The sequence below is a fragment of the Mus musculus genome, chromosome 14, assembly GCF_000001635.26.
Source record: "Mus musculus strain C57BL/6J chromosome 14, GRCm38.p6 C57BL/6J".
Taxonomy (NCBI): Eukaryota; Metazoa; Chordata; class Mammalia; order Rodentia; family Muridae; genus Mus; species Mus musculus.
Window position 1 is genome coordinate 43916903 of NC_000080.6, and position 66527 is coordinate 43983429.

A 66527-nucleotide genomic window follows, 5' to 3' on the forward strand; every position below is an offset into this window, starting at 1 on the left:
AAAAGTTTCCCTAAGATGCTTGCCACCAAGACCGATAACCCAAGTTTTTGTTTGTTTTTTTGGTTCGTTTGTTTGTTTGTTTGTTTGTTTTTGTTTGTTTGTTTTTGTTATTTTGGCTTTTTGAGACAGGGTTTCTCTGTGTAGCCCTGGCTGTCCTGGAACTCACTTTGTAGACCAGGGTAGCCTCGAATTCAGAAATTCCCCTGCCTCTGCCTCCTGAGTGCTGGGATTAAAGGCGTGTGCCACCACACCCAGCTTGACGCAACTTTTATCTGGGGACTCACTTGGTAGAAGGAGACAACCTACTCCTACAAATCAATCATCCATCAATCATCAGTCAATCAATCAATCAATCAATCAATAACATGAGTGGATGGTGCAGCAGTTTGAATTCAGTCCTGATATTTTTTGTACCAAGTCTGTTTGCTCTGTCATAAAACACGAAACTGTTTAGAGTGAATCATCAAATTTCAGATAAGGCCTTGTGTCTCAGCAATAAACCATTCGAGAAATTGAAGACAAAGCCATCTGTGATTGCTGACTGTGCAAGGGCAAGACAAAAAAATCTCCCAGATCAAGGAATGGTGGCATGTAAGGAAGAAGATGACAGGCAATGTGAGGGGAACTTTGCCTGGAACACAGACCTCCAACTCTTTGAGAGTGTAATTCACTCTTCAAATTAAAGAGAGTAAGCAGCAATACCTAATGATACACATTGTCGTCATTTGCTATGAAGAAAGCAGAGGAAAACAAGAAATAGCAAGTTGGTGAGCAGCTTCCAAGGCGAGCTGCTCTGACTACCACACCTTCCTCTGATCTGTAAGAGTCAACCCCTGCATGCTTCAACACTGCCTGATTCTTCTCCTTCTCCTGTGCACTGTTAGTAATGCTGCCTTCTAGGAGAAGGAGACCTGCCTCCCTTCACCTCAAGGTGACTGTGCTTTCAATGCCTTTCGCCTTTCCTCACAGCTACACACTCAAGGCCATAATGGACAAATGGGAAACAATTGCCACCCTTTACTGACCACTTACATCAGGGGTGGTCCTGTGATAAGACCTTGATTAAGTTTTTAAAAATCTACTTCTTATAATATTTCTACAAAAAGGTGCTGCTGTAGTTCGGTAGCTTATATGGAATTCCACTATGAGAGGCTAAGGAATCTCTCCAACTACACGCTGTACTAGTATTCTTTCCATTATTGTGAAAAAATGTTGAAACTAATCCACTTAAAAAAGAGGAAAGGGTTTGTTTTGATCCATTACTTTGGTACCTATGGAGGGGTGTTAAATTAATGCAGGAGAGCATGGCAGAGCAGGTACTCACATCATGGTATTAGGAAACAAAGAAGAACCAAGAAGCTGAGGTCATTTTAAGGACTCCCTGTGGTCATCCCTTCAGTGATCTTCTTGTTTGTCTGAGTCACCCTGCTCCCAGGCAGAAAAGCTGTGGCAATGGCTGGAGCATGTGACTGGAGAGTTTGGAAATGGCAGGCAGAATGTGACCACAGATTTCATGCCATGGCCCACAGGGTTGGTGGTGGTGTTTGGTTGGTTTGTATTTTGCTTTTACTTTTGTTTTTGATAGGGTTTCAGGGATTCAGTGTAGCCTCAAGTTAACAGTGTAGGGCAGGCTGGCTTCACACTTCCCATCCTCTGTCTCTACCTCAAGATACTAGAATTATGGGATGCTCTGTCTATGCAGTGAAAGGCACTGGACCCAGGATTCTGTACAGGGTAGGCAAGCACTGCAAACTGAGCTATGTTCCAAGCCCCCACATGTCTGTTGTAACTCTGGACCACCATGCCTGCTCTAATCTATTGCATGGATCCAAATCTTATTAGGCTTGGAGAATGAATTCCTGATTGGAACCCACAGTTCCAGTCCTGTCTCCCAACAGCCACATTCTGTACAACAGAGTGTGGATCTTAGGTTGTATCTGCCTCTGATTAACACTCTTCCTATGAGCACTACCAGGAAACCATTGCTTCTTAACCTCCCTAAGCAAGGGTCTGAACTTCATGGATTCCTGTCATTTACACAGTTGGTTCTGTCATATGCGGGCCTGGGAGATGCTTTCTGTACAAAACACACATTGGTTCCCCTATGTGTTATTATTTCTTTTCTGGCCCCTCACACTCTGCAGAAAGCTTGACTTCTGATTTTCTTGCTGTTTAGGTTCTGTTGGTAAATAGATAATTTAGCACACATTGATAGCCCTGTTCCTCCATTGTTATTTTTGCTATGCTTGATGGTAAATCTAACCATGACCTACCAGGAGAATTAAAGTAATTTTAAGATCTATACCAGACCTGAATGATTCTTGAACAAACAAAAACTTGTTTCTTACCAGGTCTTGAAAATAGCCTTAGGTAACAAAATTATCAGTAAAAATTGAAAAGTTTTTTTGTGAGTTCAAAACCAGCCTGGTATACAAAGTAAGTTCCAGGACATCCAGAGCTACATAATGAAGACTCTTAGGCTGTACCCAATTTCATCTCAAATAACTAGATTATGTCAATCCCTGAAGTTCCCCAAATGTAGTTTTATGTGAAAAGTGCAGATTCTGCCAAGGACCAGCCTCAGGTAGGTGATGGGTTCTGACAAAGAGTGTCTGAGAGCAGCAAAAACAAACCCCTCAAAATCAAATCTTGGGTCTAAGCTGGCATCCTATGTTCTGCTGGAGACAGTTTTCCAACCTGCTTCCTCTCTGTTCTGATTTTTCTCTCTCTCTTAGATCTGCTTTCTCCTGAGATCTCTAGACAGCTCTCTAAATTTTCTTTTGATTATACCATGACTCAGCATCCTGTGACCCCAGGACCTTAATTCTTAGGAAACAGCAAGAGCAAATTTTCTCTTAACACTGCAAAAGAATTCAGAGATCTGCCTGCCTCTGACAAACAGGATGGTAAACTAGCTGGGTGGGACCTGAAATTTCTAGTTCGAAAATTACCATGCTACCCCACCTGGGCCTGGACTTGCTGGGTCCCAGGCTGATTTTGAACTCTGGAATGTGCCTGCCTTTGTGTCTTTCTGACAACCTTGTTTATAGTACAGCTGCCTTTGTTCCTTAGCATTCATGAAGGCCCTCATATAATTCATATTGCATCCTTAATATTCACATAGTTGAGAAATCATATAATATCACACTCATTTTTTAAGAATTCTTTTCTACAGCCTAAAACGCTGTACTAAATGTCCCAGCTTTTACCATTATGCTAAGACATTAGCCACACCTTAACTATCTCATGCTATCTCTGATCCTTATGGAGTCTTTCAGGTTAACAGGGAGGACACTGGTCAAGGGAACATGAAAATATGTACTTTTTTTATAAAAATAAGCCTTATGCCATGGCAGTCCACATCTGCTGGTCCTGTTCCAGGGGCAGGAACCCTGTCATTCTGTCCCCACTAAGGCCATGCCAGACTCAGCAAGGTTCCACACCAACCAGAAAGGCAGATTCCACAACAAATCCATTTGCTGCTCAAGAGTAGTGGCTTCCCTGCAGGCCTGACTGAGGAGAGGCTGAGTATTGCATCTGGGAGCCCAGGAAGGAACAGCAAAATGGAAGCTGGGAGTCCAGAATGAAAGTCAGAGGTATGGACCTGAGGATGTCACCCCTCTGCTCCATTCTGCATCTGACACTACAGGAAGGCTCACGGCCACATCTGGTGATGCCAGGATCACCTATGTCCTTAAAGAGATGGCACCATCCTGTCTGAAACTGATTCCTGACTACAGTTCTGTCCTCAGGAGTCAGGGCAGGACCTCTCATTATTCATCTCTTTTCTGTGTGGAATCCAGTTCCTCTATCTTGGAATCTGTCCTTCCTGGATTGTGTTGAATGAGCTCACAATTAGCCTCTGAACACAGCTATGCAGGAAGAGGGCAAGGGAGAGCCTCAGTGAGAGATCCCATTTCCCTGGTCTCCTCTGCCAACCACTTCTTCCCATAGAGAAACTTCGGGGAAGATATCCATCTCCTCTCAGATTCATTTGTTTCTAGGGACTGCGAAGATGCCTCAAAAGGTATAAGACACTGCCTCAACACACACACACACACACACACACACACACACACACACACACACAGAGAGAGAGAGAGAGAGAGAGAGAGAGAGAGAGAGAGATAGAGAGAGAGAGAATTGTCTTTGTGTTTGTCTCTCCCCCTTCCTCTCTCCCCACTTGTATCAGACACAGAGATACTACAGATGGAGATGAGTGTACAAAGGTATTTATTGACTAGAAAAATATAGTTTAGCTAAATTAAAGGGAGTCGGGGACAGGTTTCATGAGGACAGGTTTCAAGCTAAAATCAGTGGCCTCATAGCAGAGATGCCACCCGAGGACATAAATGAATAATTCCCCACCTATGATCCAAGGAAGGCTCTCAAACTTCTCTCAATGGACCGATGAATTGACTCAGCAAATGAAAGCACTGCTGTCCCGAGTTTGAGCTGCAGAGTCCATGTGGTGGAAGAAGGGAACCAGATTCTTTAAGTTCTCCTTTGATACCCACATACATGACCACCACATACATGTCTTCCACATATGTGCTATGGTATGTGTGCCCCTACCAACACAATAAATATAAAGCATTAAAATAAAGCATCAAACAAAAACCTGGACAATAAACAAACAAATGAACAAACAAATCTCCAACCCCCCTCAAATGCCATCACCCCCTGTCCAGAATCAGATCATTGCCTGTAACATAATCTTCTCAGGGAGATGATAGTGTGGGAGAGCATGAGCCACACTAGCTATACAGAGAAAAGTGCCAACACCTATCACAGAGACAAGAACTGTCACATGGATAAACATGAGAAGGAATGTCTCTGTCTCCATTTCCTATGGAATCTGTTAGCTAACGGAGAGAGGAAGACACAGCATCAGGATGCTGAGCCTCTGTCTTCTCAGATGGATGGGCCACCCCAGAAAGGACAGTTTGAAGATCCACTTCCTGCTTCTTGTCTGTGTAAAGCTTAGATACAAAGTAGTGGTGTTCATCATGGACATTTCACTCACTTGTGTAATCATAATTTCTCCTTCATTCCTCTGCCTACCTGACCTGTCTTGCACTTCCTCACCCTGTGTGGCTGGTTCTCTGATTTCACACAGTCCCAGCTTCTGCTTTCCTATTCCATGTATTCTACTCCCCTATTTTACACTTTCTGTAAGATTTCATCTTTGCTTTTCATCTAAATCCATGTATGGTTACATATAAGTACACACACACACACACACACACACACACACACACACACACACACCACTTTTAAAAATCCATTGAGGTGGAGAGATATCTCAGCAGTAAGAACACTGACTGCTCTTGCAGAGGACCTACTTGTTTCATTCCTAGTTCCCAAGTAGCTTACAATCATCTGTAACCCCAGGGCAGAACCTCTCATTATTCATCTCTTTACTGTGCAGATTCCAGTTCCCTTATCTTAGAGTCTGTCCTTCCTGGTTTGTGTTGAATGATCTCACAATTGATCTCTAAGGACAGCTATGCAGGGAGAAGGCAAGGGATAGCCTCACAGAGAGATCCCAATTCCCTGGTCTCCTCTGCCAGCCACTTCTTTCCCACAGAGAAACTTCAGGTAAGATGCTGTGTGGGAACTTTAGGGAAAGATTCCATCTCTTCTCAGATTCATTTGTTTCCAGGGACTGGGAAGATGTCTCAATTGGTATAAGGCCCTGCCTCAACACACACACACACACACACACACACACACACACACTTACTTCTCTGTGTGTGTCTCTTCCCCTTCCTCTCTTCAGAACACTATCAGACACAGAGATACCAGAGATCTAGATTTGTATGCAAAGATGTTTATTAGTAAGTGAAGATCTGTTCAGCTAAATTAAAGGGAGTCAGGGACAGGTTTCAAGAGGACAGGTGCTGATATGGAGCGCAGACAGAGTAATAATCTCTTCAATACTATGTTCTCAGCAGTAGCAGATGAGCGAAGGTACAAACTGCTGGCACTGGAGCTAAAATGTCCCATCCAAGTGAACTGGAACCACTGGATACATGGGACTGTCCTGTGGAGTTCTGGGGTCACAGGCAACTGTGTAGTACTCCAATGATCTTTTAGCTTGGTATCTGCATTGGGTATAAGGTGTTCTCCTCCAACTGGTGATGTTACAGACAGTTATATGTACCCGATATGAACTATTATGACAGTTTTGACTTATATTGTCACTGCACAAGCCACTTGGATTTCCACACACACCAACAGCATTAGCAAAACTTGTATGAAGAAAAGTATTTAAGCCCTTACATGTTCTTCTAAACCTGTTAATACGCTGCATTTCAACATTACATTGGAGGTTGGCATTATTATTGATATGCTGGATGGCAAACCACTGGGAAGTGGTTTGTCCCAGGCATGAGGCAAGCATTAGGACAAGTCCTAGCAGCAGCAGGAGGCAAATTCGGGACTCAAGCAGCTTTGGACCCATGTTTCCTATGAGGACAGAAGAGAAGTGACTGCTCCCACCTTGCCTCAGTTTTCCCTATGTCTACCTGAAGGCCCTTGCTGTCACTGTGGGTTCACAGTGCCACATTTCCTGGACACTGTCCCATCACCTGCCCACCCTGTCTCGGGCATAGACAGTCGGTGTCTTACCCTGTCTGCTTTGTTGCTCCCGTGGAAGTGAGTGCAGGATGTCCTGGAAATCAGGGATAATGGGTGACTTCCACTTGGGCCCATAGATATACAGCAGGCTCTGTGGGTGAAGTTGGTGCAGAATGTACAGATTGGTACATTGCCTACTTGTGCAACCAGCCTTCTGTTTCTTCACTTGGCCAAGCCATGGTGCTGCTGGCTCCATTGTAAGGAAGAAATTCCAAGCCCTCTTGTGCAGGGCAGTTTTAAGTCTGAATTGGAACTCTACACAGAAATCTCTGTATTGCCTTTTGATTGGCTGTAGGCTTTGCAACTGTTTTCAGTAAGGAACAGACAAGTTTATACCATAAGGGGTTATACACAGATGCAGGAAGTACTGCTGAGTTTTTGGTTCAGTTTTAAGGTTATGTGGGCACCTATACAAAGCATTTCCATTGCCTTTTATCATGATTTCCAAGGGCACAGAATATTTAATCAACTTGGCATGAGAAAGTTTTCTAGTTACAGCAGAAACAACACATGCGAAAGTTTCCTTATAATATTAGTAACAGCACAAAATAACAGGCTAGCCAGGAAACAGTTACCAAGGCCTGATATTTTCACTTAGGCCTTAACATTCCATCTTGGCTTTGCTATTATACCTAGGTCTTAACAATGTGAATCCTGCTACCAAGGAATATGGAGATAAGGGTGAGGGTGGAGTGAGGTGGTGGAGCAACCAGCAAAGGCACTTGCTATTCCTGTCTTGCAATACAAATTTGATTCCTAGAACCTATGTAAAGATAGAAAAAGAGAATAGATTCCACAAAGCTGACCTCTGTTTTCCACATCCCCTATAACACTAAACAGAAATTTAAGAGGGATTGGAGAGAAGACTCAGTGGTTAAGCATAGTGGTAAATTGTTAATCTGCTCTGAGCTCCAGGTGGGAGCATTCATAGCTCTGTAGCTGCTCAAGAGACCTGGTTTCATGAATGAAAGACACACACATGCTGGCTGACTTTTGATATGCCTTACTAGCTCAGTGGTTGGGCACTTCCAATTCTCCCTGGGGCTAGCACACACTCCCTCTGGTATTCCTGAGTTAACACTTTCTATATCCCAACATCTCATCTTTTCTGTTGGGAATTGGTTTTAATGCTTTGTCTTAATTAGGTTCCCAATATCACACAAGAATCTGTGTGTCCAAACCCTGCGGGGGCACTGTCCCCAGTTGTTTTCAGAAAGTTGTGGAGGAGGTCTTTGAAGTTAAGTCTTGAGGCTCCATAGCTTAGCCTCATGCCTGGCTCGTCTGTTTTTTGAGTGTGGATATAATGTGACTAACTCTTTTCCTACTAGTGGGACTTCCATGCCTGCTGTTGTAACTTTGACAGATGCTGGACTGTGTTTCAGTGTCTGCCTGGAGCTGTAAACCAAAGGTAACCCATTCTTATACAAGTTGGTTTTGCCCTATTTTATCACAGCAGTGATAAAAGGCACTGCTAATGATCTGAATTTGAGCTGCAGAATCCATATGGCAGAAGGTGGGAACCAACTTCTATAAGTTGTCCATTGACTTTCACATAAATGACCTCACACAGTGTGCTGTGGTATGTGTGCACCCACCATAACAATAAACGTAAACTGTAAAGGGCTGCAATATATGTGCCGCCACTAGATGGTGCTAAACCTCTTTGTGCGCAGCTGCGAGACCACAGCCCGCCAAAGTCACCAGTCCGTCTCCCAGGGCTTTTGCCCAACCCCTGGGGGCTTTAACCTATCCCCAGGGTGCATGAGGATCATGGGTGTTGCGTCCAGTCCTAGTTTAGACACGTCACCAACAGTATTTAAGCTACACACTTTCTGAGCCTTCTTTGTCTACCTCAATATGATATAGAAGTAAAAGTTAACCACGGAAGAACCTGGCGTGTCCTGTGTTTATTTCCTGCGGGACAGGGATAAGCTCGAGATACTTGGTGCCGAAACTCGGGAAAAAACGCCTTAACAACGCGCAGCACCAGAGGAGACCCTTCTAATCGAAGCAGGTTCAGAACCGTGGTGGAGATAAAATTCCGAGAGCATACTGGTCTTTGTAAGTAACTCTGATCCTTCTTAATCCCTCCCCTTAACTGGAAGGCGGCACTAAAAGCCTTTTGTTCTCATGCTGGCTGTGTTAACCCTATTTCTCCCGGTTTGATCCTGCACTCACCAGAAGTGGCGCTGAAAGAAAAAGATTTGAATGCTGTTAAGCACGGTCAGACGGACATAAATAAGCCGCAGTGCTTGTCTCATATTTAAGCCTCTCGTAGATAAGGGAGCAGTATGGGAAATTCACATTCTGTAACTACAGCTCTCCACTCTGTTTTAAAACAGCAAGAGATAAAAGTTTCTACAAGAACCTTAGAAACGTTCATTAGGGAAATAGAACGTATATCACCTTGGTACACATGTTCAGGGTCGTTAACTCTTTCCTCTTGGGAGAAATTAAGGGAAGACTTAGCTAAGAAACAACAGAATGGGAAATTAAAGGCAGGGACCATGTCATTATGGAAACTGGTGAGATCGTGCCTGGAGGATGAGAGATGCCATCCAGCAATAATAACAGGGCAGGCAATATTAGAAGAAGCACAGGACAGTATGGCAGAAACAGAATGGAATGAAAGGTTAAGAGCTCTAAAAAAGGAAAATGTGCACAAGAAAAAAAGCCCTTCCAGAGACCTTGAGTCAGAGGAAGTGAAAAATTTTGAGGATAAATCCTCAGGGAGAGAAAAAGGAAAAGGAGAAAGTTCAGAAAAGGAAAAGCCTTTATCCGGTAAAGGAACTAGAGGCTTTGAAGCTTAATAGTTTAAAAGCAGATGAGCTTAGCTCCTCTGAGGAAGAGGAGTCACATTATGAGGCAGCTCATTATAAAAAAAAGAAAGATACCATCCAGAGGAAAGGCGAGTGAAGAAATCAGAGAAAAAATTAAAAGTTACTGGAGACACAGAGCAGGCCACCTCTGGGCCTTCTAGTCTCAATACACCTCCACCTTATGTGGAGAAATTTTATTCTGATTCTTTTCTTTCAAAGGAGAAAAAGAAAAAATTATATCAGGCATTTCCTGTCTTTGAAGCTGCAGATGGAGGGCGAGTACACGCCCCCGTGGAGTATACTCAGATAAAAGAACTTGCTGAGTCGGTTCGCAATTATGGAGTTAGTACCAACTTCACTATCTCCCAAATTGAAAGATTTGCTACTTTAGCCATGACCCCAGGAGACTGGCAGACAACAGTGAAGGCTGCACTCCCTAATATGGGGCAATATATGGAGTGGAAAGCGTTGTGGCATGATGCTTCTCAGACACAGGCCAAAGTCAATGCCATTGCTGAAGGCAATCAGAGAAATTGGACATTTGAATTATTAACAGGACAAGGGCAATATGCTAATAATCAGACGAATTATGATTGGGGAGCATACAATCAAATCTCCACTGCTGCCATTAAGGTGTGGAAGGCACTTTCCAAAAAGGGAGAGTCTGGAAGATACTTGACAAAAATTATACAAAATCCTCAGGAGTCATTCTCAGACTTTGTAGCTAAAATGACAGAGGCAGCAGGCAGAATTTTTGGAGACTCTGAACAGGCAATACCTTTAGTGGAACAGTTAATTTATGAGCAAGCCACTCAAGAATGCAGAGCAGCAATTACACCCAGAAAGAGCAAAGGACTGCAAGATTGGTTAAGGGTATGCCGTGAGCTTGGAGGCCCCTTATCTAATGCAGGGTTATCGGCTGCCATCCTGCAGGGCCAAAGGCGTTCAGATACAAATAGTAATAACAGGGTCTGCTATAACTGTGGCAAGCCAGGGCATATGAGAAGGGACTGCCAGGCACTCGTAAAAGGGAAAGTGCTAGGGCTATGTACCAGGTGTGGAAAAGGCTATCATCGAGCCAGTGAGTGTCGTTCAATAAAAGACGTCAGAGGCAGATTTATTCAGTCTGGACCTCAGGCAGAAAGAAGTGAAGACAATTCAAAAAAATGAGTTTCTGGGCCCCAGGTCTCAGGGCCCCAAAACATATGGGATCCCAGCTCACAACAGGCGGACACTACAGTCCACAGAGCTGCAGAAGTCTCAGCAAGAGTGGATCTCTGTGCCATCAGTCGATTCATGCTGACACCCTCAATGGGTATGCAGCCCATTCCCACTGACTTCAAAGGGCCTCTGCCATCCAGAAGTGTTGGCCTAATACTGGGCCAGGCCTCCTTGGCTTTACAAGGCCTCATTATCCATCCTGGAGTCGTAGATCAAGACTATGAGGGGGAACTTCAAGTTCTTTGTTCCTGTCCTCAAGGTGTTTTTTCTATAGCACAAGGAGATAAAATAGCTCAGCTAATAATCTTGCCAAGCCTACATGGCTACTCCCCCTCCCCTGGTGTCCTTCAAGGTGCTAGAGAAATTGGCTCTGCTGAAAATAATTCTGCTTACTTAATAATGCCTCTTGATTCCAGGCCAGCTTTAGAGTTAGTTATAGAAGGGAAACACTTCAAAGGGATTCTAGATACAGGAGCAGATAAAAGTATCATCTCTTCCCACTGGTGGCCAAAAGCTTGGCCCGTTACTCAGTCATCACATTCTTTGCAAGGGTTAGGCTATCAGTCCTGCCCCACTATCAGCTCTCGAACTCTGAGCTGGCAAGCACCTGAAGGTCAAACGGGAAGGTTTACTCCCTATGTCTTACCACTCCCAGTTAATCTTTGGGGGAGAGACATTTTACAGGCACTAGGAATAACCTTGACTAATGAGTACTCACCACAAACTGTTCAAATGATGAAGAAAATGGGCTATAAATTAGAGAAAAGAGAGCAGGGTAGACTTGAACCTATTCCTCAAGAGGGTAATAAAGGAAGACAAGGCTCAAATTTTTTCTAAAATCAGCTGTTGAGGGTTCCATGCCCATACCATGGATTACAGAGGAGATTGTATGGGTTCCTCAATGGCCTCTATCCTCTGAAAAATTAGAAGCAGCCTCAAAACTGGTCTCTGAACAGCTACGCTTAGGTCATTGAGAGCCCTCTACCTCACCCTGGAATACACCTATTTTTGTAATTAAGAAAAAATCTGGCAAATGGCGTTTATTACATGATCTTAGAGCAATTAATGCACAGATGCGCCTGTTTGGATCAGTTCAGCGAGGGCTCCCATTGCTCTCCGCCCTATCTAAAAATTGGGAAATTATAATTATAGATATTAAGGATTGTTTTTTCTCTATACCTTTATGTCCTCAAGATAGGCAAAGATTTGCATTTACCATCCCAGCCATTAATCACTTAGAGCCTGATCATAGGTACCAATGGAAGGTCTTGCCTCAGAGGATGGCAAATAGCCCCACTATGTGTCAGCTGTATGTGCAATTGGCACTTAAGTCAGTTAAAAATCATTTTCCATTGATTCTTCTGATAAATTATATGGATGACATACTGATATGTCACAGAGATTTACAGTTATTACAAGAAGCATATCCTATATTAATAAAAACATTAGGGAAATGGGAACTGCAGGTAGCCACTAAAAAGGTACAAGTTGCTCAAATAGGAGCCTTCTTTGGGTCACTCATTTATCCTGACAAAATTGTTCCTCAAAGATTAGAGATTCGCAGAGATCATTTACACACCTTAAATGATTTTCAAAAATTATTAGGAGATATAAATTGGCTGAGACCATTTTTAAAGATTTCCTCTGCTGAGTTAAAACCTTTATTTGACATTTTGGAAGGAGAGTCTCATATCTCCTCCCCTAGAGCCCTTACTCCTGCTGCAAATCAGGCCTTGCAGACAGTAGAAAAAGCTTTGCAAAAGGCTCAATTACAACGCATTGATGAGTCACAACCTTTTGATTTGTGTGTCTTTAAGACAGCCCAGTTGCCAACTGCAGTCTTGTGGCAAAATGGACCTTTATTATGGATTCATCCAAATGCATCTCCTGCTAAAATAATAGATTGGTATCCTAATGCAGTTGCACAACTTGCACTTCAAGGAATAAAAGCAGCTATTACTTATTTTGGACAAGATCCTAAAATCCTAATTGTACCTTATACTGCTGCACAGGTTCAAACCTTGGCAGCTACATCTGATGATTGGGCAGTTTTAGTCACCTCCTTTTCAGGACGGATTGACAACCATTATCCTAAACATCCAATTTTACAGTTTGCCCTGAATCAGGCTATGGTGTTCCCACAAGTAACAGCTAAGGACCCACTTACAGATGGGATTGTGGTGTACACTGATGGATCAAAAACTGGTATAGGTGCTTATGTGGTTAATAATGAGATAGTAACTAAGCAATATAATGAGACCTCACCTCAAGTTGTGGAATGTTTAGTGGTACTAGAGGTTCTTAAGGCATTCCCAGGACCGCTTAACATCGTATCAGATTCCTCCTATGTAGTAAATGCAGTTAACATTCTTGAAACAGCTGGGGTAATAAAACCCTCCAGCAGAGTTGCCAATATTTTTCGACAAATACAGTTTGTTTTATTAAATAGAAAATTCCCTGTTTATATTACTCATGTTAGGGCACACTCAGGCCTCCCTGGTCCTCTGTCTCTGGGAAATGATTTAGCAGACAAAGCCACTAAGGTTATAGCTGTTGCTCTGTCTTCCCAGGTAAAAGCAGCAAAAGAATTTCATAAGCGCTTTCATGTGACAGCTGAGACTTTACGTCGCCGCTTTGCATTAACTAGAAAAGAAGCTAGAGAGATTGTTACTCAATGTCACAATTGTTGTGAATTTTTACCTGTCCCTCATGTGGGGATAAACCCTCGTGGCGTCAGGCCATTACAGGTCTGGCAAATGGATGTCACGCATATTTCCTCCTTTGGGAGAAATCAATATTTACATGTTTCTATTGACACCTGCTCTGGTGTAATGTTTGCCACACCTTTAACAGGTGAAAAAGCCTCTCATGTTATTCAACATTGTCTCGAGGCATGGAGTGCTTGGGGAAAACCCAAACTCCTTAAGACAGACAATGGACCAGCTTACACCTCTCAAAAATTTCAACAGTTCTGTCGCCAGATGGAAGTGACTCATCTGACTGGTCTTCCGTATAATCCTCAAGGACAGGGCATTGTAGAACGTGCCCATCGCACCCTCAAGTCCTACCTTATTAAACAAAAGGGGGGATTCCAGGAAGTTCTACCCACAGTGCCAAGAGTAGCTGTTTCTATGGCACTCTTCACTCTTAATTTTTTAAACCTTGATGCTCAAAGGCCATACTGCGGCTAAACGTCACTGTTCAGAGCCTGACAGGCCAAAAGAGATGGTAAAATGGAAAGATGTTTTGACTGGTCTCTGGAAAGGCCCAGATCCTATATTAATAAGATCCAGGGGAGATGTTTGTGTTTTCCCACAGGAAGAAGACAACCCATTCTGGCTGCCGGAACGACTGACACGGAGAATTCTGACACCTGAAGATGACTCCCGGATGGATCCCTTGGAAACTACCTCTAGTCCTCGTGCTACCTCTGTGGATTTGGGTTCCTAGTATATTTGGAGAGTATAGATGGGCAATTCTGTCTGCTTTCCCTAAGCCCATGCCTGTCCGTCATAATACAGCTGTTTTTCCCAAGTTTTTTACGACCAATAAAACTTTAGGCCTGCGATACCTACCATTTGACCCTATCTGGGCACCATTGGGAGAAAAACGCTCTTTAAGGGAACGAGGTTCTCTCTGTTTCCAAATTTATGAATTAGAAAATTGTATCAGACTCACCAGCCGAGCTTTGGGAATGTTTTTTAAGTATCGAGGAGGCGTGGTGAAAATAACCCAAGACACTTCCAACAGAGATATAACCCTTACAAATCGGACCTTCTGGCAGGAGGCAATTTGGGTTAATGGTACATTTCTACCACCTAACTTTTCAGACAAAGAACGTCCCAATCAACCAAAAATGGCTCCTCATTGTAGCTTGGAAGATGAAGGGCTGATCCTGCCTTGGTCTGATTGTCAATCCTCTGTCACTCGTTGGGCAGATCAGAGTAAAACCTTTTCCTTTTCTCCCAACATGATAGATGACCCAGAGCAGAAATATGTTATGAAAAAGGGACTTTTCATACAGGACTTTAGAATGCATCCTTTTCATAAATGGGTACTTTGTGGGATTAATGGTAGCTGTACAGATCTTAATCCCTTGGTTTTCCTCCAAGGAGGAACTGCTGGAAAAGCGATTTTTAATGGTATTTCAAAATTTGCTCAGTTTCATCAAGTTCTGTTACCTGATAGAACCATTTATCAAAATTCTACTACTAAAATCACTGGATTTAATAAGACACTGATAAAGCAAACTAATTATTTACCTACTCCAATTTGTGTGTACACCCCTTTCTTGTTTATTCTTTCTAATGGTTCCTTTGAATCCTGTACTAATGAAACCTGCTGGATGTCACAATGCTGGAGCCTTAAGTGGGCCAGCCGTGCAATGCTTGCCAAGATTCCACGATGGGTTCCTGTCCCCGTGGAGATTCCTTCCACCATAACCTTACACAGGCAAAAGCGAGACTTTGGTATCACTGCAGCCGTTGTGATGACAATGGCTGCCAGTGCAGCGGCAGCTACAGCTGCTAGAATTGCTATGGCAACATCAGTCCAATCAAGTACAACTGTCCAGCAGTTGTCCTCCTCTGTGGCAGAGGCGATCGATCAACATTCAGTGCTCAGTGCCCAATTAAAAGGTGGGCTAATGATAGTGAACCAGCCCATTGACCTGGTGGAGGAAAGGCTGGAAATTCTGCTCCAATTGGCTCAGCTTGGCTGTGATAAAAAATCAGGAGCCTTATGTATTGCTAGTGTCCAATATGAAAATTGGACACATGCAGCTAATCTATCTAAAGAATTGTCTTTGTTTCTTACAGGAAACTGGTCTGAAGGATTTGACGAAAAGCTTGAGGCGCTACGTACAGCAGTGATGACAATTAATTCTATGCGAGTGGACCCATCATTGATCTATGGAATCAAAGGACTTTCTTCCTGGATGTCCTCTGCATTCTCACATTTTAAAGAGTGGGTGGGAGTGGGCCTGTTCGGTGCAACCCTGTGTTGTGGACTAGTGTTTCTTCTATGGCTGGTATGCAAACTCAGATCTCAACAGAAACGTGACAAGGTGGTAATTGCTCAAGCACTTGCTGCCATAGAGGAAGGCACCTCCCCTGAAATTTGGCTATCTATTCTCAAGAATTAGTTGGCATTTGAGTTCTCTGTCTTTTCATCCCACAAAATTGTGGATACATTGCATTGAGATGAGAGAAACTCAACAATCATTGATCAGCCCGTGTGCATTGCTGAGGTTTCCTCATTACATGTGATAAGGTGATCATGATTTCCCCACTAATTCATTTCTGGCTGGCCTCTTTTGTAGAGTTCACCCTAGGCCATTTAGCAGTTATAGTCACACAGCACTGTGATATCCAAAGACGGGCAACTTTCCTCATGCACAGACCAACCTAAGACAATGGGGCCCGGTGGTGATAGGGTTACCCGATAACGGGTAAGGCTGTGACATTGGAGGAACGACCTAAAACAGGGGCCACAGCAGATGGACCTAACTACATAGGCCTAGACAAGCCTCATTTTAATAAATTATAGAGGGGGAGATGTAAAGGGCTGCAATATATGTGCCGCCACTAGATGGTGGTAAACCTCTTTGTGCGCAGCTGTGAGAGCACAGCCCGCCAAAGTCACCAGTCCATCTCCCAGGGCTTTTGCCCAACCCCTGGGGGCTTTAACCTATCCCCAGGGTGCATGAGGATCATGGGTGTTGCTACCAGTCCTAGTTTAGACACGTCACCAAAAGTAATTAAGCCACACACTTTCTGAGCCTTCTTTGTCTACCTCAATATGATATAGAAGTAAAAGTTAACCACGGAAGAACCTGGCGTGTCCTGTGTTTATTTCCTGTGGGACAGGGATAAGCTCGAGATAGTAAACCATGATAATAAAGCAAAACAGCAAACAAAAACATGGACAATAAACAACGAATCTCACCACCTCCCTTAAACCCCAAGAGCTCCTGCCCAGATTCAGATCAATGCCTGTAACATCTGCTTCTCAGAGAGTTTACAGTGCAGGAGAGCATAAGACACCCTAGATACATAGAAGAAAGAGAGCAAAGGGAGAAAATGCTAACACCTGTCTCAGAGATTAGCATCTCCACGGGGATAAACATGAGATGGAATGTCTATTTCTCACTGCCCCCCACACCATTTTTTTAAATCTGTTGAGGTGGAGAGACAGCTTAGCAGTAAGAACACTGCTGACACTGGGAAACTTTCAGTCAGTAGGTCAATCGTAGTCATGGCAAGAGGATCCCAGGGTTGAAGAAAATCCATGTTTTGGTCACAATCTCTCACCAATGGAATCTGCACAAATACATCTATCAATTGGGACAGCAAAATACTCACTGTAGCTTATAGGTCAAGTGTAGCACTATTTATTGAGACAATACCATATTATATTCATCAAGTTTGGAAAGAAAAACCAAAGGACTTACTATTAGGGTGTTACTCTGGCTGTACTTCACAGCAGAATTGTGAGCAGTTCTGGAGATGTGTCAGTAGATTGGAAAGCAAGGAAGGTTTGGATAACAAAAATCTTAATGAGGCATTTAAACTACTGAAGCCAAAACTCTTTATCTATCTGATGCTGTAAATGTAGCTCATTGACAGAGTACACAAGACTCCAGGATCAAACTCCAGCACAAAGAAAAACAAATAAAAATTCTATTACATTTAGAATATCTTTTAAAACATTGGCTAATAGTAACTCTGGCATCTTAGATAAAGTGAAGTTCTCTTAAGGGTCCATGTTGTAAAACTAGACCATTAGTACTAGTTCTGGAGCAAATTGGGTTAGATGGAAATATAGAAAGGGATCTTTTACAGGAACCAATCAGAAAAATACTATGATCTATGCCATGAGTACAGTTTTTTTGTTATTGATTCTAAATGCAGTGTTTAAGGTTTATCTTTTAACTTTCTCATGTATGTGCACTCCCATGTGCCATGCATGTACAGGTCCTATAAAAACCAAACATGCGTCTGATTTCTCTGGAGCTGGAGTTATCTGCAGTTGTGGACTCCTGGTGACAAACTGCTGTCCTCTGCAAGGGAAAGAATATGGAAGAGGGGAAGTTCTCTTAATCACTGACATCTCACTGACACCTAAGGCTTATTTGTAATAATGAGTCTCTGTGTGTCTGATCACATGTGTATGAACATGCCAACAGATGCTATTACACGAGACCAGGTGCCCTGGAATGGAGTTACAGGAAGTGAAAAGCTACCCAGCATAGGTGCTGAAACCAAACTTGATTCTCTGGAAGAGTACCATGTGGTTTTAACAACAGAGCCATCACTGCAGACACCAACACCATTTAATTTTAGAAATGAAATGCAGAAATATAAATATCTCTTATGATTGTGGATTTCCAAGACTTTGTTCCTAAGTATGTATCAAGGCTAACAGAAAACTTGGTCTGTTCCCTGAGGATGATGCTCACTTGTCCAGAAAAGACAGACCTTAGATGCTCTGTGGCCTAATGCTTCTGTCTGAGAAGAATATGCTTTAACAAAAACAACAGCAACAATACAAAACACAAAGAGAGGGGGAGAGTGCCACATGTGTTTGTTCTGGCACACTGGGCAATATTTGATCCATTTAGGGAGACGCAGAACTGATAAAGTGGGAATGGGGATCTGGGGATTGAGCCTCTTTCCTAGGAACTGAAGAAAACTGATAGTAGTCTGAGGTAGGGTAGGAGATAAGGCCTGTGTGTTCTGGAGACAGGGCTGTGACTGCACCTGCTGGACTTGCCAGTCAGGTTGACCATCTGGAAAAGGTGACTGTGTGCCAGTTGATCTCAACCCAGGGCTTGGATGTTTGAACCATCTCTTCTCAGAGTTGATGTAGGAGTGGAGAGGGGCGAGAGGAGATATGGGGAGTCTTACTAGATGGCACATTCAAGGGAAATGATGGCAGCCATGACTTTGAAGTAGGCTGTTTTCTTCTTTCAGGCCCACTGAGATCCACCTCCTGGCTTCTCCTCTGCCCACAAGCATGCAGTTGCATTTATCCCCCTGCTTCACACAGACTCATCAAGCCTCCCCAGGGAGTTTTTAAGGTGCTGAAATAATTCTCAGACTTCCACAGAAAACATTTACACACACATACATACTGGGAGTGGGGAATAAAAAAAGTGAAAAAAGGAAGCAAAGAAGAAAAAAAGAAAAGGAAGGAAGGAAAAAAGGAAGGAAGAAAGGAAAAAAGGAAGGAAGGAAGCCCTAGGAAGGCAAATTCTTCATGCACAACTCTTTCAGAAGACTTTGCAGGATGGTTCCATCTGGGAAACTAGATCTGGAGGACAGAGGGCAACCCCTAGTCACTGCACACCCTCTGTCTCCTGCATTCCTTCACTTCACCATTAGCACCATGCAGCACAGAAGTGCTTCTTGCAAATGGAATGGAAGGCACTTGAGGCTGCAGCCACCTGAGGGGCTCAATGCAGAAGCACACAGAGAGCTCAGCCTGGCTCCTTTGGGAACATGGATCCTTCTATTAACCAATAACTTCAGTCTTGGCCATCTGTGCCCAGAGCTGCTTTGACCTTTAGAGTCCTGATACCTTTCCTTGTTTCTGTCCCCTGAGGATGACTCTCACTTCTCTAGAAAAATCAGTCCTTAGTTGCCCTGTGGCTTACTGCTTCTGTCTGAGAAAAGTCTCAAAATCTTCTCTCTCTTCCCTCTACCCTGCTAAAAACAAATAAGTTTGGGGTCACAATAAAAGAGACCACCACCCTAACTGAAGTTTCTGGACAAGGCAGTCCAAACATTTCTATGTAAGCACTATCTAATGATTATAACAATACATAGAAAATCTTTCACTACAGCTCACCATAAAGAGTACGGAACAATTTCTGAGCAATAACACAACACATCAAGAGGACAAAGGGAAGGAGATGTGTGGGCATCTCCATCTTAACATCCCACCTTCTGAGAATTGATGCCCCTCTCCCTACCATTTCTGGTCTCAACAGTAATGGAATTCGGGGTAGATATAAGAGCTTTGACTTTTAGTCACTAAGAAGAATAGAGGTGGACCATTTTCTGTGGAAGTGTGAGAAGCATTTTGGTACCTCCAAAAGCTCTCTGGGGAGACTTGATGAGCCTGAATGAGAGGGACAAGAGGCCTGCAGGCCTGTGGGCAGGTGAGAACCCAGGAGATGGATCTCAGTGGGCCTCAAAGGAGCAAACAACCTACTTCAAATTCATGGCGGCCATCATCCCTCTTGATCACGCCCATCGAATAAGACTTCCCCCACCTCTCCTCTTAACCCTCTCCACCCCCTCCATCAACTCTGAGAAGAGATGGTTCAAACATCCAAGCCCTGGGTTGAGATCAAGCAGGCACACAGTCCCCTTTTTAGATGGTTGTTCTGAGATGCCTATGAGTTCAGGAGGTGCAGTCACAGCCCTATCTCCAAACACATGGGCCTTATCTCCTACCCCACCTCAGACTACTAACTCTATCAATTTTCTTCAATTCCAGCTGCAAGGTGCTCAGTGTTGTGACAAGCTGTGGGTCCTCAAAGCTGAGTACTGAAGGCTGATTTCTGCTTCTGTTTTCAAGCCTTTCTGGACCCACTGAGGGAAGACATTTTGTTGCTTGAATTCAGAGGTCAACGTTTGTTTGTCTTTTTTCATACTGACGTTTTTTAAAGGCAGTTTTTTAAATGACATTCCTGCACTGCAGTAAATTTCCTTTTCCTTTCTCATTAACACTCATCCCTGTCACATGCAGATATTTGATATGTGTTAAGTGTACAGTGCACATTGTGAGTGCTTCTTCTAACTTTTTCTGTCCAAATTCTCCTATCTTTGTCATTAAACTTTATTTTAAGTGTATAGGCCTGTTCTTTTTCTGTGAAATTCTCCTCAACACGATTTGCTCTAAAATTTCCCCGGCTTCACTTGCTCTCCTTCTGCTTTTTAAGAGCTGTTATGGATTCTGCTCTAGCTCCCACCAAGGTCCAGTTGTGCTCTATTGCTTAGAATTCTCAACCTTATTAAGTCTTACATTCTCAATTTAATTGCTTCTCAGGAGAAAGACAAGGGTGTTCCAGTGGCCAGCATCCTCCATCCTCCTGATTTTTCATAACAAGTGGTCATTTCACACAGAAATCCTGGGAGGTGAGCTGCAAAGAATAAGCTTGGATGGACAAGTGAGTGGCCCCTCGGCTTTGGGTGGGGGACACTGGTCCCTACTCTGGAGGAAAAAGCTGACATAGACAGGTAAAATGTCCCTAAAGTGACTGAAAGAGAACTGGGAACATCTATGTTGAAAGATAATTTGGTCTGCTGTAACAACAACAGCCGCAGCAGCAGCAGCAGCAGCAACAACAATACCATACACAAAGAGAGACAGAAGAGTGCCACATGTGTTTGCTTTGGCACACTGGGCAATAGTTGATCCATTTAGGGAAACTCAGAACTGATAAAGTGGGAACGGGGATCTGGGGATTGAGCCTCTTTCCTAGGAACTGAAGAAAACTGATAGTAGTCTGAGGTAGGGTAGGAGATAAGGCCTGTGTGTTCTGGAGACAGGGCTGTGACTGCACCTGCTGGACTTGCCAGTCAGGTTGACCATCTGGAAAAGGTGACTGTGTGCCAGTTGATCTCAACCCAGGGCTTGGATGTTTGAACCATCTCTTCTCAGAGTTGATGTAGGGGTGGAGAGGGGCGAGAGGAGAGATGGGGAGTCTTACTAGATGGCACATTCAAGGGAAATGATGGCAGCCATGACTTTGAAGTAGGCCGTTTTCTTCTTTCAGGCCCACTGTGATCCACCTCCTGGCTTCTCCTCTGCCCACAAGCATGCAGTTGCATTTATCCCCCTGCTTCACACAGACTCATCAAGCCTCCCCAGGGAGTTTTTAAGGTGCTGAAATGATTCTCACACTTCCATAGAAAACATTTACACACACATACATACTGGGAGTGGGGAATAAAAAAAGTGAAAAAGGAAGCAAAGAAGAAAAAAAGAAAAGGAAGGAAGGAAAAAGGGAAGGAAGAAATGAAAAAAGGAAGGAAGGAACGAAGCCCTAGGAAGGCAAATTCTTCAAGCACAACTCTTTCAGAAGACTTTGCAGGATGGTTCCATCTGGGAAACTAGATCTGGAGGACAGTTGGCAACCCCTAGTCACTGCACACCCTCTGTCTCCTGCATTCCTTCACTTCACCATTAGCACCATGCAGCACAGAAGTGCTTCTTGCAAATGGAATGGAAGGCACTTGAGGCTGCAGCCACCTGAGGGGCTCAATGCAGAAGCACACAGAGAGCTCAGCCTGGCTCCTTTGGGAACATAGATCCTTCTATTAACCAATAACTTTAGTCTTGGCCATCTGTGCCCAGAGCTGCTTTGACCTTTAGAGTCCTGATACCTTTCCTTGTTTCTGTCCTCTGAGGATGACTCACACTTCTCTAGAAAAATCAGTCCTTAGTTGCCCTGTGGCTTACTGCTTCTGTCTGAGAAAAGTCTCAAAATCTTCTCTCTCTTCCCTCTACCCTGCTAAAAGCAAATAAGTTTGAGATCACAATAAAAGAGACCACCACTCTAACTGAAGTTTCTGGACAAGGCAAAACTTTTCTCATTCAAAAGAGTGTGCTCTGAAGAGCAAGCACACCAGGCAAATTGGTTAGTGTGTTAGAAAAAAAAATATCAGGTACATTCTCACATCAACTAGTCTTAAAAGCATCATCTGTACAAAGAAAATGAAGGAAAGGGGAAGGAGCCAGCTTCTTTAGTTATTTAAATTCAGAGAATGTAGCTGGGCCTTTGTGTAAACAAAGGAGGGGGTATTAACCTTAAAGTCTCTAAAGCTGTGGGAAATTAAAAATGAATTCCTTGTCATTAAGGTAAGTTTAACAGTGTTTGTTTAAAAAGACTAATAGTTGCTGTCTCTTACACCCACTCCCACCCACCTGCCCTTCCTCCCTGTCTCCTCCTTCTTCCTGTATTTATTTCTAATCTCACAGAGGACTGGGAAAGCACAGCTCAGCAGGGCACTGATTATTTTCCTCACAGAGCAAACTGGCTCTCAGGGCCTTTGTCAGAGTTCTTGTAGTGACTTGGCCAAATCAGTGTCCTCTCTGACTTCATCTTGTCTTCTGCATGCCAGTGTGATTCCTTTCAGCTAACCCTCCACATGCTTGCTGTCTTCCTAGACACACTGAAGACAGACGATCTCTTAAGGTTCCTCTCCAAATGTTGTTTTTTGGGGGTTTGTTTTTAAATGATATTTTCCGTTCACTTTTGTATTAGCTTTAGGTTTTTGGTTGTTTTTGTTTTGGTTTGTTTTTGTCTTGTTTGAGTATCTGTCTGCTTTCTGATGTCATCTTATCTGAGCCTCCTTTGCTGAGCTACACTCTCAGCCCCAAGATTTTCCTTTCTAAAGCTCTTCCTCTCAGTGATGATGTTGTATCTCAGCAGTAGGGTTCTGCCTAAGACCCTGACCTGACAAGAAAAGGAAGAGGGCAGAACCTGAGGAGGCAAGCCAATAACAGTAAGTAGTTAGAAAGGACTGCCTTTTGACAAACCTCTGGACACTGTTGGGAGCAGATGAAGTCCTGAGTGAATGTGTGTTGCAGAAATATCCAAGACCTATGGAAATAGAGGAACCATTGACCTTTAGCTGAAACCTCTGTAAGCAGAAAATGTTAGCCACAGCCTCCTCTTGCAAGATGACTGCTCCCCTATACAGACCTCCTGCCCCGATTGGCTACCCTCCCTCCTCTACAGCTGTCTACAATCAATGCACACTGTTTCCAGGATGCTGCTGGTACATCTGCATCAGAGCCCACTGGCACTTGAGCCCAGCTTTTCTATACAGGGGTCTGTGAACCTGATCTTTCTCCATTCCCTCACAACCCTGGTCAGGTTTCCAGAACCAAGTCATTCAGGTCAAACAGGGCATGCTGTGAGGGAGCTTCTATATTGGGTTGAGGTAAAAAGACAATGTTCATCAGAGTGACACCATCCCATGGGTTGGGGTCCTGGGCTGCACAGGAAGGAGGAAAAAAGGGAGGCCACCAGCACTCTCTGCTTCCTGTGAATGAGATGGGACTGGCTGCCTCAAGCTCCTGTCATCAGATGTGTCCAGAGGGAATCCTGACAATATTGTGTTCATTAGTATATTGGTTACTCCTATGATGTGGGGGGAGGGGCATATAACACCAAAAATTAGTATTGAGTTGGCAGAGGACTAAGGAGGCAGGGAGGTGTAAACAGAAGGGGTAAGGATGAAATATGCATAGAAGACCAATCCTGCAGATTGGGCTAAAAGGAGAGAAGAAAAGGAATGCAGTTAGGGGGTCCAGGGCAATCCTGTTCATCAGGGAAGTGAAGCACAGAGACTGTGAAAACCAGACCAGCTCTTTTGCTTCTTCTGGAAAACACCAAATGGTTGATTGCGTTTGTATAGGAGGAGGGCCATGGGGACCCGGGGACCCAGGAATAGGAGGCTGCAGAGGATTCCACAGAGGTCTTATGGGCCTCAATCTTGATCAAGGCTATTGCTGTGATCGATGCTATGGGGCTCATGGAGGTAAAGCTGAAGACAAAGAGTGGATCCCCATCACCAAGCTGGCCCACCTGGTTAAGGACATGAAGATGAAGTCCTTGGAAGAGATCTACCTATTCTCCCATAAAGGAGTCTGAGATCATTGACTTTTTTCTAGGTGCATCCCTAAAGGATGAGGTTCTGAAAATCATGCCAGTGCAGAAGCAGACTCAGCAGACTCGGGCTGGCCAGCGAAAACAGGCATTCGTTCCCATTGGGGACTACAATGGTCATGTTGGTCTTGGTGTTAAGTGCTCCAAGGAGGTTGCCACTGTCATCCAAGGGGCCATCATCTTGGCCAAGCTTTCTGTTGTCCCTGTGAGGAGATGCTACTGGGGGAACAAGATTGGCAAGCCCCACACTGTACTATGCAAGGTGACAGGCAACTTGGCTCTGTGCAGGTGCCTCTCATCCCTGCCCCCAGAGGCACTGGCATTGTCTCTGCTCCCATGCCCAAGAAGCTCCTGATGATGGCTGGTATAGGTGATTACTACATTTCAGCCAGAGGCTGCACTGCCACCCTGGGCAACTTTGCCAAGGCCGCCTTTTGTGCCATTTCTAAGACCAGCAGCTACCTGACCCCCACACTCTGGAAAGAGACTATGTTCACCAAGTCTTCTTATCAGGAATTCACTGGTAAGCTTGTAGAAACCCAGACCAGAGTCTCTGTTAAGAGGATCCAGGCTCCAGCTGTGGCTACCATGTAAGGGTTTTTATACAAGAAAAATAAATGAATTAAGTCCAAAGAAAAAAACCCATAAAAGAAAAAAAGAAAACCAGACCAGCTGTGTTCTTAGGATAGAAAATGAAAGAAGAGGGAATAAGGAGAAAGAGAAGGGGTAGACAAGACAGAGCTATCAGAGGTGCCCTGCTAAAGAGAAGGGGTGGACAAGGCCAGGGGTAGGCAGGGTTGCCCAGAGAAGCTGACACTAAAAGAGAGAAGGGGTGGACGAGACTAGAGCAGAACAGATGTGCTCAGCTAAGCTGACATTGCCAGTGAAGCACAGATAAATGTCAGAAAAGCTCACATTCATGCCCTGAAGACAGACTGGAGATGATGGGGCCCTGCATGCAGGCCTCTATGTCATGTGGCACACTGCTCAAATCTTTCTCCTTTTCATCACCAAGTGCCATTTTAATTGGCTCTTTGTGGACAGGTAGCAAGAAACTAGTCTGTAGGAAAGATCTTTGGCTCTAAAACTACAGTGACAAATGACTGGGGGTGGTTCACTGGTTGAAGCCTTTGCTATACAAATGTAAGCATAAAACATACCACTTGTAGGCATGATGGTTTTGTGCATGGTGTAAAGGTTATCCTTGTGTTATTCAAATGCTGATTTCTCTGCTCTAATAACGTGTTTCAACCCAGACAGGGCCTTGCAATGCTTAGAGCAAGAATCGCAAGTCTCAAGTTTGAGTAAACAATGCTTACCATTTATTCTATGCATTGTCCATAAATGCTGATCACCCAATGGCTGGATAAAAGAAAGAATAGGGCTGGACTTCTCACATCTAGGGGAAGGAGGAAGGGAGGAAGGGAAGGAGGGACAGAGAGAGAGGGGGAGGGAGGGAGGGAAGGAGAGAGACAGGGAAAGAGAGGGGGTGGGAGAGGAGGAGGAAGAGGAGGAGGAGGAAGAGGAGGAGGAAGAAGAGGAGGAAGAAGAGAAGGAGGAGGAAGAGGAGGAGGATAAGGAGGAAAAGGAGAAGCAGGAGGAGAAGGAGTTTTGGAGTTGGAGCCACAAGGAAGGGGTCCAGAGAGTGTCCACGGAAACAATCCTGAATCCCAAAGAGCCAGACCAATAATGAAATACAGAATTGTGGAAACTAGGCTGGAAGGTAGTCAGACTAGCTTAGGGGTTAATTTAAATTATTAAACTTCCCAGATAGTAAGGTGAAGTCTTAAAATAAATCTTAGTTTTTCCATGTGGTTATAGGGAAGTAGCTAGGATAAAGAAATACAGCCACTATAGTAATTCACTGTTACATTTGTATTAAAAGAATTAATTTTACAACCACTATTCAGATCTCCAGCACCTATGTAAACACTGGCTGGGACTGTACCTCTGACATCCCTGTTACATCCAAAGGGAAAAAAAAATCCATCTCTTACATTCTGTCTGCTGCTTCTTGCACAATGCTCCCTGAGCCTTGACAAGGGGGAGCCATCTGTGGGCTTTCTTTGAGCACTGGGTAACCATGCTACCTCAGCAGTGCCTTTGTTTCTGAGTCATCCCACCAGCAGGCACCATCCATTGTCCGTTTTTCTCCATAACTAAGGCAGGCAGCAGCAGTACTAGCAGTGATGGTCTATGTGCATAGGAAGCAGAAATGCTTAGCAGGTAACTTGACCAGTCGATCGCATCCATTGAAAAAGACAACCACAGTTGTTTACCTAGTCGGTCCCCATGAGCCTCCTATCTAGAGGTTTTCCTACTAGCCTAGTGTACCAGATATGAATTCTCACCTATGGAGAGGACCTTAAATCCAATTGTGAAGTTATTGACTGTTCCTTTAATAATCCATGCCACTATTGTATAGGCTGACACATATTCTCTCTCTCTCTCTCTCTCTCTCTCTCTCTCTCTCTCTCTCTCTCTCTCTCTCTCTCTCTCTCTTCCTGTCTCAGTTTTTTGACACAGGGTTTCTCGGTATATCCCTGGCTGTCCTGGAACTCACTCTGTAGACCAGGCTGGCCTCGATCTTAGAAAACTGCCTGCTTCTGCCTCCCAAATGCTGGGTATTAAAGGCATGCGCCTCCACTGTCCAGCTCAGTTGGCACATCTTACCAGATATGTCAAAAGTGTATTAAGCAGGGTCCACAGCCAAGCAGGACAGCTGGCATCAATTCTCCTCCAGCAGCCAGAAGAGATAGCATCTCTGGTACTATGAATATCAGTCAGGAGGGAAGGAGCTTCTAGCTCAGTCCCGTTTTTTTTCCCATGTCCTATAACCAAAGTATGTGGTGCCTGCAGCCATAAGGTCCTACCACTAGTTCTGGTATCCAACTGTATCAGCAATAGTTTTTATTGTTTGGGGCGCATCTTTTGCATCTCTGACCAACAATTCATAAGGAATTAACCCAACGCTAGCACTGAGATTATCAATTAAAAACTACATGGCTTCTGGGCACCCCTTTTCTTGCCCAATGTTAAGAAGCCTGCCTAAAAGAGGAAGCATTATTTCTCCCATGGTTGTTTGAGATTTTGTTCACAGTCCTTGTCTCTGTTGTTTCTGTGCCCATAGGCAGGAGAAGACAGTGGTGAGAGTAGGGAGATGATGTTACTATGACCCCATAGTTGACAGGAAGCACAGCACACCGAGGGGGCCCAGGGACTGGTCCCCATGGACATACCTTCTGTAACCTATTCCTCTCACTAGGTATGCTCCATGTCCTCCTTTTCAGCACCAGATTATGACTCCATCAAGGCTTTAATCCATTCAGTAGGTCAGAGCCTCAGAATCTAAGAGTCTCTAGAAATGCCTTCACAGACAGCCCTGGAATATCTTTTTACTAATCTCTGAGTATTTTTCAATCTTATTAAATTGAAAATCAAGATTAGCCATAGCAAGCTGCTTTATTGTAACTGTCAACATCAGAAGGAAAACAAGACAGTCTTGAAAAATTAACTGTGGTACATCAACAGGAAAATAAATGAGCCACCAAGTCATGGAAAACACAGGGGAATCTTAAATGCATGTTTATATAGTAAAAACAAACAAACAAAAAACAATCTGAAGAAGCAAAGTGTGTAACTGTACTTTTGGCTAATTTATCAGGTTCTTTTCCCTACTACTTTTTTTCTACTCTTATCCCTTCCCACCCCCTAAAACTAGATAGGAAAGGGAGAAGGTTAGAGGGGAAAGAGGACATTGATATCCTTAGACTACTTCCCACTAATTTGGGGCATCCAGTTCCTTGGGGGCAAGTCCAATCTTTCCCTAAGTCAGGATATCTCCAACCAGCAACCAGCAACCAGCAACCAGCAACCAGCAACCAGCAACCAGCAACCAACACAGAACAGCAGCAGCAACAATGGGAGCAGCAACTGCCATCCCCTCTCAAGGCTCTGACATTCTCATACCTTCTCAATAGTACCCATTATTCCATATGCAAACTATTTCCAGCTGGCACAATCATGCCACTGCCAGAGCACAAGACAAATCCTAGTCAGCTGTTGTGGACAATATAAAGCATACCTATATCCCACACCTGGGATTAAAACATAAACATATTTACACAACACTTTTGTGTTTTTAAAGAAATCAAAAATTTCACTACAAAACTCCTATATGCTTTCAACTCTATGATACTCTGGGAAAGGGCAAAATAAAGGCGATAATAAATACATTAGTGGTTGTCGATGAGTTTGTGGAGAAGAAGCGAAGAACCAGAGAGGAGGATTTCTAAAGCCATGGGATGATTTCAAGCATACAGTAATAGAGCATCACACATCCACCAAAATCACTTGTGACACCTAGAGCAAACCATAGATCGCAAAGGTGACCGAGGCTCCACCATGCGAGCACACATACCATGCTGCTGGGATACAGTGGTAATGGGGAAGACTATACAGTTCAGGACATCTGCACTTTCTACTGAATTTAGCTCAGAACCTAAAACTGTCATTTAAAAAATACAAAGCCCAAGCTGGAGAAATGGCTCAGAGGTTAAGAGCAATGGCTGCTGTCAGAGATGACCCAGGTTTGGTTCCCAGCATCTACAACACAGAAGCTCACAATCAGTTCCCTCTTCTGGCCTGTGTGGATGCCCAGCATCCATAGCAACATGCAGGTGAAATATCCATAAGAATAAAATATAGATAATAAATCTTTTCTTAAGAGCTACTTAAAGGAGGAATGTTTCTTTTGATGGTGTAGGTGGGCTGTGTAGCTTTCCAATTTCATTTTTGTTACTCTATACATATTTACAGTTTTATGTGTCTGATTCACTGTGGCCATGCGCATTTCTACTACCTCTGTCTTCCCACTCCTCTGACCCCTTCCTATTTCCCAACTGGTCCCCTTCCTACTTCCAGCTCTTATGATCTTTGCACCAGGTCTTCTGTGCTGGCCCATGGGCATTGGAGGGGAGATAGAGATGCCTCACTTAGGGCTGGAAGGTTCATGTGATTCCCTTTTTATTTTCTTTTGAGTCAACTGTGTAGTCCTGGGTTACCTAGGACTTGCTATCTAAGGCTGGAGACAAACTCACTGAAATCCTCCTGCCTTTGCCTCCCTCTGTAATGAGCTAAGGTTACAGGTTTATCCAAGCATAGCTACGTCTCTCTTTTTACAATTTCTTTACAGAGAGTCTACAAACTTGGCTGAGCAGGTAAGAGCACTTGCTGCTCTTCCAGAGGATCCTGGTTCCATTCCCAGATGCCACATGATGGTTCACGATTGTCTTTAACTCCAGTTCCAGAGGCTCTGACAGCTTCTGGCCTTACTGGGGACATGTATGTACTTGCTGCACAGCCAAAATGCCTAAACACACACACACACACACACAGACACAGACACAGACAGACACAGACACAGACACAGACACAGACACAGACACACACACACACTTATAAAATTAAATCTTAAAAAAACAAACAAACAGAGACCTTTTTCAGCAAAAGGTTGGGGACACGTTCCAGGTTAAAGTCAGTTGAGGAGATCCTGTAGCCAAATGCAGTGCTGGGCATTTGACTCGCCCTACTCCAGGGGAAATGGGCCATAATATACCATTGCTTGGTCAGTTGTCAAGTTAGAGCAAAACAACATGTTCACAACAATATTGCATCAGTGTCAATCTTGCTGTCCCAGCCCAATTTTCCTGTGTTCTGATGGCTAAAGTTTTTTTTTTTGAGTGACTTTTCCCCACAGCACAGAGTAACTCCCCCCCCCCCCCATCCAAACTCTGATTACCTCCAAGATTAACAAACACACCCAGAACCTTCCAGAAAAACTGTGCAGGCATTTCAGAAATGTGACATCCACTGAACTGACCAACCCTACTGCCAGATGTTGGGCTGTCTGCTTTTGTAGTTCTGTACTCCCAGGGCTCTCTGTATAATATAATCACACATCACCGGGATCTGGCCTCTAAAATGTCTTCATGATAATTGGTGTGTCTAATGAATTTTCATTGATCAGTTACACTGTACTATTCATACATGAAGATAAATAAAACATGGCTTCTGCCTTCAGGAGGCTTATACTTCTCTTTTAAGAAGCCTGGTTGCAAGGTTTTAAATGCCCAAAAATACAAAGGCACAGGACCTGTTCCAAAGTAGACTGGTTTTAAATTGAGGCCTGTAATATGAATTTACAGTGAAACGTGGACAAATACTCACTCTGCTACACATCTGTCAGAGTGGATTACACAGACAGCTGCTGCAGACCACTTGTGGGTCTTGTATGTGAAAGCCATGCTCCTTACCATACCTTATTCCTACTGCTGGAATAAAGGCAGGGAAAGGCAAGCTCAGGAGATTCAAGCCTCTCCTGAAATAGAGGAAGCTACAGTAGAGCAGGGTCAGTTGCAGAGGTTGCCAAGGTCAGATAATGAAGAAAAAGATTTTGATGTATTCAGGAGTATGTGTACAGTCTGTGAGAGGGGAACATACTGTCGGAGGGTCATCCAAGGGTCACAGACCCAGAGTGTGGGTTGTGTGCCCTCTTATCAACTCAAGTTGATCATGGTAAATGATGGGAAGGCTTAACCCAGACCCTTCCCATCACTCCAACAACCTCCATTTTAAAAGAAACACAAAGACTTTTATCCAATGAAGAGAAACTAAGTTTTCATGCTTAGCCTGGGGAAACAGAGTTGGAAGAAGTTTCTCCAGCTCATTGTGCTATGGAGGTAAACAGTCCCATGACTCCATGGCTTACTTGACATCTAGCAAGGTGTTTGTGACCTTAAGAATCAGGTCACAATTCTCACACACTCAGAATTGTGTCCCCCATCTAGTATGCCACAAAGATTACATTGACACCAAAAGAAATACAAAAAAATACAGGATGCTCACTCTCAGAACAATGTATAAATGGTTCAAGAGCATTTTTCAAAGTTTGTGAGGTATTATGGGAAAAACAGTCCAAAGTCCCAAACATATAGAATAAAGACTGAAGTGGAACAAACAGAATTTACTGCAGAGTTTGTATGGTTTAGCACATCTTGCAAATGTCTTAGAAAAATGTGGCAGACAGATTTCCTAACACTTGACTCATAGAAACCATTCTTTCTTCTCACTATGGCACCTCATAGGATTCTGTTCTCAATGTACTAAAGCTCTCAGATACCAGAGGAACAGAGCTCTTAAGTGATCTTCAAAAGTCACTTAAAGGAAAAGAAATAACTGGTAAGAAAGAAGAGACAACCAATCTTACCTCCTTTGACTAGATTCAACAAAAGCAATTTGATTTTCCTTCCTTCCTTCCTTCCTTCCTTCCTTCCTTCCTCCCTTCCTTCCCCTCCCTACCTCTCTCTCTCTTTCTTTCTCTCTCTCTCTTTCTTTCTTTCTTTCTTTCTTTCTTTCTTTCTTTCTTTCTTTTTTTATCCTTCTAAAAAGTACTAACTTTTGACTAATGTAAAATCAGTATTATATCTTTCTCTTCTAGAACAGTGGGTCTCCGCCTTGCTGATGCTGTGACCCTTTAATACATACAGTTCCCAAAGTTACAGTGACCTGCAAGCATAACATCATTTGATTGTTACTTCATAACTGTAATTTTGCTAATATTATGATTTGTAATGTAAATCTCTGGTATATAGGATATCTGGCATGTGACCCTTAAAGGGATAGTGACACACAGGTTAAGAAGCACTGCTCTAGATCACCTGGTGGGAACAAGGGTGCTGTAATATCGATGTTCTAAGATAAAGGGGATTGAAGAACATTGAGAATGTAGTGGATGTGGCTATGAGCCTGCATTTGGGAGGTGGAGACAGGAGGGCCAGGAGGAGTTTAAGGCTATCTTAAACCTAGATCCCTGTTTATATAAGACCTTATCTCAGAAAATGATTGAAATAAAAAACATAAAGAACTTAGAAATTTCTATTTAAAAGGAGAATGTACAGACCAAACTAGATGGAGACAGATGGTTCCCTGGCTTTCTAAATGGTCCTCAAGGCTTTTGAAATTGATGATGTAAAGCATTCCTGAGTGTAGAAACTGTAAGCCATGTGGATTGGGGTCTAATTCTCTTTCATGCCTCAGTGTCACAGGATTTATCAGGACTCCTCATGAACTTAGGAATTCATTTCCAGCCCTCCTGCTGTGTCCCTACTGGAATTGAGTTTCCCCTGGATGGTTCAGGATAGAAGCTCACAGCTTACAAGCAAGATTCCCACTGCTTTCACACACCAAGGCTTGTGCTAGTAATGTCAGCCCGGGTCTGTCCTTTTTAAGGTATTATTTTATGTGTATAGGTACTGTACCCTCCTATATGTTGTGAACCAGGTGTGCGCAGTGCCGTCAGGGGCTAGAACAAGGCAACAAGTGATTGTGAGTTGTCATGTGGGTGCAGGGAGTGGAGCTCGAATCCTCTGGAAGAGCAGCCAAGTGCACTTAACAACTGAGCCATCTCTCCAGCTCCACTGTCCTCCCTAAGATGGAATACTAAAAACCAAAGAGGGAATCAATGATGCAGACTCTTGTAGAAAATATTGAATCCAAAATAGAGGCCCCCTGGATGTTGTGTTTTAACAAGCAGTCATCCAAAAAATAAAGAGAATTTTTCAGCTACCCAAAGGTAGTGCCTTGTAAAAAGAAGGTGTTTTCTTCAATTAAATAAGCAGGCATTCTCTGAGGAAACCTTGGATTGACCCAAAACAATTAACAAGGTGATGTTATTCCTAGAAGAATTGACTCCAGGGGCTGCAAATGACCACACAATGACTGACTTAAGAAGTTGACAGTTAAGAGAGTATTAATTTTTTTTAATTAGAGAAACAATATATATTCAGTATAGACACTTTGGAAAATCAGAAAATAAATCACACTTTTTAATTTGTTTGTTTGTTATTCAACATAGGGTTTCTCTGTGTATCCCTGGCTGACCTGGAACTGGCTGTGTAGACCAGGCTGGCCTTAAACTTATTAATGTCTGCATGTCTCTGCTTTCTGAGGGCTGGGATTAAAGGCATGCAGCATTAACACGATGAACAAACTTTGTTCTAAATATATTTTCAAGGTAAGCATAAAATAAAAGAGATACATTTTTTTGAATCTTTTACCTCCTTTACAGAAATACCGTCGTCTCATCTCCTTCTAGCTTTCAAAAATGCCACCGTGCCTTCCTCTGTAGGACATGCACTTGGTAAGGGAATGTTCACTGTTCAGTTTCTCCATCAGTAAGGCACAGGACACACCTCTGTAAGCCATCAAAATCCTTCTCCAGTATTTCCTGTGAGCTAATGACTAGGAGCCAGTTCTTAATGAAACCTGGCCATCTCAGGCTGTGCTACCCACTGAGCAGAAGACTTATTTAAAATAGGGTATTGCCTCAGCATTAACGCACAATGAGTAAAGGAGAGTGGGGGAAGGGGCGGTCATTGTACATGATGTATGTGATGTGTCTGTTTGTAAAACTCTCACTCCCCACAGAAGTGAATTTATTCCAGCACTTTTCACTTGAGTTTGTTAATCATTTCTCCAAGACCATTCTGGTCTTAGGTTTTGTAACCACAAAAAGAGTGTGTTTCTACACAATAGTTTTTGAGATGATATCCTTTTTTTTAAATTTTTTTATTGTTTTTTTTCTTCTTTTTTAATTTACATTTCAAATTTATTACATTTCAAATTTACATTTCCTGGTTTCCCCTCCAAAAACTCCCTATCTCTCTCCCTCCCCCGGTTACCAACCCACCCACTCCCACTTCCTGGCCCTGGCATTCCTTTATACAGTGGCACAGAACAACCTTCACAGGAACAATCAGTTACAACTTGTAAAAGCAACTTTGTGCCTACCCAAGACAAGACTATGTTTTCCAAATATGTTATGATTTCATCCTCTACAACCAAACTTGTTCTTGTCCCCACTTCCTCTAGGATCCAGTCCTCTATTTTATTTTTTTTTAATTAGGTATTTTCCTCATTTACATTTCCAATGCTATCCCAAAAGTCCCCCATACCCCCCACCCCCCCCTACCCACCCATTCCCACTTTTTGGCCCTGGCGTTCCCCTGTACTGGGATTGCAAGCTTGTACAACCACTCTGGAAATCAGTCTGGTGGTTTCTCAGAAAATTGGACATGGTACTTCCAGAGGATCCCGCAATACCTCTCCTGGGCATATATCCAGAAGATGTTCCAACTAGAAAGAAAGAAACATGATCCACTATGTTCATAGCAGCCTTATTTATAATAGCCAGAAGCTGGAAAGAAACCAGATGCCCCTCAACAGAGGAATGGATACAAAAAATGTGGTACATTTACACAATGGAGTACTACTCAGCTATTAAAAAGAATGAATTTATGAAATTCCTAGGCAAATGGTTGGACCTGGAGGGCATTATCCTGAGTGAGGTAATCCAATCACAAAAGAACTCAAGTGATATGTACTCACTGATAAGTGGATATTAGCCCAGAAACTTAGAATACCCACGATATAAGTTACAATTTGCAAAACACATGAAACTCAAAAAGAACTAAGTCCAAAGTGTTGACACTTTGCCCCTTCTTAGAATTGGGAACAAAACACCCATGGAAGGAGTTACAGAGACAAAGTTTGGAGCTGAGACAAAAGGATGGACCATCAAGAGACTGCCATATCCAGGGATCCATCCCATAATCAGCCTTCAAACGCTGACATCATTGCATATACTGGTAATTTTGTGCTGATAGGACCCTGATATAGCAGTCTCTAGTGAGAATTACGCCGGGGCCTAGCAAACACATAAATGGATGCTCACAGTCAGCTATTGGACGGATCACAGGGCCCCCAATGGAGGAGCTAAAAAAATACCCAAGGAGCTAAAGGGATCTGCATCCCTATAGGTGGAACAACATTATGAACTAACCAGTACCCCGGAGCTCTTGACTCTAGCTGCATATGTATCAAAAGATGGCCTAGTCGGCCATCACTGGAAAGAGAGGCCCATTGGACTTGAGATGATATCCTTAAAGTGAACATTGAGCATAATAACCCTGCCGTTTTGGTGAGCTCTGAGGAAGCACAGAAGAACTGGTTAAGAAGAACAGGCCACTATATTGACCCACAATCCCTAGTCAGAATTTTAGCAGAAAATCTTGAGTACCATCAGTGAACTCGGGGGTTGGAACACCCCCTAAAGGGCAGTGCTGAACTACCTCTCCTCAGACCGAGACTCACTTTTTGTAGTGCCTGAAGACACCTTGTACAGAAATTAGGAAAAACAACAACAACAACAACAACAACAACAACAACAACAACTTGCAGACGGAAATTGTTAAAGAACTAGTGGGCAGGAGGAATTGGTCAGCAGTTAAAAGCACTTGTTGCATAATCTTGAGGACCAAAGTTCAGATCCCAGCACACATAACAAGTCAGATATCTCCCCCACACCTGTCATCTCTGCTCTAAGCATCAAGGAGACAGGCAGGCCTTCCAGTTTGCTGGCTTCCAGCCGAGTCAAGAGACCATGAGTCTCAGGTTCAAGAGACCTTACGTCAGAGAAATAGGTAGAGTGATAGCAAAGGGTACCTGATGACTTCCTACACATGGACACACACACGTGCACACACACAGGGGCACACACAAACACACACACACGCACTTGTACAGGCAGGCACACACACACACACACAGAGAGAGAGAGAGGAGAGAGAGAGGGAGAGAGAGAGATGCACTTGCACAGGCGCACACACAAACACACTCACATGCACTTGCACAAGCACACACACACAGACATATGCACTTGCACAGGCACACACACACACACGTTATTTTAAAAATCCACTGAGCTAGAGAGATGTCTCAGCAGTTAAGGACACTGACTGCCCTTCCAAGAGGACCGAGCACCATGGATTTGTAGCACCACTGTAGCTAACAACCATCTGTAATTCCAGGTCCAGGGAACCAAATCCCTCTTCTGCTATGTGCTGACCCCAGCCACATATATTGTGAATATATCATGTAGGAGAAACAAGCAAGAGCTACAGAGTGAGACCCTCAGGCTGTACCAAATTTTATCTGAAGTCAGGAGATTATGTCAACCCCTAAATTTTCCCAAATGTAGCATTCATGTTGAAAAGTGCAGATTCTGCCAAGGACCAGCCTCAGGTCAGTGAGTATTTTCTGAGACTAGGAGTGTCTGAGAGCAGGAAAAAGAAACCCCTTAAAGTCAAATCGTGGGTCTAAGCTTGCAGCCTGTGTTCTGCTGGAGGAAGCTTTCCAGCCTGCTTTCTCTCTGTTCTGCTTTATTTTCTCCCCTCTGGCAGATCTGATTTCTCTGCAGATCTCTAGACAGCTCTTGAGGTTTCCTTTTGATTATACTTTGAATCAGCATCCAATAACCACAACCCCTTAATTCTTAGGAAACAGGAAGAACATATTTTCTTTTAACATTGCAAAAGAACTCAGAGATCTGCCTGCCTCTCTCGAGCTGAGATGGTAAATTAGCAAGATGGGACCTGAAATTTCTAGTCCTAAAATTACCATTTCTGCCCCACCTTGGACTAGTCTTACTTTGTCCTAGCCTGACCTTCAACTCAGGAATGTGCCTGCCTTTGTGTCTTTCTGATCAATCTGGTTTATAGTGTACCTGCCTTTGTTCCTTCACATTCATGAAGGCCCTCATATAAATCATTTTGCATCTTTAATTTTCACATAGTTGAGAAATCATATATGATCACACTCATTTTTTTAGAATTCTTTTCCACAGACTGTAAGGCTGCACTGAAGGTCTCAGACTGGACCATTCTGCTAAGGCATTAACCATAACTTTGCCACCCAGACTCATGCTACCTCAGTTCCTTATACAGTCATTAAGGTCAATAGGAAGGACACTGGTCAAGGGAACATGAAAATATGTCCATTATTATACAAACAAGCCTTATGCCATGGCAGGTTTTTTTTAATTGGTAGTTGTTTTATATGAACTAAAATTTCTGAAAGATACAATATTCATGACTGGGGATGTGGCTCAATGGTAGTCTATGTATGATATGTGAGGTCCTGGGTCTGAGCCCTAGAAAACACACCACACACACACACACACACACACACACACACACACACACACACACAAACACACACACACACACACACACACACACACACACACTGTTTTTCCTGGCAACTTCATAAACTGCAATTTTTTTAAATACCCATTTCTGTTTCAGTATGTGTCAAGTTGGGCAAATACATTTTACGAAGAGCCCTGGCCTCTTGTCAGGGATGTGAACAGGTTCTAAATCCCCTGAGATGTTGGGTGAGGGGCCAGCAACTTCCAGACAGAGTCCTCATTGCTTAGAGTCTTTGCCTGTTCCCTGGCACTCTGACATTGCTCTAAAAATGGAATCTGCTGTGTTTGAGCAAGTTAGTGGATCAGACTAGGGGATTTTGTGTCTGTGTCTGTGTGTGTGCTGTGGGTGAGGTTGAAGTACCTCTGTTTTGTGGTGGTTTATCAAAACAGGGCCACACTGATGTGTCTTCTCTGGCTATGGGAGTTGGCTGATATCCCCCTGGGGATTGATGAGGCCATCTGGGTTTTGCAATGGACTGCCTGCTCTCTTAAAAATGAGAGGTTGATGACTCTAGAACTCAGTCCTTCCACATCTGTATGCTTACACACTGAGCTTTTTGGTGCCAGGTTGGATACCAGTAGAGTGGCCTCACCCTAAAGACCCTGAGTGCTATCCTTCTCTGCACATCTGAAACAGTTTAAGTGTTGGCATTTGTCAGAAAAAAGTTTGTCACTTGTCTAATGGATGCCTGGTCACATGTGGCTAGGTCTCCCTTTCAAGAGATTCTAGTACCCCCAACCAGGCTATAACAGCTAAGTTATCTTATCACATCCCCAGCCTCGTTTTCTTTCAGCTCACAGTTTGGTTGAGTGCAGGAGGGAGAGGGAGCAGACAAGGACAAAGGGGACCTTTAAGCTGGGCTGTGTCTCAACAAAGCTGAAAAGTGTTGAGGTTTGGGCCCTTTCCAAGTCCACATGCCACCCACTCTTCCTCTTCAAGCTGTCAGGCCCAGTTCTTAGGAAGTGTATCCATTGTGATGTGCACATTATGGGCAGCTTTTTCTTGTTTGCTTGTTTGTTTGTTGAGACAGGCTTTCTCTGCACAGCCTTAGCTGTTCTAGAACTAGCTCTGTAGACCAGGCTGACCTCAAACTCACAGAGATCCACCTGCCTCTGCCTCCCAAGTGCTGGTATTAAGGGTTTGATTTTTAAAGATATTTCACTCCTAGAGTGTACTGTATGGTCATGAACAAAAGCTCATTGGAGAAGGCAAATTAGCTGATTTCAGAACTTTTTGCAGGCAAGAGTAGAACACTTGCAGGTCAATTGCAACAACCCTATGACCTCATCAGACCCCAGGGGAATTTTCTGCCAGCACCCATAGCCAGAGATTGCTTGGATTAGCGATCAAGTTTTTTAATAACTGCTACCAAATCTTGCATCTCTGAACCTTTAAAAAGAATCCCAGAAAGTTTTTCGTGCTTAGAGGATCTAGATCAGTTGATAAATATCGAAATGAGCAAGCAAATATTCTTCTCTGGAAAGGATCCACCCAATGGAGAGACAGCGAGATTAACTAACTCAAAGGAATGTTGACAGCCTGAAGAAACAGGTTACACCAACCTACATAAATCCAGATCCATCCGGACCATATTGTGGGTCCTTGATTTCAGTATAGTCTTCTCTGAGTGTTCCCATGTCCAGGTGTGAGAATGCCTGCAAGTCAGTGCCCCAAAGCTGCCCGCTTGCATCTTTCCTGCTTTCTGAGGGAGCCCTGTCCCTGCAACTCAGAGAACCTGCCTTGCTGAGGGTGTCTGAAGATGCTCAAGTGCTGTATTCCTCCTCCTGCTACAGCGAGTCAGCTGATGCTCTAGTTCATGTGCCCGGACTCACCTCAAACATCCCCAGCACAGTTCCCACACAGTGAGAGATGCTTTGCCCCTGCCTCCACCTCTACTCCTCTGACAACCTGTAGGTCTATTTTTTTCTACTTTTGCTTTTAGAAATTGGTACAGCTTAAATCATACACAAATATCTACACAATGATGGAGGAAAATCTAGAAATTGACAAAGAGCTAAAATAATGCAATCATGCCCTAGATGTAAGATGAATGTATAATAATTTTAAATTATATTATATATATACATACATATATATATGCATGTATGTTTGTGTACCACACATATGCGATGCCTGGAGAGGACACAACAAAGCATCATTACAGATAGTTGTCAACTGCCATGTGGGTCTGAGAACTAAACCTGAGGAAGTGCCCGCAACCACTGAGCTATCTGTCCAGCCCTGAAGATGTATATGTCAGAACAATTCTCGTAGACTTCTTCACTATCCTGCTGTGTAGTTTCTGGGTATTCAAAGTCTGACCCCGTGGCTTGTCTACTGTTCGATCTTGGCATTACCTCATAAGCAGAGGAGACATCCATAATTCCTTCTGTACATGGTCCCCATAATGCTTAGATGTAGACAGCTTTAAAGAACAGGAGGTTGAGTAGCCATATTTTGTTTTCTGAAGATGAATGGAGGGAAGATGAACCCAGGAAGTACTCCTTTTCTTTCCTGAAAAAAATGTGTGGTTACTATTTGACCCAGGTATGCTCAGGGGAAAGGTGAGTGACTCGTTGTTTGTCCAGGATTCAGGTCTTTGGTTACAAGTCTCTGCCAAAGTAAAGATCCTTAGATAGGTTCTCCCTACCCTGTCACAGGAGCACTATATATTACCAGCCTGTGAGGAGCCTCTAGCTTCACACTGCAGGACTCTGTCTCCAGGAGCACACAGCTAGACTCCCCCCCCACCCCCCGTTGGAGGAAAGCTGGCCAGCTTTTGCAAGATTCTTCCCTGTGGGTGCTCAACTCTCTGCTTCTTTTCCTCTCTGCTCTTTCTAGCAGTTCATCTATTTTAGTGAAACCGATTAACACCCCCCCTTACACTTTCTGGACCCAAACTTGCACAAATTAAAAGGAAACAAGCAAGAGTCAAAATTTAAAATGAAAACAGGTTTCTTTGGGGTGGTATCTGAGGAAAAAAATAATGGGATTTCCAGCAAGGAGATGGAGATATAGGAAGGTTTCTTCAATTGTGGTTAAAAGCCCCCAGAGGCTTAGGGAGCCATTTGCGGAAGGGCATGTGATCTGTCGTGTTTCCTTCCATAACAAGCATGTGGCTTGGCAGGAACAATAAGAAAAACGCCAAGTCTGGTGATGGTGGCCCACATCTTTAATCTCAGCACTGCGGTGGTAGAGGCAGGCAGATCTCTGAGTTCGATACCAGCCTGGTATCTAGAGTGAGTTCTAGTACAGCCAGGGATACACAGAGAAAACCTGTCTCCAAAAAGAAAAATAAAACCCTAAACCAGGAAGTGCTTTCATCAGTACTTTCTCCTTTCTTCTTTCCTTTTAAAAACAAAATATGGATGCTCTTTAAAAACAAAGTGGAACATGAACCAAGATCAAAAGATGGTAGGTTGAGGGAAGAAAGGAGGAAAGGGGAGGAGGAGGAAGACCAGTCATCTGGTGTTCCATCAGCTAGACTGTTGAGAGGATTCACAGAGAATAAACAAAGTAGCAAGAGTATACCTAGGAAAAGGGTGTTTATCACATTGCCACCCCTGCTACAGGTAGTTTGCTATATGTGTATAGGCTACAAAGCACTGCCAACCCAGAGAAAAAGAGGAGGTCCATTCCTGTGAGCACTACCAGGTTAAGAATGGGTAAACTAGTTTGCACAAGTGTTGGAACTATTCCACTGCAGAAATACGAATGACAGTCATTGTTGTGTATGTGACTAAGGTTCAGCACCTTTAGCCATGGCAGATTTACACCTGCACTCCCTAACAATAACACTCTCGCTTGTTTTCTCACAATTATACCTTGCCTGGCTTTGAGGGGAGTTTTACAGTTAAACACACAGTGAGACGGTTTCAAGGGAGTGGACAATAGACACTGGTGGTTGAGGTGTTTTGCTGGAAGTTGCTTCCTCGGTGTTTTAGAGAAACCGTAATGAGAGACTGCATTGAGTGAGTTGGTAAAAATTAATGTGGAATTTCTGCAAATTAGAAACAAGTAACCCCTTTCCTGGTCACATAGGCCTGAGACTTTTCAAAGCCTATGTAGCAAGTGACTTTTTAGCATGAAACACCCCCTGTGTAGTGTTCATGGTGCACAGGCTTGGCTTACCCAGAGATTCTTCAGGTAAGATGTATTTTGGTGAGACTGGACCAAGGTCACCCATCACCGATTTCTTCCAGTTGGTACCTTGTACCATCAACTAAGGTTATATAAATATGCCACTGCAATTCCAGTGTTGCTAGATTTGGCTCCTTAAATCGGTAAAGAATCCATTAGCTTAGTAAGAGCCACAGACTTTCAAAGCTGGAACCCCTCTCATTTATGGATGGTAAAGCAGAGGCCGAACTATCAGAGAGATATTGAGAGCCTGCTGTGAAGCCAGCACTATGATTCAAGTAAAGAATACAGATCCCTCTCAGCTGTAGATTATAGAGCAGCAGGAAATATGGACAGGTAAATGGTTGTTTCCCTAGGATCACATGGTGTGTTTGAAAACAGCAGCCATGAAACCCAATAGCTGGTAAGTATTTGCTTTATGATAGCCTTAGCATTAGATCCTCCACATTATGGCTTTTGCTTTGACTCAGTAGAGCCTTAAACCTCCAGCCTTCTAGATTCCATGCTATACTCCTGATCCTACACTACTGACCAGATTATAGGCTGAGGGCCAGGACCTCGACCTTCTACACACATCACACACAAACACACTTGCACATGCACATACACCCAAACACACAAGCACGTGCACACCCGCACATGCACATACATGCACATGCTCACACACACAAGGTAAAAGTAAAATGTTCAGACCTACGTACGCATGAGCAAAACACAAAATAAAATCAATGGTTAACTTAATGCAGCTGAAAAACAAAATGCAGGGTAAAAACAAGGCAAAAATTATTTACGGCTGTTTTTCTCTTAAACTTATATTTCCTTAGGCTGCCTGGAAGATGCAACGTTCTTTTATTTATTTATTTACAAACAAGGTCTCTTGTATTCCAGGCTGTCCTTGAACTGGCTATAGAGCCCAAGATGGCCTTGAACCTCCAATTCTCCTGCCTCTACCTCCCTAGAACCACATTAACTAGGTGTGGTAGTTCCTAAGGAAGATCAAGAGTTTGGTCTCAGCCTGGGCTACATAGCAAAACCCTGTCTCAAAGTAAAACAAAACAGAAAATCAAAACATAAAAGTTGATTTTCCCTGTTAAATGTGGGGTCTCTCAAGGTCATCTGATATGATGGGGTTCTGTGTGGAGGTGCAGGTTTCTCAGAAGCCTGTACCATGCTTTCTGGGACCTGAACCTCACCAATTACAATGCTGGCTGGTAGGGATCCTCATGTTTCTACCTCCACAGCACCGGGAATACAAGTGCTTGTCATTGAGCCCTACTTTTTACTTACTTGGCCATTTCCTCCCTGTAGCTGCCTTTTTTTTTTTAAGTTATTTTTTTTAAGTTAAGTGTATGCATGTGTGTCTGTGAGCAGGTATGTCTAAGAGAGTTCCTGGCACCCACAGAGTCCAGAGGCACTAGATCCCTTGGAGTCTGAGTAGCTAGTGGATGTGAGCAGCTTAGTGTGGGTGCTGGGACCAGAACTCAAGCTCTCTGAAGAGTAATATACACTTTTAACTGCTGAGCCATCTCTGCAGCCCCACCATGAAGAGGGTTTTTATGTCTCAGGATGATCTTTTTATATTTTCTCCAAAGAACTAAGGATATGATCAGAAATTGCTTGATATCTCCCTGTTATCTCCCTTTTCTCAAAATTTCAAATTTCCTAAGGGGTGAAAACATTTTAAAATTCCATAAGAGAAGATCGAGCAATACCACTTCTGGGCATATACTCAGAAGATGCTCCATCCTGTAATAAGAACACATGCTCCACTATGTTCATAGCAGCCTTATTTATAATAGCCAGAAGCTGGAAAGAACCCAGATGTCCCTCAACAGAGGAATGGTTACAGAAAATGTGGTACATTTAACCAATGGAGTACTACTCAGCTATTAAAAACAATGAATTTATGAAATTCTTAGACAAATGAATGGATCAGGATGATATCATCTTGAGTGAGGTAACCCAGTCACAAAAGAACACATATGATATGCACTTAGTGATAATTGGATATTAGCCCAGAAGCTCAGAATACCCAAGATACAATTTTTAAAACACATGAAACTCAAGAAGAAGGAAGACCAAAGTGTGGATTCTTCAATCCTTCTTAAAAGGGTGAACAAAATACCCGTAAAATGAGTTACAGGACAACGTTCAGAGCAGAGACTGAAGGAATGACCATCTAGAGACTGCCCCACCTGGAGATCCATTCCAAAAACAACCACCAAACCCAGACACTAGTGCAGATGTCAACAAGTTTAGCTGACAGGAGCCTGATATAGCTGACTCTTGAGATGCTCTGTCAATGCCTGGCAAATACAGAAGTGGATGCTCACAATCATCCATTGAATGGTGCACAGATTCTCCAATGAATGAGCTCGTGAAGGTACCCAAGGAGCTGAAGGGGTTTGCAGCCGTATAGGAGGAACAACAATATGAAGTAACCAGTACCACCAGAGGTCCTTGGGACTAAACCAGCAATCAAAGAAAATACATAGTGGGATCATGTCTCTAGCTGCATATGTAGCAAAGGATGGCCTAGTTGGTTATCAATGGGAGGAGAGGCCCTTGGTCTTGTGAAGGTTCTATGCCCCAAAATAGGGGAATGACAGGGCCAGAAAATGGGTGAGTTTGGGAGCAGGGGTAGGTGGGAGGGGATAGGGGATTTTCAGAGAGGAAACTAGGAAAGGGGATAACATTTGAAATGTAAATAAAGAAAATATCTAATAAAAATAAAAAATAATAATAGTAAAAAGTCTATAAGAAAGTCAAACTCCAGAAGAAGACACCTTGGTCCTATGGTTTGTGATTGGCATTGGTATATGGTACAGTAGGTAAGCTGAGAACTCTGGGGAGGTGATGGTAGGAATCTTCTCTCTTCTCCTCTTCAGAAAGATCTTACAGGGATTTTTAAGTCTCTTGCCTTCATAAAGAGATCTTAGTTTTGTTTTGTTTCGTTTTGTGTTTTGTTTTACCACACTGTAAGATCATTTGCCTATGTTAGCAGTATTACAAATGTAGGAGACACTAGAAAGTATTCTCTCAGATCATCCAAAGAGACTCTGAAGTAGACCACTCTGAAGATGAAGCTTGAGTTCCCCATTTTGCTCTGTAAGAGCCTCTTCTAGACCCACTTCAGGTACCACACAATGTGTTCCATTCTTCCTATGCATTGCTTAGCAACTCTGCCCTCTGGGAGAAGTAGACCTGCACCCTTCATCCCAAGGTGATCCTTCTCTACAGTTTCCTCATTGATGTGGAACTGAGTGACTGCCTGGAATCCCCAGCCTTGGGGAATGGGCTGTCCTGTGTTTTTGATCCCCACGAGTCGTTCTTCATGACTCTCAGCTCCTGTGTTATCATCCATCTTGCCTCAGGAACCCCCATGCCTCCCCAATGAATACCACATTTCTGTTCTGTGCATTTCTGTTTTTCTTTCTTCTTCCTTGACCCTTGCTCCCACCCTGCCCTACCCCCTCCCCAGAAAACCCCCCAAAACAAGCAAACAAACAAAAAACCAGAATCTTTTACACTATCAAGCTAGGGTGGAATTCAAGCAATCCTCCTGTCTCTGTTTTCTAAGTAGCTGGACCTTACTAACACATACTACACCTGCCCTTGGTATATCTTAAATGTCTTTGTGCCCTAGCATGTAGCACAGTTTCTGGGCCCAATAGGGACTTGAGTAATGTTTGTTATCAAGTTAAATAATAGGTGAATTAAGAATGTATATAGATTTTGTTATACAATGGAGGTGAATCTAACGAATAGAGGAAGATGACTGCACCATACAGTCAGTTAGGAAGGCCAAGGCAAAGATGTAATTAGGTAGGTAGCTTAGGACACTCCTTTACCATGCTCTTTCAGAGAAGAAAGTCTCCACCCACTTAATCTAAGTCAGAATGTAGTTCTATGGCCTGACCACTAATGTTCTTTTGCCCTTGTCAGGAATCTCTGTTGGAAGAGATGGTGATCAGCCCAGGTTCTTTGTTGTTGGTCTTTTTGCTGAGTCTGGATGTGATCCCTCCCACTCTGGCTCAGGATAACTACAGGTACAAAAATTTCCTGAATCAACACTATGATGCCAAGCCAACTGGCCGGGATTACAGATACTGTGAAAGTATGATGAAGAAAAGAAAGCTAACCTCACCTTGCAAAGAAGTCAACACCTTTATCCATGACACCAAGAACAACATCAAGGCCATCTGTGGAGAGAATGGAAGGCCTTATGGAGTAAACTTAAGAATAAGCAATTCTCGCTTCCAGATCACAACTTGCAAGCACAAAGGAGGGTCTCCCAAGCCTCCATGCCAGTACAAAGCCTTTAAAGATTTCAGATATATTGTTATTGCCTGTGAAGATGGCTGGCCTGTCCACTTCGATGAGTCTTTTATCAGTATGTAGACAGCAGGTCCCTGGCACAGACCTAGGTCTGTTTGCTTTTTATCTCCCCTCACAGCCATGATCACTGGTTCAGCATTCACTGTCAGGGGCCAGAAAATAAATTATCTGGAACATACTTTTCCTGATTTATAATGCACAGAAATAAAGATATCTCAAAAACCATTAAGACTCAGTCTGCAAGATCACTAGTTCCCAGTAAATTTAGCTTTTCCTGTTTTCTCTCCTTGCTGTACACCAGGGGGAAGGGGCTGGGGCACAGAGAGATATTCATCCTAACCTGCCAGTCAATGGGAAAGTAGATTTCATCTTTCTATGGTGCTGAGGATGATAAATTGATTTACAGACATGACAGGGAATTTTCAAAAGAGCCAAGTTGTCTATTAAGTAATATGTCACTATTGGAGCCCTTTGGAAAGGAGTTTAGGATCAAGAGCCAGCACACCAAGAATATCCCCCCTGCCCTCTCCTCCTGTAAAACCTGAGACCGTCAGCACCCAGGGGACAGCCCCAACTTCAGGCTGTCATCCTCAGCAACCTAATTCACCCTCTTATTTTTTTAAGGACCTCAACTCTGGCCAAACCTGATTCATAGTTTCACATAGAAATAAATTTCAAGACCAGCCTTCAGGAAGCAGAGTTGGAAACTTTTATCAGTGATATTTCTGACATGGAATGTCAACAGAAAGGTGGTAAACAAGGCATACCTAAATGTCGGTATGGGGTCCCCAACAGAGAGACGTATATAATTGTCTTAATATTAGTCATATGCACAATGCTACTCAAGCCACACATTAAAAGGTCATGAGGATATCCCTCCGTTTTTCTTTCTCTCTGTCTAAAATATTACTTCTTTTATTTTATGTGCATTATCTATTATTATATGTGTTTTGTCTGCATGTATGCATGGGCACCACGTGTGTGTCTGGTGCCCAGGGAGGACAGAAGAGGTGTTGGAGCCCCTGGAGCTGGAGTGACAGATGGTCATGGTTAGTGCTGGGGTCCAAACCTAGGTCCTCTGTGAGAACAGCAAGTGTTCCTAAGTGCTGAGCCACCTCATGGTCCCTTTTTATCTTTTGATAGGTGGGATCATCAGGTGGCTCAGGGAGTGTCTTGGGTGGAATTATAATTTTCATCTCCTTGAAAAGAAGATGTCTTCTTCATTCTTGAAAAGTGCAGGCTTACTACTGGCAAGGGGTGAAGGCCTTAAGAAGTTGTTCATTATGATGGAATATTTGCTTGCCAGATTGCCAAGTAAGGGGTTTCTTCTCCTTCTCAGGCCGTCAAATTTCCCTTTTTATCCATTGAGTGTCTCTCTCTGGTCTTAAGCAAGGAATAGTTCTCATGGGATACTCCCAAGGCATTCATTTGCCTTATCTATTTTATTTAAAAATTAAAACTTGTCTATTTTATGTAATCTCTTAGTTTATCGAGTGCTATTTGACAATTGAGTGGTTTTAAGAAAGTTATAGAAAGATTATTTTCTTTCCATTCTGCAACCAGATTTGTTTCACGTATAAAAGCTCTGTATAAACCTAGCTTGCTGAGTTCTGTCAGATGCACAGGCTCAGTAGGGAATGCCCCATTAGTAAAGGTTTATGAACGCATGCCTAGGTATTTTATTTAGAAAACAATTGCTACATGCAAAACCACCAAAATCCTGCTTTCTCTGAGCTCAAGCCATAGCCAGTACCTGAGTGAGCCCAGCCTTCCTGAATATTCAGATTTAGGAAGGGTTTGTGAAGTGGGCTGCGGGTCTGTGCTCAGCACAGGAAGAGCCATCTTTACTTCAGAAAACAGGTAGAGGGTTTTCAAATGCCCCGAATTAGAAAAATTTCCCTAAGATGCTTGCCACCAAGACCGATGACCCAAGTTTTATCTGGGGACTCACATGGTAGAAGGAGACAATTTAATCCTACAAATCAACCATTAATCAATCATCAGTCAGTCAATCAATCAATCACATGAGTAGATGGGACAGCAGATTGAATTCAGTCCTGGTATTTTTTGTAACCGGTCTGGTTGCTGTGTTATAGCATGAAGCTCTTTAGAATGAAACAACAAATTACAGATAAGGCCTTGTGTCTCAGTAATAAATCATTCGAGAAATTGAAGAGAAAGCCATCTGTGATTGCTGACTGTGCAAGGGAAAGACAAGAAAATCTCCCAGATTTCATGTAATGGTGGCATGTAAGGAAGAAGATGACAGGCAACAGGAGAGGAAATATTCCCTTGGGACACAGACATCCAACTCTTTGAGACTGTAATTAACTCTTCAAAATAGAGAGAGTAAGCAGTAATACCGAATGCAAAACATCACAGTCATTCCCTATGAAGAAAGTAGAGGAAGACAAGAAATATCAATGTGGTAAACAGCTTCCAAGGAGAGCTGCTCTGACTACCACACTGTCCTCTGATCTGTAAGAGTCAATCCCTCCATGCTTCAGCACTGCCTGATTCTTCTCCTTCTCCTAGTACTGTCAGATCCACAGGCTCAGTAGGGAATGCCCTGTTAGCAAAGGTTCATGAATACATGCCCAGTTATTTTATTTAGAAAACAATTGCTAGATGCACAATTGCACTGTTAGTAATGCTACCTTCTGGGAGAAAGAGACCTGCCTCCCTTCACCTCAAGGTGACCCTGCTTTCAATGGCTTTCCTCACAGGTACATGCTCAAGGACAAAATGGAAAAATGGGAAACAATTGCCACCCATTACTGACCACTTATGGTGTGGGAGGCTATGTAATAAGACCTTCCATTAAGTTTTTTAAAATCTACTTCTTATAATATTTCTACAAAAAGGTGCTACTGTAGTTCGGTAGCTTATATGGAGGTCCACCATGAGAGGCTAAGGAATCTCCCCAATTACACACTGTGCTATGATTCTTCCCATGATTGTGACAAAATGTTGGAACTAATCCACTTAAAAAGAGGAAAGGTTTTGTTTTGACCCATTACTTTGGTACCTATGGAGGGGCGTTAAATTAATGCAGGAGAGCATGGCAGAGCCCCTGTTTGCCTCATGGTCTCAAGTAACAAAGGGAGAACCAAGAAGCTGAGGTCATTATAAGGACTCTCTATGGTCATCCCCTCAGTGATCTCCTTGTTTGTCTGAGTCACCTTGCTCCCAGGCAGAAAAGCTGTGGCTATGGCTGGAGCATGTGACTGGAGAGGTTGGAAATGGCAGGGAGAAAGTGACCACAGATTACAGAACAGGAAAATGCCATGGCCCACAGGGTTGGTGGTGGTGTTTGGTTGGTTTGTATTTTGCTTTTGATTTTGATAGGGTTGCAGGGATTCAGTGTAGCCTCATATTCACAGTGTAGGGCAGGCTGCCTTCACACTTCCCATCCTCTTATCTCTATCTCAAGATACTAGAATTATGGGATGCTCTGTCTATGCAGTGCTAGGCACTGGACCCAAGATTATGTACATGGTAGGCAAGCACTGCCAACTGAGCTACACCCCCAGCCCTCACATGCCTATTGTAACTCTAGACCATCATGCCTGCTCTAATCTATTGCATGGATCCAAGTCTTATTAGGCTTGCAGAGTGAGCTCCTGATTGGAGCCCATACTTCCAGTCCTGCCTCCCAACATTCACATTCTGCACAACAGAGTGTGGATCTTAGGTTGTATCTGCCTCTGATCAACACTCTTCCTCTGAGCACTGCCAGGAAACCATTGCTTCTTAACCTCCCTAAGCAAGGGTCTGAACTTCATGGATTCCTGTCATTAACACAGTGGTTCTGTCTGACACAGGCCTGGGAAACACTGTCTGCACAAAACACACTTGGGTTCCCTTTTGTGTTACTATTTTCTGGCCCCTACTACATTCTTCAGGAAGCTTGATTTCTGAGTTTCCTGCTGTTTAAGTTCTACTGGTAATTAGATAATTTAACACACATTGAGAACCCTGTTCCTCCATTTTTATTTTTGCTGTGCTTGATGGTAAATCTAACCATGACCTACCAGGAGAGTTAAAGTAACTTTAAAATCTATACCAGACCTGAAAGTTTCTTGAGCAGACAAAAACTTGTTTCTTACCAGGTCTTAAAAATAGCCTTAGGTAACAAAATTATCAGTAAAAATTGAGAAGTTTTTCGTGTGTTCAGAACCAGCCTGGTCTACAAAGTAAGTTCCAGGACATTAGAGAGCTACATAGGGAGACCTTTAGGCTGCACCCAGTTTCACCTAAAATCATTAGACTAGGCCAAGCCCTGTAGTTCCCCAAATATAGCATTCATGTGAAAAGAACAGATTCTGCCAAGGACCAGCCTTAGGTTGTTGATGGGTTCTGGGACAAGGAGTGTCTGAGAGCAGCAAAAACAAACCCCTCAAAGTCAAATCTTGGGTCTAAGCTGGCATCCTATGTTCTGCTGGAGACAGTTTTCCAACCTGCTTCCTCTCTGTTCTGATTTTTCTCTTTCTTAGATCTGCTTTCTCTGGAAATCTCTAGACAGCTCTCTAAGTTTCCTCTTGATTATACTATGAATCAGCATCCTATGACCTCAGGACCTTAATTCTTAGGAAACAGCAAGAGCAAATTTTCTTTTAACACTGCAAAAGAATTCAGAGATCTGCCTGCCTCTGACAAGCAGGATGGTAAACTAGCTGGGTGGGACCTGAAATTTCTAGTCCTAAAATTACCATTTCTACCCCACCTGGGCCTAGACTTGCTGTGTCCCAGGCTGACCTTGAACTCAGGAATGTTCCTGCTTTTGTGTCTTTCTGACAACCTTGTTTATAGTACAGCTGCCTTTGTTCCTTCACATTCATGAAGGCCCTCGTATAATTCATATTGCATCCTTAATATTCACATAGTTGAGAAATCATACAATGTCACACTCATTTTTTAAGAATTATTTTCCACACACTGTAAAGCTGTACTGAATGTCCCAGCCTGTTTCATTATGCTAAGACATTAGCCACACCTTAACTATCTCATGCTATCTCTGATACTTATGGAATCATTAAAGTTGACAGGGAGGACATTGGCCAAGGGAACATGAAAATATGTCCATTATTATACAAACAAGCCTTATGTCATGGCAGTCCACATCTGCTGGTCCTGTTCCAGGGGCAGGAACCCTGTCATTCTGCCCCCACTAATGCCATGCCAGACTCAGCAAGGTTCCACAGCAACCAAGAAAGGAGGCCACAACAAATCCATTTGCTGCTCAAGAGGAGTGACTTCCCTGCAGGCTTGACTCTGGTCCACTGAGAGCAGGAAGTACCACCACTGCCCAGTGGGGAGGAGAGGCCAAGCATTGCATCTGGGAGCACAGAAAGAAAGAGCGAATTGGAAGCTGGGGATCTAGACTGAAAGTCAGAGGTATGGACTTAATGATGTCACCCCTCTGCTCCATTCTGCATCTGACACTTCAGGAAGGCTCTCGGCCACATCTGGTGATGCCAGGCTCACCCATGACCTTAAGGGGATGGCACCTCCCTGTCTAAAACTGATTCTTGAAACTGATTCAGTCCTCAGGAGTCAGGGCAGGACCTCTCATTATTCATCTCTTTCTGTATGAAATCCAGTTCTCCTAAGTTGGAACCTGTCCTTGCTGGTTTATGTTGAATGATCTCACAATTGACGTCTAAGGACAGCTATGCAGGGAGAGGGCAAGGGATAGTTTCACTGAGAGATCCCACTTCCCTGGTCTCCTCTTCAAGCCACTTCATTCCCACAGAGAAACTTCAGGGAAGATGCCCTGTGGGAACTTTCTACAAATATGCCCATCTCTTCTCAGATTCATTTGTTTTCACGGACTGGGTAGATGCCTCAATTGGTATGAGGTCCTGCATCTCTCTCTCTCTCTCTCTCTCTCTCTCTCTCTCTCCACCCACCCACACACCCACACACCCACACACCCACACACACACACACACACACACACACACACCTCTGTGTATGTCTCTCTCCTTTACTCTCTCCCCACCCCTATCAGACACAGAGATATCAGAGATCTAGATTTGTATGCAGAAGTGTTTATTGACTAGAAAAGACCTGTTTGGTTAAATTAAAGAAAGTCAGGGACAGGTTTTATGAAGACAGGTGCTGATATGCAGTGCAGACAGAGGAATTGGTTCTTCACTACTATGTTCTTGGCAGTAGCAGACGAGGGAAGGTACAAAGTGCTGGCACTGGAGCTAAACTATCCTATCCCAGTAAACCAGAACCACTGGATAAGTGGGACTGTCCCATGAAGTTCTGTTCTCACAGGCCACTCTGTAGTACTTCACTGATCATGTCATTTGGTATCTGCATTCCATATAATGGCTTGCTGGAGTTGTGAGTTTACAGATAGTTACAGATACCCAAGATGAACTGTCATGACAGTTTCTACTCATCCCATCTTTGCAGGTGTTATTTGGATTGCCACACACACCAACAACATCAGCCAAAGTTGTATGAAGAAAAGTATTCATGTCCTTACACATTCTTGTATAAATGTTAATGGCCCACACTGCATCATCACATTGGGGATAGGCCCTATTAAAGAAATGCTGGATTTGAAGGGGTTGGTGGCTGGCATGAGGTAACCAATAGGACAACTCCTAGCTGCAAAGTCTGGACTCAAGCAGCTTCATGACCACAATTCCTGTGAGAACTGAAGAGAAGTGATTACTCCCACCCTACCTCAGTTTTCCCTATCTCTTCCTGAAGGCCCGCTGCTGTCACTCAGGGTCCACAGTGCCACATTTCCTGGACACTGTCCCATCATCTGCGTACCCTGACCCAGGCCTAGACAGTCAGTGTCTTACCCAGTTTGCCTTGTGGCTCCCGTGGAACTGAGCACTGGGTGTCCTGAAAATCAGGGATAATGGGTGAGCTTCACTTAGGCCCATAGATATACAGCAGGCTCTGTAGGTGGAGCTGGTGGCTCAGAGTCTTCAACATGCAGAACCTACCAATGTTGCCTGCTGGTGCAACCAGCCTTCTGTTACTTTGCTTGGCCAAGACATTGTGGTGCTGGCTTCATTGTTAGGAATCAAATTCCAAGTTTTCTTGTGCTGGGCGGTTTGAAGTCTGAATGTGAACTCTACAAAGAAATCGTTGTATTGCCTGTCAATTGGCTCCAGATTTTGTGATTGTTTCCAGCAATAGACAGACCAATTTTCTTATTAGCCTGGCTATAGACACTTAGACACAAAACCTTGGAAGGTCAGTATCATAAGAAATATTTACATCTCTGTCTTTAATCTTTAAAATCATATGATGTTGTGTGTGCAAAGATGGCTTAGTGGTTAAGAGCACTTGATGCTCTCCCAGAGCATCCAAGTTTGGTTTTAGCACCTATGCTCAGTTGTTTACCACTGCCCGAGACTCCATTCCAGGGCATCTGATGTCTTCTAATAGCATCTGTTGGCATGCTCATACACATGTACACAGACACAAAGACACATATGCGAAAATAAGTCTTAGGGATCTGTAAAATATCAATGGTTGAGAGAACGTCCCCTCTTCCAGATTTCCTCCATTCCAAATGATCCCACTTTGTCACCCAGAGGCCACAACTGTAGAAAACTCCAGCTCCAGGGGAATCAGACACCTCTTTGGTTTGTGTTAGTACCTGTTCACTCATTGCACATGTGAGTGTAGACACATGTGAAAGTTAAAAAATAAGCTTTAAAAATTACATCTAGAAAAAGGAGCAAAAAACTGTACTCACAGCATAGTGCATAGTATTTTTCTGATTGGTTCCTGTAGTAGATTCCTTTGCACATTTCCATCTACCCACATTTGCTCCAGAGCTAGAACTTATGGTCTAGTTTTACAACCTAGCCTACCATCAGGATAACACCTCTTTATCTAAGATAACAAAGTAACAGTCAGCCAATAAGAAAAAAGTAAACTTGCTGTTCCATTCCAACCACACAGGACCTGAGACAGCCTTAGGGAAGCACCTTGGGTGCGGAGTTGGCAGACACCCCCACAAGGTCCCTAGAGGACTCTCCATGCAATATTAGGACCACCAGTGAGTGGAATACAACCTCTGTTCCATTCCAATCACGTGGGACCAGCATTAGGGAAGCAAAAAACCCAGCCTGACCAGGGTCACAAGTCCCTTCCGGTCAGTGCCAGCACCGGGTCACCTTGGGCATGGAGTCATTGGACACCCCCAAGGTCCCGAGAGGACAGCTTCTGAGGTGGACCCCATTGTGGGCTCCAGACATCCGGGCACCTTCTCTGCCAGAGGACAGGTGTCCTCCCCACCCGGGAGGGCTTTGCCAGAGCACCTGGGGAAGCCATCTTGGTTCCTGAATCCCTCCAAGACTACTCTGCGCAGGTGAGCGTGTGGACTACAGAAGCTAACAGCTTCTGGGACAGGCCCTGTTTCAGGTCTTCATCTTCTGCCAGGAGGCAGGTCTGAATGCCAGATATCTGTACACCTTCCCTGCAAGAGGAGAGCTTGCCTGCAGAGAGTGCTCAGACCACTGAAACTCAGAGGAGAGAGCTAGTCTCCCATGTCTACTGATAGAGGCTAACAGAATCACGGGAGGAGCAAGCTCTAACCAGAGACAACTATAACAACTAACTCCAGAGATTACCAGAGGGCAAAAGGCAAACATAAGAATCTTACTAACAGAAACGAAGAACACTCACCATCAGCAGGATGCAGCACTCCCACCTCACCCAGTCCTGGGCTCTCCAACACACCCGAAAGCTAGACCCGGATATAAAAGCATATCTCATGATGATGGTAGAGGACATAAAGAAGGACTTTAATAAATCACTTAAAGAAATACAGGAGAACACTGCTAAAGAGTTACAAGTCCTTAAAGAAAAACAGGAAAACACAACCAAACATGTAGAAGTCCTTACAGAAAACCAGAAAAACACATCCAAACAGGTGATGGAAATGAACAAAGCAATACTAGAACAAAAAAGGGAAGTAGACACAATAAAGAAAACCCAAAGTAAGGCAACTCTGGAGATAGAAATCCTAGGAAATGAATCTGGAAACATAGATACCAGCAATAGCAACAGAATACAAGAGATGGAAGAGATAATCTCAGGTGCAGAAGATTCCATAGAGAACATCTGCACAACAATCAAAGAAAATGGAAAATGCAAAAAGATCCTAACTCAAAACGTCCAGGAAATCCAGGACACAATGAGAAGACTAAACCTACGGATAATAGGAGTAGATGAGAATGAAGATTTTCATCTTAAAGGGCCAGCAAATATCTCAACAAAATTAAAGAAGAAAACTTCCCAAACCTAAAGAAAGATATGCCCATGGACATACAAGAAGCCTATAGAATGCCAAATAAACTGGATCAGAAAAGAAATTCCTCCCGACACATAATAATCAGAACAACAAATACACTAAATAAAGATAGAATATTAAAAGCAGTAAGGGGAAAAGGTCAAGTAACATATAAAGGCAGGCCTATCAGAATTACACCAGACTTTTCACCAGAGACTATGAAAGCCAGAAGATCCTGGAGAGAAGTTACACAGACACTAAGAGAATACATATGCCAGCACAGGGTACTATACCCAGCCAAACTTTCAATTACCATAGATGGAGAAGCCAAAGTATTCCACGACAGAAACAAATTCACACGTTATCTTTCCACAAATTCAGCCCTTCAAAGGATAATAACAGAAAAACAAAACAAAACAAATAAACAAACAAACAAAAAAACAATACAAGGACAGAAACCACGCCCTAGAAAAAGCAAGAAAGGAATCCTTCAACAAACCTAAAAGAAGACAGCCACAAGAACAGAATGCCAACTCTAACAACAAAAATAATAGGAAGCAACAATTACTTTTCATTAATATCTCTTAATCAATGGACTCAATTCCCCAATAAAAAGACATAGACTAACAGACTGGCTACACAAACAGGACCCAACATTTTGCTGCTTACAGGAAACCCATCTCAGGGAAAGAGACAGACACTACTTCAGAATGAAAGGCTGGAAAACAATTTTCCAAGCAAATGGTCTGAAGAAACAAGCTGGAGTAGCCATTCTAATATCGAATAAAATCGACTTCCAGCCCAAAGTTATCAAAAAGGACAAGGAGGGACACTTCATACTCATCAAAGGTAAAATCCTCCAAGAGGAACACTCAATTCTGAATATCTATGCTCTAAATACAAGGGCAGCCACATTCATTAAAGGAACTTTAGTAAAGCTCAAAGCACACATTGTACCTCACACAATAAGAGACTTCAACACACCACTTTCATCAATGGACAGATCGTGGAAACAGAAACTAAACAGGGACACAGTGAAACTAACAGAAGTTATGAAACAAATGGATTTAACAGATATCTACAGAACATTTTATCCTAAAACAAACAGATATACCTTCTTCTCGGCACCTCATGGTACCTTCTCCAAAATTGATCATATAATTGAGCACATAACAGGCCTCAACAGATACAAAAATATTGAAATTGTCCCATGCATCCTATCAGATCACCATGGACTAAGGCTGATTTTCAATAGCAACATAAATAATAGAAAGCCAACATTCATGTGGAAACTGAACAACACTCTTCTCGATGATACCTTGGTCAATGAAGGAATAAAGAAAGAAATTAAAGACTTTTAAGGGTTTAATGAAAATGAAGACACAGCATACCCAAACTTATGGGACACAATGAAAGCATTTCTAAGAGGAAAACTCATAGCTTTGAATGCCTCTAAAAAGAAACAAGAGAGAGCACACATTAGCAGTTTGACAACACACCTAAAAGCTCTAGAACAAAAGGAAGCAAATTCACCCAAGAGAAGTAGACGGCAGAAAATAATCAAACTCAGGGGCAAAATCAAGCAAGTTCAAACAAGAAGAACTATTCAAAGAATCAACCAAAAGAGGAGCTGGATCCTTGAGAATATCAACAAGATAGATAAACCCTTAGCCAGACTCACTAAAGGGCACAGGAACAGCATCCTAGTTAACAAAATCGGAAATAAAAAGGGAGACATAACAACAGATCCTGAAGAAATCTAAAACACCATCAGATCCTTCTACGAAGGGCTATAGTCAGCAAAACTGAAAAACCTGGATGAAATGGACAAATTTCTAGACAGATACCAGATAACAAAGTTAAATCAGGATCACGTTAATGATCTAAACACTCCTATAACCCCTAAAGAAATAGAAGCAGTCATTAATAGTCTCCAAACCAAAAAAAAAAAAGCCCAGGACCAGATGGGTTTAGTGCAGAGTTCTATCAGACCTTCAAAGAAGATCTAATTCCAGTTCCTCACAAACTATTCCACAAAATAGAAGCAGAAGGTACTCTACCCAATTCATTCTATGAAACCACAATTACTCTGACACCCAATCCACAGAAAGACCCAACAAAGAGAACTTCAGACCAATTGCCCTTATGAATATCGATGCAAAAATCCTCAATAAAATTCTCACTAACCAAATCCAAGGACACATCAAAAAAATCATCCATCCTGACCAAGTAGGTTTCATTGCAGGGATGCAGGGATGGTTTAATATACAGAAATCTATCAACGTAATCCACTATATAAACAAACTCAAAGACAAAAACTACATGATCTTCTCGTTAGATGCAGAGAAAGCATTTGACAAAATCCAACACCCATTTATGATAAAAGACTTGGAAAGATCAGGAATTCAAGGCCCATACCTAAACATGATAAAAGCAATCTACAGCAAACCAGTAGCCAACATCAAAGTAAACGGTGGGATGCTAGAAGCATTCCCACCAATAACAGGGACTAGACAAGGCTGCCCAATTTCTCCCTACCTATTCAGCATTGTACTTGAAGTCCTAGCTAGAGCAATTCGACAACAAAAGGAGATCAAGGGGATACAAATTGGAAAGGAAGAAGTCAAAATATCACTTTTTGCAGATGATATGATAGTATATATAAGTGACCCTAAAAATTCCACCAGAGAACTCGTAAACCTGATAAACAGCTTAAGTGAAGTAGCTGGATATAAAATTAACTCAAGCAAGTCAATGGAATTTCTCTACAAAAAGGATAAACAGGCTGAGAAAGAAATTAGGGAAACAACACCCTTCTCAATAGTCATAAATAATATAAAATACCTGGGTGTGACTCTAACTAAGGAAGTAAAACATCTGTCTGATAAAAACTCCAAGTCACTGAAGAAAGAAATTAAAGAAGACCTCAGAAGATGGAAAGATTACCCATGGTCATGGATTGGCAGGATCAATATAGTAAAAATGGCTATCTTGCCAAAAGCAATCTACAGATTCAATGCAATCCCCATCAAAATTCCAACTCAATTTTTCAACGAATTAGAAAGAGCAATCTGCAAATTCATCTGGAATAACAAAAAACCCAGAATAGCAAAAACTCTTCTCAAGGATAAAAGAACCTCTGTTGGAATCACCATGCCTGACCTAAAGCTGTACTACAGAGCAATTGTGATAAAAACTGCATAGTACTGGTATAGCGACAGACAAGTAGACCAATGGAATATAATTGAGGACCCAGAAATAAACCCACACACCTATGGTCACTTGATCTTTGACAAGGGAGCAAAAACCATTCAGTGGGGAAAAGACAGCATTTTCAACAAATGGTGCTGGCACAACTGGCAGTTATCATGTAGAAGAATGCGAATTGATCCATTCCTATCTCCTTCTACTATGGTCAAATCTAAGTGGATCAAGGAACTCCACTGTCAGAGACTATCCTGTGAGAAAGCGAGCCCTTCACAATCTCCCTAACAGGCTAAATGACCTCGTGCTAGGAGCTGGTTATCACTCCCTCTTCTCTATTCCCTTCCTGGCACCTGAGGCTGTAAAAGCTGAATTATTGTCCCCTCTTCCCTATCTCTTCCTGAACTCCCATGTAATCCAAGGACATGAGTTACACCTGAGCACAACTGACACCCAAGGCTGTCAAGGAGGATCTATATTCTAGAGATAAGATGCAGAGTGTCTGCTGCCTGGCGCCTGACTTCGGCCCCCATGTCAGCAGATGCCTGCTTCTTTGTTCTTTGTAAAATTCCCCCTCGACCCCTCCCCTATTCCCCGAGATGTATGCTTTAAAAGAAGGCACTGCAGCCTAATAAATGAGACCTTGATAGGTGAAATCTACTTGGTCTCCTGCCTCTCCTTCCCTTCCTCCCATTTCCTTCCAGGTTTGAAGTCCCCCTTGCACTCACGAATAACTGAATCCCACGGGACGCAATACTCCACATAAAACCACAGACAGTGAAACTTATAGAGGAGAAAGTGGGGAAAAAGCATCGAAGATATGGGCACAGGGGAAAAATTCCTGAATAGAACAGCAATGGCTTGTGCTGTAAGATCGAGAATCGACAAATGGGACCTCATAAAATTGCAAAGCTTCTGTAAGGCAAAAGACACCATAAATAAGACAAATAGGCCACCAACAGATTGGGAAAGGATCTTTACCTATTCTAAATCAGATGGGGGACTAATATCCAATATATATAAAGAACTCAAGAAGGAGGACTCCAGGAAATCAAATAACCCCATTAAAAATGGGGCTCAGAGCTAAACATAGAATTCTCACCTGAGGAATACCGAATGGCAGAGAAGCACCTGAAAAAATGTTCAGCATCCTTATCATCAGGGAAATGCAAATCAAAACAATCCTGAGATTCCACCTCACACCAGTCAGAATGGCTAAGATCAAAAATTCAGGTGACAGCAGATGCTGGCGAGGATGTGGAGAAAGAGGAACACTCTTCCATTGTTAGTGGGATTACAAGCTTGTACAACCACTGTGGAAATCAGTCTGGTGGTTCCTCAGAAAACTGGACATAGTACTACCTGAGAATCCCGCAATACTTCTCTTGGGCATATATCCAGAAGATGTTCCAACCAGCAAGAAGGACACATGCTCCACTATGTTCATAGCAGTTTTATTTTTAATAGGCAGAAGCTGGAAAGAACCCAAATGCCCCTCAACAGAGGAATGGATACAGAAAACGTGGTACATTTACACAATGGAGTACTATTCAGCTATTAAAAAGAATGAATATATGAAACTCCTAGGCAAATGGATAGACCTGGAGGGCATCATCCTGAGTGAGGTAACACAATCACAAAAGAACTCACATGATATGTATTCACTGATAAGTGGATATTAGCCCAGAAACTTAGAATACCCAAGATATAAGATACAATTTGCAAAACACATGAAACTCAAGAACGATGACCAAAGTGTGGACACTTTGCCCCTTAGAATTGGGAACAAAACACCAATGGAAGGAGTTACAGAGACAAAGTTTGGAGCTGAGACAAAAGGATGGACCATCTAGAGACTGCCATATCCAGGGATCCATCACATAATCAATCTCCAAACACTGATACCATTGCATACATTAGCAAGATTTTGCTGACAGGACCCTGATATAGCTGTCTCCTGTGAGGCTTTGCCAGTTCCTGGCAAATACAGAAGTGGATGCTCACAGTCATCTATAGGATGGAACACAGGGCCCCCGATGGAGGAGCTAGTGAAAATATCCAAGGAGCTGAAGGGGTCTGCAACCCTATAGGTGGAACAACAATATGAACTAATCAGTACCCCCCCCCCCCCGGAGCTCGTGTCTCTAGCTGCATATGTATCAGAAGATGGCCTAGTTGGCCATCAGTGGAAAGAGAGGCTCATTGGTCGTGCAAACTTTATATGCCCCAGTACAGGGGAATGCCAGGGCCAAGAAGTGGGAGTAGGTGGGTAGGGGAGTGGGGGTAGGGTATGGGGAACTTTTGGGTCAGCACTGGAAATATAAATGAAGAAAATACCTAATTTTTAAAAAGTAAACAACAATTTTTGGTTCTGGTTTTCTTTGTGTTGGGGTTTGACCTGAGGCCTCTAGAGAAATGAACAGGCACTGAACTACATTCTCAGAGTCACATAGATAAGAATTTTGGCTTCAACACATTAAATGCCTTCTAAGTTTTTTTGTTATCAAAACATCTTTTGCATTCTAATCCAGTGACACATCTCCAGACTTGTTCACATTTCTATTGTGAAGTATAGCCAGTTATATTCTAGTAGTTAGTATTTAGTTTTCTTCTTGAAACTTGATGAATGTGATAAGGTATCTCAAGAAATACTTCATCACTTGACCTATAAACCACAATGAGTATTTTGCTGTCCCAACTGATAGATGTATTTTTGTGCAGATTCCATTGTTGAGAAACTGTCTTCAAAACTTGGAATATCTTCAACCTTGGGATCCTCTTGCAATGACTGCTCCTGACCTACTGACTGACCGATGCCCAGTGCCAACACAGTATTTGACACACCCCTGCCCACTGCTCGGGCTGTCTATGGAAAGGACTGCACAGCATTTATAAAATTGTCACAGTAACCTGTTTTTAGGGACTGATATTTTGGGAGTGCTAAGAAGTGTTGGGTCAGGGTGTCACTCTGGAGCCTGGGTTTGGTTTGAATGTGCTTAGAAACCCAGATTGGATCAATTTTTCTGTCCTTTAATTTTCTTCCTCAGGTTGGAAGTTCTCGGGTCCCAGATTTGCACTTCCAGACCCAGCTTATGAGCCAGGTTGTAAGCAGCCTGTGCTGCTGTGAGTGGATGCTCAGCTTTAGGAAGTAAGACTCAACAAGGATAAGCTACGATGCTGTGGCCTTGCCCTTGAAGGATGGTTTGGGTCGATATGCCCTTTCCTGTCCTCCTTTGTTCTGCCATGACCTAGAACAGCTTTGCTCTAGCACATGCCTCCCATCATGGGTGTTTCTCTACCACAGACCCCCAAACAAGAAAGCCAACTAGTGATATCTTTGACACTAGAATCAAATGAATCTCTCTTTCTTTCAAACCATTTATTTGTCTCAGGTATTTTTCAAGCATTGGAAAGCTGATTTGTAGCATGATACAAGTTAATTTAACTCTGATTTATTTACAAATGCTCAGAGTATACTTGATACAGGGGCTTTAAGGTTTTCTCCTTTATGTTATATGACCTTCTATATGTCTCTTTGGAAGGCTATTTATTGAACAAAAGCTGATCTTGAACCTTATGATCAGATTTCTGCAAGTACAGAGGAACTGCAGAAAGACCACCCATGCAGACAGGGCTCTGGGTTCGTTGGGTCTTGAAGGGTCCTGCAGCTTCTTTTTGCACTCAGGATTCTGCAGAGTGACTCATGTATGTGACTTCAGGGGAACACTGTGGCCTCTACCTCCCTGCCACTACATACTTGCTGTGCGTGATTGGAACCACATTGTTGCCTCTGGTCTGGTACAGCATGTCTTCATTCCTGGAGCCATGATTGGCACCACTAAATGTGTTCTTGGGGTACTCATTGAGCAGTGCCTGTCACATATACTGGTGGCATATAGAATGGATGGTGAATAGAATGACTCTGGCCTCAGCCTGGAAGTCAGCTCCTTTAGTTGGGATTTTAATTGGAATTAAATTGACTCTGTAGGTCAGTGTGAAAAAAGCAATTCCATGTATCTAAGAACTGAACCTTCCATTCATTTCTTCCAGAGCCAGAATTGTTGGGGTCCAGAGGGCCTGCAGTGCCTTTTGCAAACAGCAACATAGATGTGGTCCCCTGACTGAGGGAACACTGCAGGTACAAGATCTAAATCCTGGGAGGTTGACCTCCAGGGCACATAAAGGCCACAAAGAAAGGGAAGTGCAGAATGAAATCTCAGTGAAGGAGACAATGATAGTGTTTCTCAAGCTCTGCTGGGACTAAAGGCGTGCACCACCATGCCCGGCAGCATAAAGCTTTTATGTATTTTTTGACATTTCAATTTTGTATAAGAATATCTGCTTCTCTATAGCATGAACTGAAATCAGACATTACAAAGTATAATCATTTTTATTTGCTTAATAAATAAAAACATTTCATTGTTTTCATTAAAAAAAAGAAAGAAAAAAGAAAAGAAAAGCAATCCACCCACAAAATCTTTAACCCAAAATGCATCCACCTACAATATGTATAGGGACAAAGATAGAGCAGAGAGAGAAGGAATGACCAAGCAATGACTGCCCCAAACTGAGACCTATCCCATGGGCAAGAACCAATCCCTGACACTATTAATGATATTCTGTTATGTTTGCTGACAGGAGCCTGGCATAACTGTTCTCTGAGTGGCTCCACTAGCAGCCAATGGAAAGAGATGCAGAGACCCACAGCCAAACATTAGATGGAGCTCAGGTAGTCTTGTAGAAGAGTTGGGGGAAGGACTGAGGGACCCAATGAGGACACTGACTCCACAGGAAAGCCAACAGAGTCAACTACCCTGGACCCTGGAGGGCTCCCAGAGACTGAATCAACACAGGGTGAGTATGGGCTGGACCTAGTTCCTCTGCACATATGTAGAAGGTAAGAACTTGGTCTTGATGCAGGTTCCCCAAGTACAAGAGGGGGTGGCTGTTGCTAAATCTGTTTGCCTGCCTGTTGGTGGATCCTGTTCCCCTAAATGGACCTCCTTCTCTGGCCTCAGTAGGAAAGGATGCACCTAGTCCTGCAGCAGCTTGATGTGCCAGGGAAAGGGGGGTGGGGAGTAGTGGAAGTGATAACTACAGGGGGCCACCCCCTTCTCAAAGGAGAAGGGGAGGGTGGAGTGGGGGAGGATCCACATGAGAGGGTACTAGGAGGAGAAGGGGGACTGATATTGAGATGTAAATCAAATAAATAACTAATAAAAATAAAAATTAAAAATTAAAAAGAAATTCTGAGTTGACATTCTTCAGTTAACAAGAACAGTTAGCCAGAAGTGAAACTACATAAGCAAAAAAGCAAGATTTGTGCACTTAGAGACTTCCCCAGAGCTGTGGGGTTTGATGGATTACATCTTTATTTTTTTGTTTTGGGAGGTGGTGCTCTCTATGTGCTAAGTATTATGGCCTGAATGGTATTTCAAGACATTCATGCCAAGTCTGGGGCCTATCAAGTTCAGGCAGCCTGTTCCATAAGGACCTTTTCATTGTTGTGTGAAGACAACTAAAAAATCATCCTTAGATCACTGTCATGTTTAATTAGCATTCTGATTACCTTTAATATGACAAGCACTGTGCTGCAATGTGTATATATTTTTGGAAAGTCTGACACCCCCCCCCCCATGCACACATACCTTGTCTCAAATAATATTGATGGATTACATGGCAAGCACTGTGTAGTAAATCTATAAAATAATTATTGAATGAGTATTTTGTCTATTAACCAGAAGCATTAATGGTGATATTGAAAAGGTTAGTTCAGGACTTTTTGAAAATTCCACCAGACCCTTCTCCTCAGGAAGGGGAAGGCTAATTAAACTTCTGCAGGAAGGACTGGCCCTGCAGGTCGGGGAGGCCTAGACCAGGTAAACACATTCCACTGGACAAACCCTACCACCTCATTCCCCAGAGACCAATCGATTTAAAAGTCACACTGTTCTGCAAATCACATTGTGCTTAATGGCTGCTGCTCTGAAAAACTGTATAAAGACTGACCAAATTGGCTGGGGGTGGAGGTGAGGTGTTGTCATCTCTCCTTTAGGTGTAGGATGGCCCCAATGCGTTGGAACAATAAATTCCTCTTGCTTTTTGCATCGATCCCAGGTTCTGTGTGGTTCACTCAAGGGGTCCTCCATAAGCTAAGGCCTGCCAGAATCTTACAGTATCACTATGGGTGTCACTATGGATCATAATGGGGAGCCTAGGGAGAGGGATGTAGCTCCATTGGGCCTTACCAGGTATGCAGAGTCTCCAGCATCCCACAAAGCTGACTGTGGTGGTCCACACCTCTAACCACAGGATTCAGGAGGTTGAGGGAGAAGAATCAAAGCTCAGGGTCACTCTCAACTACTCTTGGTTACACACTGACTTCCGGGCCAATCTGAGCTGGAAGTGAGAGAGAACCAGTGGATACTTGAGAGGGAGAATGGATACTTCTCAAATTGGTTCCAAGTTGAATTTTTCTAATAAGCAGAGAAAGCACTTAGCTTGCAACTGTCAGGTATTCAAGGAAAGCCCACTATTTTCCCCAAAATAAGCAAGGACACCAACAGAAAGGATCATCTCTTCTTTGGCACCAAAAGATCAGGACTTCCATGTGGCATTGTATCTGTAGATGGTATGAGTACAAATCTCTTAGCAAACCTGGGGACATAAAAGACAAATATAAGATATATACACAATGCAAGTCACCAGATAACTGTGCTGGCCTGGGAAGTATTTGAAAGTCACAGAGATTCATCACCAGAAAAACTAGGCAAACTAACACACTTCACCAATCACAGTTCAGAAGGAGTTCCCTAACTTTCGTACAAGCCATGTAGGAAAGGCTATGGCAAGCAGCTGAGCTGTTCTTTTTGTTTGTTTGTTTTTGTTTTGTTTTTGTTTTTGCCGATGGCCCATTGTTTGTGTGGCTGCCACGGGTGTGCTCTGTGAGACCAGGAACCCAGAGACTTCATCCCAGGATTGCTTCTCACTGCTGTGATACCTTTCCTGCCACTGCCTAATGATTCCTGGGCACCAGCCCATCCTATTGGGCAGATTTCCTGAAGATCACTGTGAAGATGTACTTTCATATAATAATACTGTTGAGATGAATTAATGACCTTATAGTATTCCAGGTATGATTCAAGTAATTTTTGGAAGAAAATTTTAGGAGATGGTTTTAGTTGTTTTGCCAGAAAGGTACAATAAAATCAGAATCATGAATATAATGTGCCCACTCCTCATAGAATAAGTAAAGACTGCATAATAAAGAGTACAATGAGCTTTCATAAATGGCTCCAAGAAGAGAAATGGGATTGGAACAAGATAATGATCAAGGAAAAACATTCATTTAAGGTCAGGTCCAAGCATGAGGCCACAGGTGTGCACCATAATAGAGTGAGGTCATGTGAAACTGTTGCTGTAAACTTACAAAATGAAATTGCTTTGAACTTATTATCAACATACCTTTTGTATAATATTTTATCTGTGAGTTAATTTTATAAAGAACTTTTGTCTAAGAAGCTATAAAAAGGCTGAGAGAAAACATAAAGTGTGGCTATTGGGACTCTGCTCCATTTACCAAATGTATGGTGTAGTATGTATATATATATATATATATATATATATATATATATATATGTTTGTCTATATTCATGCACACACATACATATGTAGGTATATGTGTAAGTATATAAGTATGCATGTGCACTTGTGAAATTCATAAAACATGTGGTTGATCCCGACGAAGTGAGTGTGTGTGTATATGTGTGTGTGTATGTGTGTGCATATGTGTGTGTGTGTGTATGTATGTGTGTGTGTGTGTGTGTATGTATGTGTGTGTATGTGTGTGTGTATGTGTGCACGTGTGCATGACCTTCTCACTATCCTTTTCTTTCTCAACAGACACTTAAGAGTTACAAGAGTTCAGAGTTTCTCCCTGAGCACTCTTGCCAGACCCAAATAGTTAAGTTCTGCTCCCATTACCACTATATGTACTGACCCTGTAAATTGCCTGCTGCTATCAGAGGCAGCAGGTGAGGGTATTGGCTGCTCTCAGAGAAATCAGGGTGGGGGTATTAGCTGCTATCAGT

The 66527-nt window shown here is 43.0% G+C and overlaps 2 protein-coding genes, 1 long non-coding RNA gene and 1 pseudogene across 3 annotated transcripts; 2 read left to right on the plus strand and 2 right to left on the minus strand.

Annotated features, from left to right (window-relative positions):
• Positions 1-5995: 5995 nt before the first annotated feature.
• Positions 5996-6694, minus strand: Ear10 (eosinophil-associated, ribonuclease A family, member 10). Its single transcript, NM_053112.2, has one exon. It carries the CDS (start codon positions 6464-6466, stop codon positions 5996-5998), a length of 471 nt encoding a protein of 156 aa, NP_444342.1. The 5' UTR covers positions 6467-6694.
• An 11986-nt stretch (positions 6695-18680) lies between these two features.
• On the plus strand, positions 18681-20783 carry Gm32482. Its single transcript, XR_383384.2, has 3 exons — positions 18681-18762; positions 20187-20315; positions 20739-20783. It is a non-coding gene; the product is annotated as a predicted gene, 32482 (long non-coding RNA).
• A 19383-nt stretch (positions 20784-40166) lies between these two features.
• Positions 40167-46178, plus strand: Ang5 (angiogenin, ribonuclease A family, member 5). The gene is made up of 2 exons (NM_007448.3): positions 40167-40256; positions 45561-46178. The coding sequence occupies exon 2, from the start codon at positions 45579-45581 to the stop codon at positions 46014-46016; it is 438 nt and encodes a 145-aa protein (NP_031474.2). The 5' UTR covers positions 40167-40256; positions 45561-45578; the 3' UTR covers positions 46017-46178.
• Ear-ps7 (eosinophil-associated, ribonuclease A family, pseudogene 7) lies at positions 52169-52615 on the minus strand (annotated as a pseudogene).

What these genes read in the sequence shown, in the direction of transcription:
- Ear10 (NM_053112.2), bottom strand. Translation starts at nt 6,466, where the DNA reads ATGGGTCCAAAGCTGCTTGAGTCCCGAATTTGCCTCCTGCTGCTGCTA.
- Ang5 (NM_007448.3), top strand. Translation starts at nt 45,579, where the DNA reads ATGGTGATCAGCCCAGGTTCTTTGTTGTTGGTCTTTTTGCTGAGTCTG.